General features: G+C 45.1%; 6 protein-coding genes across 7 annotated transcripts; 1 reads left to right on the forward strand and 5 right to left on the reverse strand.

The window, feature by feature from the left end:
* Positions 1–9,253: 9,253 nt before the first annotated feature.
* LOC138119454 (olfactory receptor 10AC1-like) lies at positions 9,254–13,433 on the reverse strand. The gene is made up of 2 exons (XM_069031347.1): positions 13,264–13,433; positions 9,254–11,242 (listed from the first exon to the last, which is right to left on the reverse strand). The coding sequence occupies exon 2, from the start codon at positions 11,240–11,242 to the stop codon at positions 10,232–10,234; it is 1,011 nt and encodes a 336-aa protein (XP_068887448.1). The 5' UTR covers positions 13,264–13,433; the 3' UTR covers positions 9,254–10,231.
* Positions 13,434–29,068: 15,635 nt separating this feature from the next.
* LOC138119471 (epidermal differentiation-specific protein-like) lies at positions 29,069–39,293 on the reverse strand. Of its 2 annotated transcripts, none has more exons than XM_069031365.1 (2): positions 39,234–39,293; positions 29,069–29,837 (listed from the first exon to the last, which is right to left on the reverse strand). In XM_069031365.1, exon 2 carries the CDS (start codon positions 29,782–29,784, stop codon positions 29,254–29,256), a length of 531 nt encoding a protein of 176 aa, XP_068887466.1. In that variant the 5' UTR covers positions 29,785–29,837; positions 39,234–39,293; the 3' UTR covers positions 29,069–29,253. The 2 variants fall into 2 exon arrangements, with proteins under 2 accessions (XP_068887466.1, XP_068887475.1); XM_069031374.1 differs by lacking the exon at positions 39,234–39,293 and adding an exon at positions 30,301–30,373.
* On the reverse strand, positions 37,682–38,717 carry LOC138119463 (epidermal differentiation-specific protein-like). Its single transcript, XM_069031356.1, has one exon. The coding sequence runs from the start codon at positions 38,661–38,663 to the stop codon at positions 38,133–38,135; it is 531 nt and encodes a 176-aa protein (XP_068887457.1). The 5' UTR covers positions 38,664–38,717; the 3' UTR covers positions 37,682–38,132.
* Positions 39,294–44,895: 5,602 nt separating the features above from the next.
* LOC138119480 (epidermal differentiation-specific protein-like) lies at positions 44,896–46,222 on the reverse strand. The gene is made up of 2 exons (XM_069031389.1): positions 46,136–46,222; positions 44,896–45,609 (listed from the first exon to the last, which is right to left on the reverse strand). Exon 2 carries the CDS (start codon positions 45,554–45,556, stop codon positions 45,026–45,028), a length of 531 nt encoding a protein of 176 aa, XP_068887490.1. The 5' UTR covers positions 45,557–45,609; positions 46,136–46,222; the 3' UTR covers positions 44,896–45,025.
* A 7,189-nt stretch (positions 46,223–53,411) lies between these two features.
* Positions 53,412–53,942, forward strand: LOC138117413 (epidermal differentiation-specific protein-like). The gene has a single exon (XM_069027700.1). It carries the CDS (start codon positions 53,412–53,414, stop codon positions 53,940–53,942), a length of 531 nt encoding a protein of 176 aa, XP_068883801.1.
* An 11,363-nt stretch (positions 53,943–65,305) lies between these two features.
* On the reverse strand, positions 65,306–65,831 carry LOC138117422 (epidermal differentiation-specific protein-like). The gene is given in 2 exon segments (XM_069027711.1): positions 65,306–65,720; positions 65,722–65,831. Coding segments are annotated over 2 exon segments (525 nt in total).
* Positions 65,832–70,419: the final 4,588 nt, after the last annotated feature.

A 70,419-nucleotide genomic window follows, 5' to 3' on the forward strand; every position in this document is an offset into this window, starting at 1 on the left:
TAAACTGAGATTTTAGGAAGAAATTCTTCAGGGTGGTGAAGCACTGGAACAGGTTGCCCAGGGAGGTTGTGGCTATTCCATCCCTAGAAGTGTTCAAGGCCAGGTTGGATGGGGCCCTGGAGCAAGCTGGTCTAGTGGAAGGTCTCGTTCCAATCCCCATGGCAGGGCAGTTGGAAACAGATGATCTTCAAGGTCTTCTCCAACCCAAACCATTCTGTGATTCTGTGGTCTGTGATAACGGGGCTAATATCACTGAGCCATCCTCGCTGCATATGTTTAGGAAATCCATCTGTACACAGGGACAGCGGCCCATTTCATTCACAAGTAGGTCACAGAGCAACAGTGATACCACTTTGTCTGGCAGAATCGCTGTTTTCCATTTAGCAAGCTCCTCAGCATTGACGGACAGTGCCTGCTTTACAGCAAGAAAGAAATCATGGGAGAGGAGGCAAGCTAGAAGGATTCTTTTTCTCTGTGTAGGAAGACCTCATGGGACTCTTAGTTTTCTTCCTGAGGGACGTAAATATGAAAGAACTTGCCTTTGTTCTGTCTCTTCTGCCATTCATCAAGGATGTTACTCCCACCCATACAAAGCTATTACACCCCTCCCCACAAAATACAGGTGGTATTATTACACTTGCACTTGCTGTATGGCTGCATTCCTCATGCTCTCTTCCTCCTCCTCCTCCCCATGGAAGGCTAAAGAAAGGACCTTGTCAGGTTGCTTAGAGAAGCTGGGGGATCTCCACCCTTGGAGATATTCCAGATTTGCCAGGACACAGCCATGAACAACATATCCACCTCTGGAATCAGCCCTGCTCTGAGCAGCATTTGGGACTATGGACTCTCTGAGGGCCTTTGCGTCTAATCTTTCAGTGAATTCTGTAATTCTCAAACCATACATCTTGAGAAAGCAAGATCTATCCCAAGATGTCTGAACACAGGCAAGAGAAATCTCAGAACAAATGGTTGCAATACTAAACTTTATATTTTACATAGCATATGAAGCAAAATATAGGTGCAAATAATTCAAGTGTTAATGGCATTCACAGTAGTTATATCTTAAATTTGGTCCAGTTTAATCCTGTCTAAAGTTCTCTTTACCAGTCCACAGTCTAAGTCTCAAACTTTTATGTCCATGTTTCCCCCACATTTGAATGACTCATACAAGATTTTCTGGTCTACAACCCATACCTTGAGTTTGCACTGGGGGAATGTATCCATTTCAGTCTTCATTTGTACAATTCTGTGCCTTCTTCAGTCTGTGATGTAGCAATGGGGCAGACAGACCCACAGCAAACTTCTGTGTGGTGGGACAACAGAAACAAGGCCAACATAGATGTGAAATGGGGAAGAACCATTTGCAGCTGCAGGATAAGGCTCCAGGGCAGGCCAGGAGCTCATCTCCTTCCTCAGGCAAAAAAAAAAAAAAAAAAAAAATTAAAAAAAAAAAAATCAGTGTTGAGGCCTGACACTTGGTTCCTCAGGGCTAACAGAGTTTGCATCTGTAAAATCTCAGAAGTGACAAGTTCTGGAGAGAAGAGCCTCAGGATGCTCTTATCTCCCTTTTGTTGGTGTGCAGATACTGAGAACATTTGATCTACGGAGTAGGCAGGAAGAAATTTACTAGGGCTTACTGGAGAAGATGGCCTAAAAAAAATTTATTTTCTTTTTCTCACCCTTGTAATGTTGGCAGATGGGGATCAGAAATTGGAGTTTTCCAGATAGTGGTGGTCAGAAATCATATGTATTGCTTTGTGGTTTTTCAGATTGGAGATCACCTAGCGTAGCTCACAGTCAGAATGTGTACAATGATAGTGAACCATAATATGATCTAATGTTACAGCAGGATCAGGATCTGAAGAAAATCTATAAACAAGTGGGAGCACACAGATGTAAAAACACCAAATGCCTAGAACTTTGCTGATATCTGTAAAAGCTCTGCTAGATTGCTTTCCCATGTGTCCTCTGCACCAAAATGCAGATCCAAAGGGAAGAAGATGGAATATACACAGAGGCTGTAGCCAGTAGAGTGAGTACCACATGTGCACTTTTATACAGCTCTGCTGAGTATTTCATTGACAGTGTTACTCTGTTTGTGCATCACAAGTTTGGACTTTGTCTTTGGAAATTGTTGGGCAAAACTGATTCGCTGAGTGTCTAGTAAAAAACCACAAACAAACAAAAACACGAACAACAAGCAACTAAAACAAACAAATGCCAAACAAACAACAAATAAACAAAACTGAAAGAACTTAATTATAAAATCTTTTTATGTTTTGTTTGCAATCATATTCTATGATTCTGTGATTTACATCTCCACAGCCTCTCACTGTCATGGCTTCCCAGTGAGCATCCTGTCTCTGGCATGCATTTTGGTGGTAAGAAGATAACTGCATCTTTTCAGCTCACTCTCAGCATGTCTTTGGGCTGAATCTCATCCTGTCTTTCTTGTCCCTCTGAGTATTTCTGAATTGCAGTGCATTTTTTTTCCTTCCATTTCCCAGTATCCTGTTTTGAGTATCACTGTGATTAGGTACCTAGCTGGAAAATATCACCACACAACACACCTGGGCTTTCCTCCTACAGCTATGTGGGCTTGTGGTGAGGGAAGTGAGGAGGAAGGCTGTGCACCAGGTCTTGTTTTGATGTGCTGCTGGGAAAGTCAAAGGGCACTCCCAAGGCTGAGTTGGGACGTGCTTCTTTTGAACTGCAGTTCAGACAGAACTGTCTCATATGATTCTTACAAATTGTTTACTGTGTTTGCCACTCCTCATATTTTAGAAAGAGTTTCAGCATTGTGCTGGTATATGTCCTTACAGATGATGAATGAAACAGAACCTAGAAATAATCTCTGGAGTTTCTTACTTGATGCTACTCCCCAAATTATCAAAGCATCCCTTTGGTACTGATAACTTGAATCTGTGCATCCTGAACTGGCTTTCAGTAAGGTATCATGGTAATATAGATGTATAGGTCTTCCAGAAGTCTCAAATACATTTTGAGGCAAGCCCCATTTCAGTCTAAAGAAGGAACTTGCTCTTGTTCTGTGGTCTCTGATTCACTCCTTTTATCCACTATCTACAACTCTAAGAATAATCTATGACAGCTCTGTCAAGCGTAAGACATGCTCTGTTTCAATGTTTTATTCCCTGTAGAGAATTTGTGCTTTCTGTCCTTTATTCTCACCTGCATGACCACAGTTAAATATTCTAGTGTTTTCATTTTTATCTTGGAAGGTTTTCTGGCTCTACTCCACCAGCAATTATTTTAGAATATTTCAAACAGCTGACTTCAGACTGTTTTTCTGCAGAAAATAGACTCCTGCCATTTAGTGGTTTAAGCTGTTAAATTAGTTTTGTATATGGACATTTTTCATTCAGAAACTCAGATTTTATTTTAAACAGATATTTTAAACTCCAGTGAAGGATTACAAGTGACTCCTCTGGATCAAAAAGCAGCCATCCCTATCTTAGAGTCCTGAGGACCTGACTGCACAAAGTAGTCAAGCTGGTTATCTTTCTCCCTTGAGAAGAATAACAAGGGCAAGGGAATGAATGAAGCTGATAGAGACAAGGCATAGATCTCAGTTTCCATACACAGAAGAAGCAGGGGACACTCCCTTATTGTTCCTCACATATGCAGAGATAAACACCCTTGGAGATGTACAAGCTTTGCCTGAAAGGCCCTGAGCAGCCTGATGCAGTTTTGGTGTTAACCCTGCAGTGAGCAGGTATTTGGGCTAAAGACCTCCAGTCATCCCTCCCCAGCTTAATCATCTTTTGCTCATTCAGTTCATCCTTGGTAGATGAGCAATCACATCTTCTTCCACCAGGAATGTAGACAGTTCTGTACCTGGGCTCCAGTCAAAGCAGGAGGGTAGCTTCCCAAATATATTCTCCATCTTACAGAGATGTCATACAGTACATGGACTAGAAGAAGTCCAGTATTCCTGAATAAAACTCCACTTACTTGATCATCGGCAACATACTAATAGGTGTTTCTTTACCTACTGATGCCGTGGCTGGACACCTGATCAGACAGAGGAGCGTGTTTGTACTGCTGCCTGAACTGCAGGCTTGCTGGCTTTTGTCTCGGGATAAGCTTATCCTGCACATGGTCTGCCATGCTCTTATTTGGCTTGCAAAACAGGGCTGAGTTAAATTATTACATCATCCTGCAAACGAGGGGGAGGACCTTGCTTTTCCGCAGAAATTACCCGCGATAATTCTCTTTGCCATATTATCGCAGCTCTGCTCCCCCTCGTGGTCCAGCGGCTGTGGAGCCCCAGAGGTCCCGGCTGCCTCCGGGAGAGCAGCCGAACAGGGCTTCACTTATGCTGAGGTGTGACATTTTGTGTAGACAAGAGGGAAGCAACGAAGACCAAGTCATAACAGAATCTGATTCATGCTCCTATTCATAAAACTTCCCTAAGTGGTACAAATCTGGGTCACAAGAGTTAGTTACTTTCTATTAAACTATTACAGCACATTATATACTTACAAATCCAAAAAGTGCAGTTCTACACTTAACACTCCTCTTTGAGAGCACATTCTTCTGGGGCACCTTTGAAGATACTTATTTATCTTGGTGGCATTAAGATTTCACAAGAGGATTCAATTTCTCCTTGAGCATTACTAACACAACAGCATATGTATGATAAACATAAAATTTGACCCAGATAAATTTGATTTCTGGTAGACATGCTGATGACTTATTCAACTACATTATAGAAAAGTAAGATTATAGTACTTTTAGTAGTTGAATCAAAGCTCAAAATATAGCAACAGTAGCCTCTGCATGGAAAATACATACCTCTCTGTAATTTGTAATTTGTTCATATTTTCTAGCTGTTCTTCCCCACTCTTGGATTAATTATGTTCAAGCATGGAAATATCTCACTGACACTGAAAAGGCCTTACTAAGATACAATAAAAAGCCATATCACTAGTCACTTTGCTAGTGTGATTTTAAATTTGTTTTTTCTCCTCTTACAGCTGAATGTGTGAGTTAATCAATCTTTTATTTTCTGGGGGTTTATAATAGGTGTTTTAAAGCTTTTATGTCTGTTTCTAATCTGTTTTTTCAAGATATTTTTATGGTCCTCTTCTTAATAAATTGCAGTTGCCTCCACAATCTAAATGCAATAAGCTTGCCCATATTTGTTGCTGTTGTAGCTTGATCCTGGTGTTGAAGAGTTGCTGTCCTGTGCAGACATTATATCGTTTCCACTGGTCACTGTGGTAGCAAGTGGTGTTCTTCCTGAGAGGTTTCAAGGAGAATGTCAGGAGAAGGTATTTGAAACAGACACCTTGCAGGTGGAAAGAGGGCATTGAACGTGTTAACATCTTCCCAACTCACCGCCAACTCTACTCCCAGTTAAGCCTCCCACTTGATTTTTTGAAACTCGAACTCTTTAATTAAATCAAAACATGAAAACTAAAATGAATGCTGAGAGCAACTGTACACCAAAACCACAATGAAACACAACACGGATTTTAGGAGACCTGATTTTCAGCAGTGACTAGGCTAGAGGCCATATGCTGCTGAGCCATCAGTCTTCCTTCAACTTTACATGCCAATTTGTAGAACCAGACGGTCTTACATCTTTACATACCTATATGTAAAACCAGACCGTCTCATATTCTTGCACTTAGGCAGGTGAAGCCAAGGGTACACACTGGGTGGGTATCGACCTTCCCATTCTCACTTTTTCCTGGACCTGCTTGGAAGACAACTGAGCACAATAGGATCTTTAAAGCCAAGAGCTTTAGGTTAGGGATACAGTGCTGGAATTATTAATAACACCTTCAGTCAGCTTTTTGATGTGGAGGTGCTTGTAGGGCAAGGTGAAACTAATTCTGAAACCAACCAGCTGGCAGGAACTTCACTTCATTCTTCAGCTCCGCTTTGGTCTCCTGATTAGTTTTTGTTCTATGTTCCTGGTTGCTTCCTGAAACAATCCATTAGAGGAAACTTAAGGCCTGTGCAAAAACCCAGTTGGTAAATAAAGAACTTGTAGAAATGTTTAATTCTGGGGAGAAATGGCAGATTATTTCAGTATATTTCTTTCCCATGAGCTTGTTTATGAGGGTGTGCATTGTATTTGTTTGATATCATATAGGAACCTATCAGATTTTATATGCTGGGTACGTAATTTCATATAATAGTAAAAAACAATCTCAGGAGGGACTCATCTCTCTTCTTTTGTAAGTCTTCAGTCTATAAATATCTGCAAGAGAAACTCCTGTAGCATTCTAGCCTTTATCATAGTAAAGTGTGTAAATAGTAAAGCACAGTAAATATTACTCCTTTGACATGTATAATGAACATGTAAGCAGAGGCCTTTTCTCAATAAAGCAAATGCTTGACAACTTTTCACCCTCATGATATTAACATCTATTTTCTAGATTTACTACTCAGCCCACATCCATTTCAGTTTACAATTCCATTGTTGTAAATACCTGTATTAATTTCAGCTTTCTGCTTCAGATCAAATGGCAAAAAAAAAAAAATCTATTTCGGTAGATATAGGATTATTTGCAGGTTTTCTAAGGTTTTAAGGAATGTGAAAGAAAGAAAGTCTGGTGGACTCACTTTCCATGTAAGCCAAAATGGATAGGAAGGGATAACATGACTTTGTCAAAGGGAGATAAATACACTGAAATTTCTTCCAAGTTCTTAAAACTGGACTTTTGCCAATTTTTCAACTTTCCTTGCCCATAATAAAAACAAATCCCCTAAATAAACTTTTTATTTATACTCCTAGGAAAACAAAGAATTTTTTTTTTTTATGTAAGTGCACTTAATTCTTTAGGAGGTTGATTATTTATAAGAGCAATTTTTAGGAAATGTCTTACCCGGATTGCCAGCAAAACATAATAGTGTGAGGAAAAAAAAAATTTAAAAGCATTTTTTCACTGGTTTCTCTCTATACTGAAAGGACAGTTTCACTTGTATCCTCCCAGTATCACTGGTACTGGTAGTAGCTCTCAAGGAAGCACCTTGAAGTATCTCCCTGAGCAGAGGAACCTCTTTCAGTGGCATGTACCATTCAAGGTGCTGGACCTTGAGTACCCTGAATGCTGCTTAAAGTCTCTGCCATCAGCCTCCAAACTCTCTTCATTTTTGAGAACGTGGACAGCACTGATCTGATCTTACAGGTTGAGATCTTACAGGCTGGGCTCTGGTGCTCCACCATTGATAAGATCTGTGTTCTCACAGAGTGTTTGCTCAGGGCCGCCTTTACAAAATTAATTGCAGGGGTGAATACTCTGTTTTTATGGCTGTGTAAACCATGAAGTGGTTCTTAGTGATGTCCTAATTGGTTTCACTGGAAAACTTCATGACATCTGTGTTTGCCAGATCTCAGGTGTCTACAAATTTGGGAATGCAAGCATTCTTCTTCCAAGAAAGGACAAGACCATTTGTGAAATGCAGGTACCCAGCTGTACTCATTCACTGGGGAGTCTTGAATCCCTGCCCAACCCAAAAAACTACAACACCCATGGAAAGACCTTTTCCATACCCATCTTTGGTTGGAGGTAGAATGTGTACTTGTCAAAATCTGCCCTGCCTGATTGGGTCCTGCTGTTCCCTGTGAAGTTCTGAAAAGAACTTAGAAATTACCTTTTTTAAATTATTATTCTGTGCTCATGCCCTACATCAGGGATGGTGCTGCCTTACTTCACTTGAGCAGTCTCCAGCTCTCAGCACACAGTGTACTGAGTCAACAGGACTGAAGCAGCCACTTGTTGAGTGGAAAAGGGACCTCAGGCCAGTCCAGTCAATTAAAAGATAACATTTTAGAAAGGAAGTGGTTCTGATACCTCTTATACATTGCTGCTGCTCTTACCTCATAAGCTACCCCTCTTCCCACTCTTATCCCTGAGTCCTCTCTACAAATCTGTACAATGCTCAACAACACAGCTGGCATGGGACAGGGGGAAAGGGTGCTGTGAATGGGTGTGGGAGTACTGATGGGGCTAGTCTTGGACTAATGGGTGTGGGAATACTGGTGAGAATGGTCTTGGGCTCTGGAATATCTCCTCACTCCACTCATCTGCAAGGACATTGGGTGGAGAAAGTGTCTTTGCAGAAAGCCTCCACTGCTTGTTATAGTTCCCACATGTATCTCCGAACGAAAGAGCTGGGAGTCTAACCTGGCTGCTGTTCCAGTCATGTCAGCCCTTCCAAAGACATTGTCTGTATCCCTGTAGTGAGGAGAGGTCTGCCAGGTGCCTCCATTCTGCAGTGGTTCACAAGGAACATACCAGTTCAGGACACAGCCCTGCTATCTTCCCACAGCTGGCAGCAGATAACAGTTATCTCTCTGCTATCCCATGCCCACAGCTGCCAGAAATATGTGAGGGCCTCTACCAAGGCTTTGATCAGTATTATAAACCTCAGTGTCTTTCTGTACCTCAGTTTTATTGCCAGGCATTTGGATATATCAGTACCTCCTAAAAGGCAGGTTAGAAACTTCTCTTGTAAAATCCTACTAATCTCAGGAAGGACCTCTGGCTGTCTCAAGTCCAGCCAACTGCTTGCAGCAGGATTAACTTCAAAGCTTGATTGGACTTGACAGGATTTAGAATTGATACTTCATATTTTTCCTGTGCTCATTACAGTTGCTTAATAGTATTTGATAAGTACTTCTCTAATGTAAGTCTGAAGTACTTCTCTATCAGTAAGTAGTGGTCTTTCATTGAGACCCTCCCCTTGTCACTTTTGGAAGAGCTGGCAGGTGATTAAAATGCTCACTGCAACTTTGATAATTTCAAATAACGCAGCTAAGTGTTTGCCCACGGAGTAATTAGGTATTCATTGACATGAGAGCCAATATTCTGTGTTAATGTTTTAGGCAGGCTAGACTGTCAACTTGAAGAAGCTTTTAATGTCAATTTTAAATTCCACATTTCTCTTTTTTTCAGAAGGCTTCAAGTTAACTTCCTTAGTTACAGTGCCAATTTCTTACATTTGTCAAATCCACTTACCATAATTTTTAATGACTGTAGCCCAGAGAAAGCAAATACCACTGTGCTTTCTCAATCTGCCCAGAGAGAGAGCTGAGGGCAGCTGGGGTGCTGAAATTCCTTTGGATTAGACAGAGGAACAGAAGCAAACATTTTAATTTTTTCTCAATGATATGCTATGTAAAGATGGATTCTGAATCATAGGGTCTGTATGGCCTTTAAAGAGACACGGGGGAGGGAAGTATTAAATAAAATAATGAAGATGGTTCTTTCCCCCCTCTTCCTGGCCAAAATTGATCTTCCCTAATTTGTCTGAATCACCCTGTTCCTCCTACACATAGGAAACTCATAAAATAACACTGCTTTGCACCTTCAGACTGATGCCTGCTGCAATCCATCCTGTGCTGTAACACTCACTGGTTTTGCTGTAGAAATTGCAGTAATTGTGGCAGCAGTATTATTACTCTTACAGTGACAAATCTCAGCACTCCCCAGGCATTCTTACTTATATGATGCAGTCTTTCCTCTTAAAAGTCACATGATAAGGCAGGTATCTTAGCCTTTGTGTTGCCATAGGAACAATCCAAACCTAAAGCATCTCCCTATAAAAGGAAAGTGTGCTTCCTGCAAAACAGGCATAGGAAAGTCATACTCTTGTCAGACCGATGGCATTTTGACTTTCAATATCTAGAATCATTCAAGGTTAGATGAGTTTGCACTAACAATCTTTCCATTTGTCATGGGATGGCAGAGTGCAGCCTTCTGCTAAATTTGGGGGAAACCACAGCTATTTTACCCTTCTTTCTAGCCATGGACTTTCTTCTTCTAACCTTCCTTTAGGCCCCTACAGATTTATTGTGCTACCAAACTTATCAGTCTAAAGTTTGTATTGACTACCCACTTTTTACTGTCATCTTGATAGAAAACTAATGAAACCAATACTTTAACATTGGTTTATTTGCTTTAAAAATTTTTGTGTTGATCTTCTGATTGTGCTGGAATGACTATGAATGTAAGCATGAATCTGTATGTGATCAGAGAAGTGAGACCACTGATTGATCAAAGCTCTTCATCCTCACAAGTCACCAAAGCATTTTCCTTTACATCAAGTGTTATGTTTGGGATTTTTTTTGAGCAGAGATATCTTTTTCTCATAAATGTAGTGATGCATGTAGAATTCTGCCTGGATATTTGCCTCAGTGAAGTCTATTGTGATTGGTTATGGGGCTGTTTTCAACAAGCACGTGCTTGTTCTACTAAAATTTACCACACATACGCATCACGACTCTGGTAGTATCCCAGTTCACCCGAGCTATTTTCTTCCTCCTCAGCATTTTCCTGAGGATCCCTCTGATTTCTTTGTTCCTCAGGCTGTAAATGAGGGGATACATTAAGGGAGTAAGATTGGTGTAGACCAGAGACACCACCTTGTCTCGAGCTGGTGAGTAACTGGACTTAGGACGAATGTAAATGGAAGTGGCACATCCGTAGTGCAGTAAGGTGATGGCCAGCTGTGAAATGCAGGTGGAAAAGGCCTTGCCCCTTCCCACAGAGGAGGTGATGTGTAACAAAGACACAGTGATGCAAACATACGAGACCAGGATTAGGAGGAAGGGCAGCAGCAGGAGGAGAACGCAGGCAGCCAGCAGAGGCAGCTCGGGGGTGTAGCTCTGTGTACAGGCCAGGTGCAGCACGGCAGGGACATCGCAGAAGAAGTGGTCGATGCGGTGTGACTGACAGAAAGGCAGGCGGAAAACAGCCGCCGTCAAGCCCAGGGCAACCGCGAAGGCTCCCAGGCCGCAGATGAGAGCCAGCCTGAGGCACAGCCCCTCGCTCATCACCGCCGCGTAGCGCAGGGGCTGGCAGATGGCCACGTAGCGGTCGTAGGACATGGCTGCCAGCAGGAAGCACTCAGCCCCCCCGAGGGCCACGAAGAGCTGCATCTGTGCAGCACAGCCCAGGAAGGAGATGGTGCTGCCCTCCACCACTACCAGGCTGAGGAGCGCCTTGGGGGCAATGACTAAAGTGTAGCAGAGCTCGATGGCAGAGAGTTGGCAGAGGAAGAAGAGCATGGGAGGACGTGAGGGCTCCATGACCACTGCCACGAAGATCATCATATTCCCTGCCAATGTGACCAAATGAACAATGAGAAAGATAAGGAAGAGCAGGACCCGCAGACGGAGCAGCTCAGAGAAGCCGAGCAGGAGGAACTCCATGGTTGCACCAGTGCTCACATTGTCCCTCTCCATGCAGCCTTCACATGGCATCTACAGGAGAGAAACAGAAGAGAAACAGCTGAATTCGACCTGATGCCTGGCAACCAATTCCATATAGGAAATAATGTTGCAGTACTGTAGAACCAGTGTAGTAAAGCTTATTGGGTAGGGAGGAAGGCAATTTCATTGAAAAAAACCCCAAACTTCAAACCCGATTTCACTCAGCCACATTCAGCACACTCTCAGACCCATATTCTCCCAACCACCAAGGTTCTTGTGCCCAAATGATCTCCCTAGGATTCTTTGCCATGACATTGGTGACAAAGACTGTCAATTGTTGGGTCTTCCTCTCCTCTGAGTTGTTCTTAGGTTTGTGACCATGTGCAGGTTTTGAACATGCACTAGATACCCTTTAGGAGTTGACACTGATTAGTGTCTCTTTCCTGTCCTGCTTTTAAGAGTCTTCATTGCACTGTCCCTCTTGATCTGAGTGTCCTAAGAAGGCATTTGGATATTGATGACCACCAACACCTAGGTCCTGCAGACATTGTGCTGCTGCTGCCTCTTGTGCATCCACTCCCAGGCAGACCTGTTCATTCTCTATTCAGACCACTACTGCAATCCTCCACATCTGTGTCAGAGATGTACAAGGACAACCAGACAGTGAGTGGGAGCTTCTGTGCTACAGCCTGACTCCAGTTAAGTGGGAATTTGAGGTGTTCTCTGACTGGCTTTTCCCTTCTCCACGGTGGATCTGCCTTAAGGTTCATGCAGAAACAGGGTTTCAGTGATTAGACATGAGGGTTCCAAAATTAGGGCTGACATTTTGGCTGCTTACATCTTTATGCCTGGCTCAGCCCTATGGCATCAGAGTTGAAGTAAACAAACTTCCATTCCCAAAACCAAAGATGTCCATGGCAACATACATACTCTATAACAGTCTGTTAAGGGAAACACAATGCTAATATCTTGGACTTGGAGACTGAGATCTTGCTTTTCACAGGAAGAACAGAAATTTCCTAGAAATGTGGAGTGATACAAAGCTATTTAAGCTGAAAAATCTAGGAAAGATAAGGATGTAGAGAGACATACAGAAATAAATTACATATACTGGTCATGGTTGAACAGTATTCATTGCTCACATATGCATCATTGAATACAATATTTACTACAAGGAATAATTCCAATTCTTTCTACACTTTGCTGTAAAACAGGAAAAAAATCAGAGATTCCTTGAAGACTTATGCTTATATCAAAATCCCAGCAGTATTTAAGTGTGAAACAAACTGGAAAATTACATGAAATGTCATCAAAGACTAATAGAAGGAATGTGAAATTGCTATTAGTAGACATGGGGATTTTCCTGCAAAAAAAAAGATATTTCAAAAAAAACTCAAGAAAAAATAATCAGTACAATTGAGGAGGTGAATCTGCTTAAGCCTACAGACCTTTGCCTTTATTTTTGCCCCAAGGTTTCCTTGTGATTCAGTATCTCAGCAGGATTCAAAACATCTGGGGACTCAGGTGAATATGAAAATATCCACAATGATATTACCTCAGGTGCAAAACTAGGAATTTAATCTCTCTGCCTCAGAGCATAAGTCAGCAAAATTACCAAGCCAGGAAAAAAATACCAGAAGCTCCAAGACTAAAAAATAATGGACAGTCAGTGAAGACCAAGAAGGAGCTCTTTAGAGAACACAGAGAGAGCAGCGATCCTGCAAAAGCAGGTAAAAAGTACTACTGCTAGACACAGTTTCCAGCAGTTATAAAGCCATGGTTAACTGCTACAGCCACATTTTGCTGCTGCAAGATCTCCCTAACAGCATTTCTAAGCAGTCTGGCTGTAAATCTTAACACTCTATGCAAGCAGAAGGTCTTTACTGAAAACAGGAGTAATGGGTTGGTACGTGACTGTGGACTCAGTCACTGAGGACCAGCTGGGGCTCCCCTCACTCCAATTGCTGAGGCTTTAAGAGGATTCTACTAAAAACAACAGGGCTAAGAAGTGGGGAAGAAACAGAGGTTTCCCTTCCTTTTGTTTGGAGCTGTTTGCTCCAGTGACAACCTACCTTCTCTGGGTTAAAAGGTAAGAAAACAGAGTCTTCTTCCTCTTGATGATGTGTGCTGTTCAGTTTGGGCTGAGATTCTGTTTCTTGCCCAGTCTGGGGTCCCTCTGGCTGCCAATGTTTTATTTCAGTATCTCATAGCCATCCTCTCTGCTCTTCTGCAGGACCCAGCTCCTCATATACAATATGACACAGAAGTCTGTCCTGTTCCCTGCTGCCTCTGCCCTCCCTGCACCAAGGACAGGCAGTTCCATTCCTTCCAAGAAAGGGGGAGTTGCAGGTTTTCTGTAAATCAAGCAGTAGGATGTAATTGCATCTTCAGAGGATGGCAGGGTTGCAGCACCCTCCTCTCTTCTTTTCACTGAAGTAAATGAAAGTAGCTGATTATTGATAGGACTGCTTTGCACCTGGCATGGCAATATTTTAAGTAACAAAATGCATTGCTGCTCTTCTTAAATAAAAATAAATCTGTGGGTCTTTAAGTAAGTTTAAACCAAACTCACACTTAGAGGCAAAGCAAAACATATAAAAACTTTAAACGCATCTCTGTGTGGAGTTTTCACATGTTCAGGTGACCCATTATTTCTCACTGACTCAGATGACATCACCATTCAGCAGTTGATAGGACTGAGATTATTTGAGCCAAATTTATTTTTATTGCCATTGTTACATTTGTTCCTGGCCACTTCCACTGAAATAATTAAAGACATCTGTAGCCTTATGTGAGTGGAAAAGAGAGGCCGAGTCAAGATTTTTGACTGCTAAAATGGATCTGCTTGGCAGAAGCATGTAAATATGGTACCTCAAGATTTTTCACAGGGTTTGGTTTAGAAGGAATCCTTTCAAAATATTCTTCTATAATATTTTATCTATGTGGCATAGTCATTTTGGAACAAAACTGCCTCATGCATCGGTGCAGTCTGGGATTGACTGTGTTGGGAAAAGGACCTGGGCTTCCAGTGGACAGCAAGAAACAGGAGCCAGGAAGAAGCAACAAAGACCAACCACTTACTGGGCTGCAATAGTAAGAATGTGTCGAGCAGGTGAAGGAAAGTGATTATTCCCCTTTGTCTGTCTTACATGTAGCCACATCTGGAACACTGCCAAAGTTGTATTTAAGTATTTTTACTCTATTTTAAACCTGTCATTTAACTTTTTGGAATTAAAGCTGTGACAGTGGAGTCTATCCTCTTTAGTTTCTCAACTCACTTCCTTAAATTTTTTTTTTTTTTTTTTTTAAATTTCAACTTTCTTCCTTACACTTCTTATTGTTTAAAGTTCTGCAAACAATTCAGGGCACAGAATGTCATTTACAAAACCGAATTCTGAATCTGAATTGAATTCTAGTCACTGTTGTATAATACTGAACAAAAGAGCAACCCTGAAGCCTCTCTCGGTGATACGTTGTCTCTGAAGCTGTAACAGGAGCAAAATCGAGGTGCTGGTTATTTTCTAATTACGCCCAGCAAATTGGGCGGATTATAAATGGAAGCAAATCTTTACAGCGAAGTCTATTTTAGTCAAATGCTTTGCAGAGTAAGACTGCTCCCTCTAGTAAACTCTGCGAGAATTTCAGAACACCAGCTGATTAATTAAACTCACGTAGAGTTTATCTTTGCGTTACAAAAGAAAATTGGGGGGTTCTGGGCCATTTCTTACTTTATACACTTCTCTGACCCTAACTGCAGGAGACAATCTGCTGCCTCGGTAACAATGCAAAAGTAGTTATCAGGAGCTACTTTGGCAAGTCTGTTCCAACTTTCTCATCTTCAGATGGTCCTTTCCTCCTGCTGGACTGGAGGTGAGCCTAGGTGAGTCAGCACGTACCCAGTAACCAATACCACACAGTCAGCAGTTATATGCACTAATTTTTTTTTTACCATAGTGCCCAGCCTTCCACTGAAATAAGTCAGGCAAATTACTGTTTCAGTTTGTGTGTGTGCAGATAAGCCATCATTTATTAACATGCAACTTACACCTACCCGCAACGTTTCAACACACTCCCACACGTTACCTCCAAAACACAGCTCCCCAAAGAGGGGAGTGCTAGCTGGAGTGAGCTGTGCAGCCCAGTGCCAGAACACACAGCAACCAGACAAACAACAAGCAGCAGAGGATGAGAATATGCATGTCAAAGCGACTCCGTACTTCCTTCTCTAGCCCACACCTTTCAGGTTCCCAGCATTTCCATTGCATCAGCTTACAGCCAAATTCATAATAGATTATTAAAAGCTGCACGCTGGCATTAGTGTTTGCATGTCTTGAGTCTGCAGCATGTTATAGAACTGTACGTTCTGCCTTGCTGCAGAGTTCAGCCCTGCTCTCCTCCCCCGCACTCTTAACTGGGTGATTTTTTTTCAGTACGTGCCTGCAAGGCTTTGGGACTGGCCTGCCTTAGCCCGAATTTGTATAAGGAGTTTCTTGGAATCCAGCTATGGTTAATGAATCACATCATATCAGCTTCTATCAGCAATTGCAACATACTTCAGAGGATATTCCCCTTGGTCTTCAGAAAAAGGGCCGGTGCTAGGCTTGCCCATCCACACCCGTGAATCGCCAGCCTGCTCCAAAGAAGGCAAGAGAAACTGGGAAGCTCAGCGTAATCTGGAGCAATCTGGGCAAAATGGAAACAACTGAGAGTGGTACCAGGAAAACTGGAGGAGAGGGACAGCTGGTCCCAGCAGTGGCCAGGGAAATGGCACTCTCAGCCCAGACCGCCCTGCGGCTCTGGCCTGACAGAGACACAAAGCTCTTCGGCAGGCTGAAAACAATGTTCAAGCAACATGAAGTAACTGGCCAGTGGTAAAAGAGAAGAAAGAGGATAAGAAAGATTGCAGATCTTCTTTGCATGCAAAAGCATGCTGATATTGATCCTCTGGGGGTATCATACCGCTGTAGAAAGCAAAGATTTTGGCTTTCGCAGCTGCACTGATGTTCTGCTGCAGGTATGTTCAGTAGCAGAAGCTACTGTGTTATTCAGAAACATCATGGTGACTTATCTGATTAGAGAACTTAAGGCAGTTTTAAGGCAGATTGCTTGAATTGGTTTTGGTGGTTGATGAAATGTAAGATTCACTCTAATGAAAATGTTAAGAGCGGCAATGTAAAAATAAATGCTAGTATCTTTTGAGAAAGTGCATTTGTGACTCCAGCAAGGCTGATTATGATCCTAACATGGCAGGGCTGAGGGCTGAAAATTACAGCATCTTGACAGAGACTTTAACAGGTATGGGATCCCTATTCTGTAGTAAACAGGAGTCAAGAAATGTTGTCTCCCACAGAGGTAAGACACTGAAACAGTTGGGCATAGCCTTTAGGAGGAGCAGTGAATCCTTGCTCCCACAATGTTCAGAGTTTTCTGGAAACTGGGAACTGAAAGTGGCTGAGGTGGTAACAGCAGGATGGCTGGCATCAATTTGCTGTGGTGAGAAAAATCACCATGCTGCTCTCCTCAAGTTTCTGTTGTTTGGCTTGATAAACCATGCCTGGGAACTCAGTCTGGGAAAGATGCTCGACCATACACCAACCAAAACAGAGTTTTGCCAAAAAAGGGCGGGCAGCCTGGCAGCTGACTACTCCTCATGATTTGTTAAAGGTGGGGCATTTCTTTCACCTCATTGTACTTACTCATAGTCTAACCCAGCCAAAGGCATTGTCCTGCGTCTCTGCTAAAAAAAATGTTTGTACAGATCAGTTAATAGTATCATAAACATGCAAGCTTTTCCCATTTGGAAAAAAATAGAGTTACTAGAAGAAAGCTAGTTTAGAACTAGAGAGAGAAAGGACAAATCTAAAATTGGAATTTATGAATGAAAGGATGAAAATATATAACCTAAGAAGAGCAAGTAAAAATGAAAAAGACAGACAAACTGAAAATTAGGCTACAGGCCCTGGAAAAGATTAACTAGAACTCCAGTAGTTAAGAGAAGAAAGAAGGTGAGGGTAGTGAGAAAGAATGATATTCTGAAGACAGATCTAAGTTTTCTTCTTGTATCTGAAGTTATTTTCAGATTCATTTGGACAACTTTGTGGATGTCTCTGTGGATCCAATTAAAAGTTTGGGTTTTAAGTACCTGCAGCCAGAAGGGCTCATCTGGAAGGAAACAGAGTAGCTGCAACTCTCACGGTCTTTGAAGGAGCTGAGCAGTGCTCAGCCCCTCTTGGGGCAGGGATGACAGCAGTCTGGGGCCTTGCTGAGAGTCACTGGTGTTGACTTCCGAAAATCATGTATTTATTGTTCCCTGTGCAATGGTAAATGAGGCATTGTCTCACCTGAGCTCTTCCTTGGGGTGGCAGTGACTGAGACACTCCACCTGGGGACATAACTTGTTTTTGCCTAATTTGTTCTGATGCAACTGCAGCCCTTGGGAGAAAAGCCAGAAAAACTCATTCTCTTATGAACTTCTCCACAGGAGACACCATCCCAAGCTGATGCTACACACAATTCATCCTCAATGTACCCAGCCCCCACTTATTTAAGCCTCCTCCTCCCATCTCATATTTGGTCATCTAGATTGACATTTTTCTCTGTGTCACTTAGAAGCCCAAATCCCATTTTCAGAATAGGGAGGTAAATAGCTATTAGACCAACATACTTTTCTGAATAAGCCTATTGCAGAAAATAAACTCTGAAAACCAGCATCCCAGACTGAATGTACAAACTCCAGATGAACTGGAGCTTGTTCAGACAGAAGACCTGTAGTAGACAGTCAATATGTGTGGTCAGAGACTGCAGATGGGCAGTAGGATCCATTCTGGCACTGAACTCTGGGGGTTGTTTTAAGCTGTGTTTCAAGAAAGTCAGTTGGAGGTGAAAGAAAAGAGCAATCTGTCCCTAATTGTGGACAGAATCTGTGTTTCAGAAAACATAAATACAGCAGCTTGCTGGACTGGATAGCAGGGGAGCAGGTGCATCCAGCTGTTGCCTTCAGCATTCTTTAGCATCATTTCCACTTATTGTCTCACACAATGATGTTAATATTATCTATTTCTATTGTTTTGTTTCTTGTGTTCACAACAACTCTATATTCCTACATAACGTTAGAGCAGAAGCTAAAACAACTCAGTGAGAATTCAGCAAACTATTCTTAGCACAAAGCCAAGCATTGCAGCACCACTGCAGAATACAGGATGAGATGCAGTAAAATGTTACTGGTCCAGGTGTCCATGAACACAGAATTACAGGAAATAGTTTCAAGACAAGTGGATGCAAGAGAGAAAGACTTTTAATAGCTTTTCTGCAAGAGGACCTGCTAGACATAGGGAGAGACTTATCAGCCTGCAGGGATCCCTGTCTATAGATATGTCATATATTTAATTTCTTCACTGTGCTTCATGGGTGACCAAAGCCCTTATCTGAAAGGAGACATCACATAGCACAACAGAATCATGAGCTGCTTGGAGGAACAGGGGAAAGAAGAGGAGAGTAGGTCACAAGGGGCAAAAAGATTAGGCCCTTACCACCTTCTGTGAGTCTCAGTGAAGACGTGGCAGTAACAGAGGACTCATGCTTGGCTGAGCTCTCTGGAAATCCGAGGAGCTGCACTTGATCCTTGTGGGGTCCCTTCCAACTCAGGATATTCTATTCTATTCTATTCTATTCTATTCTATTCTATTCTATTCTATTCTATTCTATTCTATTCTATTCTATTCTATTCTAACCTTGTGTGGCACTGTGCATTATAATGCTGGCAAATGCCCTTCAGCTGTCAGAGTCCTGAACCCTGTCCTGGGCAGGGGAACTGTGGGCACACCTGTAGTTATCAAGTACTGGTTGACCAGTACAACAGATGTAGGCCTTGGATGGGTGATATAAAGCCTGATACCTCTGGTGCCCCTAATGATTTCCAATCTGTATTTTCATGGATCTATTTGGTGCAAAGGCTTTTATTCAGAAATAAGCTGCTTGTTAGAGCACATGCCAGCTGATCAGCATATTTATGCCTTTTTCCTTTATATTCAAACACTGAGAAGAGCTTCCTCCATATTCCATTTTAGCAACTTTCTTTTATTAGCAAAACCTAATTTCCCCTGATTAGGGAACATAGGCTGAAGACCCTGTGACAGCCTGAGCAACAAACCAAGCTAAGTATTCAGCTGTTCTTTCAGGCTGATGAATGGGAAGTGTAATGAAACTGTGATACCATAATGTTCTCCAGTGCTACAAAAGGTCTTCACTGAATCACAGAAACGTGGGACACCCAGCCTCCTGCTCAGAGCTGGAGTATCACTAACGCTGCATCCCATCATGAGGGACTTTTCTAACAGAATCCTGGGAACCTCCAAGGCTGGAGACTCCTTCACCACTCTGGATGTCAGTTCCAGTGCTGTGCTGCCTGTTGGTGAAAAATTTTCCTAATTTCCAACCAGAATCCCCTGAGATGTGATTTAGAGCTACTGCCCATTACTGTTGGTTTAATGGAGCTGTAACAAACCGCTGGTATTTGGGACTGGAAGTAGGGGGGCAAAGGGGAACAGGACAGAAAGGAGATAAAACAAGCTCAAGACAGTGTTGGAAAACAGCCTGTTAGCACAGCACAGAGACAAAGTAGCCTTCTTTACTCTTTTTTTGCAGAAAGTCACAAGGTGATAGAGTTGAAGGAACATAGGCACTGAAGGCCTTCTTTACAGTAAGCACCACGTAAATGCAATGCCTTCCTTTGAGCTGCTGTGCTCATTAGCCAGCAGTCTTTGTGCTAAGCAACTGCATTTGAGCTGGTACTGAAACGAAAAGCATGAAATCCACTGTCTTCTGTGGTACAAGGCAAGTGCTCAGCAGGCAGAGCCTTTGGCTATTGCATTGCTGATGCCTTGAGCTGAGCTGGCAGTAGGTATTATTATTTGTTGGAGGCTTTGATGAGGAGCCTTTTGCTGCTTAAAATTTGGAACAGTATTAATGTTGAATAAGTTAGGTCATTGAGATAGGAATCTTGATATGTGTTTCTCAGCACTACTACTGGTCACTAAAATCAGAAGAACAACTTAACTGGAATTAAGTAATGCATGTAGTTGTATCTAAGAATTAACCTTTTTTTTCCAAACCAAGGCTTTACCCAACTTTTACCCAAGATGGAGAAAAAATATCCATATTTTCTCAAATCACTACTATGGCCTTGAGAAACCACAAGTCTCCTTTCAGAAGATCCATGACTATTGCCAGTTGCTTTCCCAGACAACAACCTTCCTACAGATTTTTCTTTTCAGGGGTTCATATTAGATTTAATAGTACCCATTTTGTGCACAAAAACTGAGGACTGTGGAGCAATGGAAATGCCTGCATGGCAGGTGGAATGCAAGAAGGAAAATATAGCTCTGCTTGTCAATTAGTTACACATGCCAGGAAAGTACAAAGGCACAAGGCTACCCTGAAAAGCGTGAAGTCACTGGTAATAGAGATTTTTCATCATCCCACAACATTAGGCCCTAGTCAAAAGTGGGAGCAGACCAAGCCTCTACTTGTCTCATGGAGTACTTCTTTAGAAGAGAAAACCTGCGGAAAAACATGAATTTTGACTACCCTGCTGCGGTGGAAGTTCAATAGTCTGAAAGGTGTGCTGACATCCAGGCAGATAAATGGGCTAAAAGCGCTTTCCACTACACCGAGGAAGAAAAAAAAAAGTCTGCAAATTCAGATAATAAGACAAAAGCAGAAGTATTTCCATGCAGTCAGCTGTGTCTGTGATGTTTGATGTACTGACAACATTAGGCCAGCATTTACATCTCTACCCAGTAGCAGTCTTCTCCGTTATGCTGAATTTTTTTGAGATTCACTTCATTCCAGGAATGGCTTTGACAGAGTGCGTTACTTAAAACTGTAAACACAAGCTTTTTCTCCCCAGTAAAACTTAAAGCCAAGCTGAGGATGGTGGTGGGACTGGTAAGTATCTCAGCCACCACTGCGAAATACACGTACATTGTTCTTGATGTCGCAACTCTGCAGTGCTGTAATTCCATTGCATTCAGATGGAGGACTTGGCAGTCTGTACTTGTTTTATGTGAGTGCTGGCAGTGTCAGCTGTGGGAGGCTGAGGGCAGCCCCTGGTGTGTGGCAGCCGCTGCACTTGGCCGTGGCCGTGTCCTTCCCGTGCACACGGGCGTGCCTGTCTCTGGCTCACACAGCCAACCTCAGCACGGGCTGCCCCTGCAACCTGGGCAGCGGCTCCGGGAAAAGCAGCCCTGGACAGAGACCCTGCAGCCTGGGCTCCAGCAGCCGAGCAGGAGGAGCTCCTGGGGCTGAGCCCTGCTCATCCTGAGCTGTCCCTCCACACGGCACTTGGAGAGTGGCTTGGCCAGAAAGAAACCCTGGAAACGGGGCTTTTCCACAAAAAAACCCTCCCTCATGCACCCTTAGTGCTCTTTCCTTTTACTTTCAGTCCTGGTCAGCTGCTTGTAGGAACTCTCATGGGCTTTCTTGAAAAAGCATCTTGTGTGTTGAAATCCTACAAATCCTACAGATCAGCAGATGTTATCTCAGTTTTCTTTTTCTTGCAGTTTTTGCAGGACCTTATTCTATTTTGCCATGTAAAAAGCAATGAAAAAGGTCCTAAAAAAATTCCTTTCAAAAAGGAGAAAAAATAAGAGATTTACAGAAAAACATAAAGAGCAACCACGGAAGGCCTCTAGCTCAATCTCCTGCTGACAACAGGGCTAACTCTAGTTAGGGAAGTTCCTTAAGGCCTTGTCCAGGTGAGTTCTGAACACCAAATCATAGAATCAGAGGATGGTTTGGGTTGGAAGGGAGGTTTGAAGATCATCTAGTTCCAATCCCCTGCCATGGGCACAGACACCTTCCACTAGAGCAGGTTGTTCAAAGCCCCGTCCAGCTTGGCCTTGAACACTTCCAGGGATGGGGCATCCACAACTTCTTTGGGACAACCTGGTCCTGTGCTTCACCACTCCCATTGTAAAATATATTGTCTGTGTATCACACCTAGATGTATTCTCTTTCTGTATAAAACCACTGCCCCTTGTCCTGACACTACAGATCATGGTAAAAATGTCTCTTTCTATCTTTCTTAGAAACCCTCTTTATATACTGAAAGGTCTCAATAAGATCTCTCCAGAGCCTTCCCTTCTCCAGGTGGAACAACCACCTCAGATTTTCTTCACAGCAGAAGTGTTCCAGACCTCTGACCATTTCTGGGGCTCTCCTCTGGACTTGTTGCAACGAGTCCGTATTTTTCCTGTGCTGGACTCCAGAGCAGGACACAGCACTCTGTGTGGAGTCTCTTGAGAGCTGAGTAGAGGGGCAGAATAATCTCCATGACCTGCTGGCCACATTGCTTTGGATGCAGCCCAGGGTACAGTTGGCTTTCTGGGCTGCAAGTGCTCATTGTCAACTCATGACCGGCTTTTCATCTACCAGTATTCCCAATTCCTTCTCAACCATACCACTTTCAGGTTCCTCAGTTGGTCTTTACCCTCATCTTTTCTGATGGCGGGAGGGACTTCATTTCCCCAGTACCTGCCTTGAATTTCAGAGGCTTCAGAGAGGTGGGAAGAGGGAACTGAGGAAAAAAAATTTTTGAGTACCTCAGCCTTCTCCATATGAGTTGTCACCATTTCTCCTGTCTTATTTATTGGAGGGGTGGGATTAATCTTCCTTTTCAGGTCAATGTACTTATAAAAGCTCTTCTTGTTATTCTTTCTAAATTCAGTTTCAGCTGTGCCTTGGCTTTCCTGATCCCACCCCTTTGTGTTTAGAGAACAGTTACATCAGTTAGGAACATGAAAAAACTCAGGGGACTCCTGAAAGAGATATCTTTTCTACACTTTGTACCTCTCTTTGGAGGAGTCAAAAAGCTACATCTACTTAGCCATTGGTAGTGTAGGGAAGTCCTTAACTAAAGTAATGCATTGCTGTGACATTGCTGGACAACCCCACACACGCTGGCTTCTACCAACTGTGCTCACTATAATCTCAATAAATACGTGTCACTCAACAATCTCACCCTTCAGGTGTTTGCACAAGGCTTCATCCATCTCCATAACTGTCCTGGAACAAGCTGTGGTTTGGGAGGTTTGGACACGGCATTGAGGAGAGCTTTTTCGCTAGGAGTCAGTGCAGCACCGGACCAGGTGTGAGACAGTGACTTCTTCATCAATATTTTCAGCACTTGGCCAGATAAAGTCACGGTGACCTGATGTGGTGTTGAGGAGAGTCCCCCCTGAAGCAGAATTTCTGAGCAGTGCACCACCAATTCAATGACAGGGGTATCTATGAACAACTGATAAATAACAAATGAGTGCTTACTTGTGCTTACAGCTCTGGCTTCTCACACAGACGGTGTCTTAATGTGCTTCCCTTCCCAGCTTGACTGGGAGCTGTTTCCATCACCAATCCTTTATATTCCTGTCATATTCATTCACTGTCAGGTGAGAGCCTTATCCAACAGTAGATTGAAGTTCAGACCATGTCATCTTTGCTTAGTGTCAGTCCTTGACATCATATTAATTGTAATGGCAGTGCAATAGAGAGTTCTGATGAAATTCCAGGCAAGTATAGCAGTTTTGTTCAAACACTGCAAGGATGGATTTAAAAAAAATCCAACTGATAAAGACCTTACCATTCCCTCTCCTTCCCATTCTTTATAGGCTATCCAGGAGCGCAGTTAAAAAAAAAAAAAAGCAAAAAACAAACAAACAAACAAAAAAACACCAAAAACATGAAGTTAGTGATTGCTATAATTAATTTTTCTAGGAAGCAGATATTCAGGCTATAGTGACCATAATCATCTGATAACACCCACTGCAGTCTGCAAGTAATAGTCCAGGTAAGCCTTCCATAGAACTATATTCTTGAAGTGTTTGGTTTGCATTCTAACTTCTCTTGCAAGGACTGTGAGTAAAAGGAGTTTCTTGTTTTAAGTCTTTCCCCTTTGTCTAAAGCCCTCTTGCTGCTGGCACTGCTGCGCAAGGGCCAAGGGCACGAGGCTGTTGCACATGATGGCAACCATTTCCTCAGGGCACACTGGTCCCAGCTTCATTGCCCACAACTTTCCAATCAGGGCCACCATAGCAGAGTGTCCCGTTCCCTCCACACAACCCAAATTAAGGCCAAGGTTTGTTACTAGCAGCAAACCCACCCAACCATACAGAGGAAGCCCATTCAGGGTCAGCTCACCACAGCTGCACCTTGTCCCTCTCCAGAGGATGGCAGCAGAGCTCAAGCAACACTGAAGGACCTTTTTCCTCACCCTGGCTCATAGAAACACGGAACGGTTTGAGTTGGAAGGGACCTTAAAGAACAGCTTGTTCCACCCCCCCAAAGTTCAGACTCTGCTGATCTCCCTGCTATTTCCAGGCTTGACCTAAGCAAGTTTTCCAAGGGATCAAGACATGACAGGATAAAGTAGTACTGACGAGTACAAAAAACCTAGATGGCAATCCCAGGTAACATCAGGAGAAATTAAAGCGAGCAGTGCAAGAGGAGCAGAACCACCTCCAGCCACACGGCTGTCCCGGTGGATGCCCAGGGCAGGGGGGCTCCTTAACTGGGTCCCATCTCATTTCCCCAGTCCTGCAACTACCCAGGCTATGCAAGGACAGCTACTTTCCCACTTTTCTCAGAAAAAAAATGGGTTTTCAAGGGTTTGGAAAGGCTGGCCTGCCACACCACAGGACTGCCTGCTGAAAATAAAATGTATTTATTTCAGCAAGCAATGGAAAGTGTGTTATGGATGATTAGACCAGCATAAAACAGGGGCTGGGAAAATTTGTGAGATAAGGAACTCTCAGTGTTAAATAAAGGTGAGCATGCCTTGTACTGGTTGTAGATTGTTTTCCTTAAAGTTATCCCGTTTATAGTAAGCTATTTCCAGAGTAAAATGAAAATGCTATGTTTATAAATAATTACAACTGTATCAACAAAAATATGTCTACAACGGGGTTGCAGGATTGGTGGATAGGGGAAGAGTGTTTGACCTTATCTACTTTGCTTGTGCAAAGAGTTTGAAGCTGTACAGGATGACATCCTTATCTCTAAACTGGAGAGATATGAATTTGGTGGATGGACTGCTCTGTGGATAAGAATATGGCTGCATGGTCACACTCAAAGAGTTGTGGTCAAAGACTCAATGTCCAAATAGAGACCAGCGATGAGCAGCATTCTTCAGGGGTTGGTATTGGGACTGGACTGTTCAACATCTCTGTTGGCAACATGGACTGTGGGATTGGGTGCACCCTCAGTCAGTTTGCTGATAACACCAATATCTGCGGTGCTGTCAAGATGCTGGAGGGAAGGGATGCCATCCAGAGGGGTCTTGCCCGAATGGAGTGGTGAGCCTCATGAAGTTCAACAAAGCCAACTGCAACATTCAGCATGTGAGTTGGGGCAATCCCAAGCACAAACATAGGCTCAGCAGAAAATGGACTGAGCAGCCATGCAGGGAAGGACTTGGGGGTGTTGGCTGACAAGAAGCTCAATGTGAGCTGGCAGCGAGCATTCACAGCCCAGAAAGCCAAACAAGTCCTGGGCTGCACCAAAAGCAGCATGGCCAGCAGGGTGAGGGAGGAGATTCTGCCCCTCTATTCCACTCTGGTGAAACTCCAGCTGGAGTGCTGCATCCAGCTCTGGGACCCCCAGCATAAGAAGAACATGGACCTGTTGGAGAGGGTCCAGAGGAGGCCATGAAGATTGTCAGAGAGTTGGAGCACCCCCACCATGAAAACAAGCCAAGACAGTTGGGGCTGCTCAGCCTGGAGAAGAGGCAGCTTTGGGGAGACCTTACAGCACCTTTCAGTACCTAAAGGGACTACAAGAAAGCTGGAGAGTGACTTTTAAAAGGACATGCAACGATAGCACAAGGTGTAATGGCTTTAAATGGAAAGAGGGCAGGTTTAGATTAGGTATTAGGAAGAAATTCTTTACTGTGAGGTGGTGACACACTGGAATATGAGAAGTTCTGGATGCACTTTCTTTGGAAGTATTCAAGACAATGTTGGATGGGGCACTGAGCAATATGATTTGGTGGAAGGTGTTCCTGCCCACAGAGTAGAGGATCCTTAAAGGCACCTTCCAGCCTGAACCATTCTGTGAGTTTATGATTCTATTAGTTACATGCTTATTTAGCCAAGGTACCCTTGCCTTTGACTTCCTCAGTCATCTTGATCTCCTAAGGCAGCAGTTTTACTTCCCATACTTAAATAATCAGCACTTGTCCACAGGCAACAGTGATTTTCCAGAGTATTCCTGTCATTCACACCTCCTGAAAGATGGTGTTGGCGATGTTTGCAAGATTGTGAGTCCATCTGATGAGCATTTCCAAGAGAAGATGTGCAGAGTACAGGATTCCCAGCAACAGTTCATCACCTGTGTTCTCCTCTGTACACTTGTGTTCGCTAACTCTGTTAGTATCTCCTGCCCTTGGTTCCTGAGTGACCACAGAAAGAGGGGGAGCATAAAATGACAGGTAGACACTTGCCTTGCTGTCACTGGTCATCTCTTAAACCTGCTAGAGATTTTCCTCTGGTATACATTTGCTGTGATCTCCTGTGGGGAAGAGCCTTGATGGTGGGCTGTGGCTTCACTAATACCATCAGAAGGGTTGTTCCCAGCCTTTTCAGAGACATTTGACTGGGTTTTGCTGCCTTGTTTATCACTTTGTCAGATTTGTGAGGTCTGGTAGTGCCCATGAACAACAGCTCGTTCCATCTCGTGCTGCTGTTAAGGACACCTCAAGATGCATTCTTCTTGGGCCCGGGTGTCACTGCACTGGGAACTGCTCTAGATCAATAAGCTGCTTTATTCCCCCGTGTTGGGTTTGCACAGCCTGGTTTTTGTTGGGGGGGGGCGGGCACAGAGGTGGATTTTGTGAGAAGCTGCTGGAAGCTTCCACCATGTCCAGCAGAGCTAATCCCTGATGGTTCTGAAGATGGACATATTGCCGGCCAAATCTGGGGCAATGAGAGATGGTGGTAACGCGTCTGTGATAACATATTTAAGAAGAAACCAAAACAAAGGTGGGGGAGCAGTTTTAATTCCAGCCAGAAGAGGAGGAGGTGAGAACACGTGAGGGAAAACAATATGGCCACACCAAGGTCAGTGGAGAAGGAGGGAGAGGAGGTGCTCCTGGTGCCAGAGCCAAGGTTCCTCTGCAGGCCGTGGTGCAGACCATGGTGAAGCAGCTGTGCCCCTGCAGCCCATGGGGATCCATGGGGGATGCAGAGATCCACCCACAGCCCCTGAGGGAGGTGCCCATGCCAGAGTGGGTGGATGCCTGGAGGAGGCTGTGATCCAGTGGGAGACCCGGTGGAGAGAGGGGCCCCTGCTTCCAGGCTGGAGCAGCCCGTCCTTGGAGGACTGCAGCCCATGGAAGAGTGACCCACGCCACAGCAGTCTGGGAGGACTGTGTGCCCGTGGGGGGAATTCACGTTGCAGCAGTTTTGGGAGGACTGCTGTTTGTGAGAGTGGACCCACGTCTGAGAGGTTCTCAGAGAACTGTCTCCCGTGGGAAGGATCCCACAGTCTCACAGGGGAAGGACTCCTCTCCCAGAGCAGTGGAAGAAAACCACGGGTGACGAACTGGCCAACCCCCCATGTCCTGTCTCCCTGCACTGTTGGTGGGAAGGAGGGAGGGGTTGGGGGAAGAAAAGGTTTTTGTAAGGACTTGCTTTACTTCTCATTATCCTGCTGTGATGTTGTTAGAAATAAACTCACTTTGTACCTCTAGAAGTTTTGCCCTTGGAGTGTTTTCTCCCTGTTCTTAACTCATGAACCCTTCGTTAAATTTTTCTCTCCTCTGTCCAGCTGTTGCAGGGGAGGTTGCGTGATCGGCTTTCATGGGTGCCTGGTGTTTGGCCAGTGTCAAACCATGACATCCCCACAGGTCACATTGCACTGGGAGGGTGTCTCACAGCACCAGGTCTAGTTTGAGTGCACTTGCCTCTGGGGCACAGAAGTCATAAACAGGCCAAGGGCCTGGGAGATCCAGGACCAGTCTATGCTGAGCTCTGGGGATGATGGTGTTTACCTAAGTGAACTGCACTCTGCTAATCCATGGAACTGTGTGAACAGGGATAGGCCTCTGGGACCACGCAAATGACAAAGGGAAGTTTACTCCAAGGAGGGTAATTCCTTATAGGAATAATCTTCTGCAGCTGTGCACATTTGACTGTGTCACTTTTATTTTCCTGATGACCTCTACAGGTCCCTGAAAGAAGAACTCTCGTTACTGCTTTTGTCAGCAATATGCTTGGCATTTTTTGAGATTTGATTTGCCAGGATAGGGAATCTCATTTAAGTTTTGCCATAGTATTGCTCTGTTGAATCCATAGGTCAAATAAGGAACTTCCAAGAAAATACAGCAGCAGAAGGGGGAGGAATACTCTGACAAATAAAACCAAGAAGAAATTAAAGAAAGCATCAGCAACTGAATTGAAAGTGAGGCAGCTGTTTAAAAAAATCAGACAAGTTTTACCATTGGGATCAAGCATTCAGCCAATTCAAATTTATGAAAAGAGTCTGTTTGGTTATGTAATTTGGGCAGTAGAAGACTATATCATCGGTATGATCGATGTCTTGAGATACAGTCAAACATGATATTTAGGTACAGTCTGCAGGTACAATCTGCAGAGTTTGGCCAGGATCACAGCAAAAATCAACATGCTCACCAAGACTTCAGCGCTGGTTGAGTCAAGCCTGAACCCACTGTTAATGAACAGGGAAACTGGAAGATAAATCCTTTCAGGAGACCTCTGCTGAAAATGTCTAAAAGTGACTGCATGGAACATTCTCTGGATACACAGAGACATCTCATCATGAAAGGGCAATATTTATCTACATGAAACAGTACATAAAACAGACCCACTGTTGCTTGCAAGAGATTCTTTATTGGCACCAAGACAAAATGGATTACAGACAATGGCGGAAGCCATGGTATTGCAAGGGCATTTTAAAACAAATCACAAAGAAAGTGAAAAAAGCAGAGGCAGAGATCTAGGTCTCAAATTTCTTGCCAGGGCTGCATCTTTCCTCAGCTTTAGGAGATTTGCATTCTAATAAGAACGGCCAGGACGAAGGGGACGCAGGAAGGAGAGCTTGTCATTGAAATTGATTGCCTTGTAATTTGGAAGGTTTTCATGATCTCGAGCAAGGTGTTGAATTCCACTTCCATCACTGTGCTCACACAGCAGCCAGGCACCTCTCTGGACTTTGTGGGAAGACATGATGTCATTGTCGTGTCCTGCAGCCAGATTGGTTGCTTCTGTTATGACTCTGCTCTTCCCTTGATAGTTGGTATGCTCATAGAGAGTGATCTGGGGATTACTCAGATCTTCAGTGATCATCTGCAGAGAACTGATCTTATTATTCATCCTTGAACTAAAAAAGCTATGGTCTCCCTCCTCAAGTACCAGAAATTGGCCTCCATAGTTTGAATGCTCATAAGCCACCCAAGGCTGGCCAATTACTTTTGCCGAGGAGGCAAGATCATTCCAATCAGCATCTCTTAGATTGGCAATGTCAGAGGTGAATTCTTTGGACAAGCCCTGGAAGTTGGTACGTTCATAAAGGATGATTTTTCCCATCTCAGTAGGACTTCTAGAGTTTTAATTTCTTCCTTTAGGAGCTGGATGACAGCCTGCATGAAAGGAAGACAGAAAACAAGCAATGCTTGTAAGAAGCCTTTTGGACCTCGAAACAAAATGATTGACAGCCAGGATGGAGAAAGGGGAAAAGGAAAAATAAAACATTTTGAACAAAGAATAAACACAGAAGGAGCTGGAAAAGAGTGAGATCATGACATGTGTGTTGGTTTAGGTGTATGCCCAAGAGTAAGTTGTAAAATACTCTCACATTCACCCCTCACAATTGTGCGTTGCTGGCCCCCTCCACCCTCTGCCTTGGTAAGGTCTGTCTGTCCTGCAGCAGCCATCTCCTCATCCCCTGAAAGATGGGCTCAGTCTCTGCACATGCAGACAGCAGACCCTCACGGATGTGCTGCAGCTCTCACCCAGCACTGAAGCCTCCTTCCCTTCCCCTGCATTGCACAGCAGCTGCCCAAGAAACCCTTCCAGTTCTCCTGCACAAAGTGTGCCTCTCACCTTGATGTCAGCTGCAGGGCTGGGGAGAGCTGAGGGTGATTCCTCCAGTGCAGGGCTGCTGTTTGTGAAGGGCATCTCACCTGCCTCCATTTATAGCTTGCTCAGAAGTCTTGTGCAACACCATGTTCCAAGGAACTGAAAGTGTCCAATATTACCCCCAGGGATTAAAACTCATTATCCATTGTATTTTAGTTTCGATGGTCCTACAAACAGACATCTTCTTCCTCTTGTTCAAAAGTCTGTTGAAGCATGAGAGACTTGATGACATGGGAGAAGTTCAGTTCTTGTTTGTCCTTCTCCTCCAGAAGAAAATGGAAGCAGAGTAATAAAAATGGATCAAAGTACTTAGTGACACAGGTGGTGTAGAATGTTTCTGCCTGCGGCAGTTTACATTTTTGCTTTTTTGGGAAGAACATTGAACACACAACCTTACTTTTCCTAAGAGTTTTTCTGGGAGATATCCGGGTGGCAAGAGAGGGCATTTAGGTAGCTTTTTCTTTTTCAATTCCCTTTTCTCCTTAGGATCACAGTGTCAATATTGTTGGAAAAGGCCTCCAAGATCATCAAGTCTGAACTTCAACTGAATGCCACTATGCCCACTAATCCATATTGCAAATGTAACTTCTACTTGTGTTTTGACCACTTCCAATGGTGGTGACTCCACCACTTCCCTGGGTTGCCCATTCCAAAGCTTAATCACTCTTGCTGTGAAGAAATTTTTCTTGTTATCCAACATGAACCTCTCTATGCACAACTGGAGGGCATTTCTCCTTGTCCCTCCCTTGCCTGGGAGAAGGGCCAAACCCCTATCTTGCCACAAGCTCATGTATTGTCAAGAGAAGACATGTCTCCCCTGAGCCTCCTTTTCTCCAGGATAAAGACCCCAGCTCCCTCAGCAGCTCTTCATCACACCTGTGCTCCAGACCCTTCACCAGCTCCGCTGTCCATCTCTGGACTTGCTCCAGAACCTCAACATTTTTCTTGCAGTGAGGGGCCCAAAACTGAACACAGGATTCCAGGTGTGGCCTCACCAGTGCTGAGTGCAGGGCAACAATCACTGCCCTGGTCCTGCTGGCCACACTGTTGCTGATACAGGCCAGGATGCCATTGACCTTCTTGGACACCTCAGCACGCAGATGGCCCATGTTCAGCCCTCTGAAACTCTGGATGCCCCAACCCACAAAGGGTTCTTTAGTGTCCCTTCCAACCTAAACCATTCTCTGATTCTGTGACATATGTAATCACATATATATTTATGTAGAGTAATAGATGTACATGGTACTATCATAGATAATAATCAAAACCATCAATATTCTTATCTCAAAACCACACAGAAAGTCACAGTTTGAAACCCAGAAACAGGATGTAAATAGAGACATTCTGGCATGATGTAAAACCAGCTTCAGAGTCAGAATTTTAAAGCAGAAGCATAGCAAAAGACCACCACAGATCTTTGCAGACATTTATTTTGTACTACATACTGAATATTGTAAATGGTGCTTTATACTGTCAGTCTTGAATTTAAACACTTGAATATGGTTAGACATGGTGGTTTTTGCACAGACACATCAAGCTGCAATCGTGTTGTGCTAAATATATCTCATAACATTCTCCCAATTCAGTCTGAAGTAATTGCTTCAGACAATATTTCTTTCTAATGCTTTTCCTGTATCAACTATTTCCATTTCTGTCTACGGACCACCAATATTGTTTCTCCTCATTTCCCCATCCCCCTTTATTTTCTTCTCTGCATGGGTAAAAATTATCTCTGACATCAATTACTGGTTCTCCCAAATGCTGCACTAGGATCTCAACAACTCCTACTGGGATGCTGCTTTGGAGAAAACAGCATCCCATCAACTCCTCTGCAGGCAATTCTGTAGTGTGTGTCCCCAGGACTCAACCCATCCTCTCTCTGGTCACTGTCTTTCAAGGGGCTCTGATTTCACTTGTTCTGCTCTGGTCTACCTGACCAGCTGCCAAGCACAAGAAAGGTCATCTAATGAGGTATTGAACTGAACTAAACTAACAGTGAATTGTAGAATTTGCTGTATTTCTGCACTTTCCCTGTAAAACTGCCTTTGGTCACTTATCAGTAGGAACTTACTTTGCAAGATCATGCTAGTGAAGATTGTGCTTCCTCTCTGCTGCTTTTGAAATTAACTAACAGGCAGTCTTTACAAGGTTACAAAGTCATCACTAGAACACTTCCCAGAGACAACTCTGAACCCTTGTTCCTTTTTCAGTATTAAAAATAGTTCTAGTTTATGTTTTCACAAAATGTTTTAGGCTGTCACTTAAAATTTTCATGAAAATCTACATTTGCATAAAATGAATTTTTAGCACAAAAGTAACACAAAATCAAGATGGATTGTTTGTTTGTTTGTTTGTTTGTGTGGTTTTTAATTTCTGCTTGCCTTTTTTGTTGTAAGACACTACGATGTCCACTCACAGGAAACTGCAGTAGCCTGACCACTATCACAAATGCAAGGAAGGGAAAAGTTAGAGAGAACTCTGAGACCTGGGTGACTGGGTGGTCAGGATGGGTCTAAGAGCATCTTCCCCAAGCTTTGAGCACTGTGTGGCACAGAGCAGCGTGTGGTGTTTCGGCAGGGAAGCCATGGCTGGACTTGCATTAACACCTCAGCTACAACGGAGGCAGGGACACGTGGTAGAGAGGCTGCTACAGGGCATGGGGTCTGCAAGACCAGATTGAAGAGGCATGGATCCTGCAGAGGCCTAAACCAAGATGGATTGTTCTGTTGGGCCTTGCTGTCTCTTCTCCTTCAGTCACCAGCTCTACAGGTGTCTCCTTCTGTCCTGCTGAGACAAACCTTGCTCTTCTTGGCTGCAGGCTTCCAGCACGTGTGATATTTAAAGTGTGGGAAGGCAAGCTTGTGAGAGTATGTGGAGTGTGACAGCCTCTGTTCCATTCACTTTATCAAACAAAGACATTTTCAGCTGAAGAAGAGTCACAATGGTGTGATTGGCCAGCAAAGTTCAAGCTGGAGTAGCCAGCAAGTAGGGCATGGATGCGGGCAGGGATTTCAGACAGGCAGGAGACTCGTGCTGGAATTCAAGGCAGCCACGACTGCCAGAACAGCAAGGAGAGTAGTGTGTGGTGTGTGTGGGGGCTGGCTGCAAGCACCAAGCTGCACTAGCCAGGGAGGAGGAGACAGCAAAGTGTCCTTTGGTCAGAGAGCCCAGAGGCAGGTATGAGAGTGGAGAGGCTGAGGGCTCTCAGTCGTGTTGGAAGCACCTGTGAAGGTGCTTGTGGCTGTGGAGAGTGAGGGTGTGCAGGTCTCCTCTAGTGGGCTTCCATGTGGATGATCTGCAGAGGAGGAAGGAGATGGGGCTGTCTGCTCTTCCATTCAGTGGGAGTGCTGGCAGTGTCAGCTGTGGGAGGCTGAGGGCAGCCCCTGGTGTGTGGCAGCCGCTGCACTTGGCCGTGGCCGTGTCCTTCCCGTGCACACGGGCGTGCCTGTCTCTGGCTCACACAGCCAACCTCAGCACGGGCTGCCCCTGCAACCTGGGCAGCGGCTCCGGGAAAAGCAGCCCTGGACAGAGACCCTGCAGCCTGGGCTCCAGCAGCCGAGCAGGAGGAGCTCCTGGGGCTGAGCCCTGCTCATCCTGAGCTGTCCCTCCACACGGCACTTGGAGAGTGGCTTGGCCAGAAAGAAACCCTGAAACTGGGGCTTTTCCACAAAAAATCCACCCTCGTGTAACCTTAGTGCTCTTTCCTTTTACTTTCAGTCCTGGTCAGCTGCTTGTAGGAACTCTCATGGGCTTTCTTGGAAGAGCATCTTGTGTGTTGAAATCCCACAGACCCACAGATGCTCTCTCAGTTCTCTTTTTCTTGCACTTGTGGTTGGCTGCTATTCTACTTCTACTCTCTCGAAAGCAAACAGCTTCCTGAAAAATTCTCTTCCAAAAATCCCAAATTCACTGAGAAATCCCTGAACACTAAATAGAGGAGAGACAAATTGCTGGGACACATGAATCAAATCTCTGAGTGCAAGGACAACACAAAGGAGCTCGTTAGACCCATGTCAGTGCACAGAAATCCCCATGCACAGTGCACATGACTCACCATGTCAGTGCACAGAAATCCCCATCAGGACAGCGTCAGTCTGACACGGCTGAATAGAAGGGATGGACAGGGAACATTGATCATCTTCACTTCTAGCAAGATTCCTCAGGAACAATCTGGCTCAGGAAACACTGGGATTTGCCAGTCTTGGTCCTTATGTGATGAGCTTGAATGATCCAGCGAGCCAGGAGGATTGTAGGATTGCTGGACAATTGAAGTTGGAAGTGACCTTTGGTTGCCATTGGGTCCAGTCTGCTGCTTAACACAGGGACAGCTGTGAGGTGAATTATGTTTGCTGGTGGCTTTATCCAGTCAGGTCTTGAAAACCCCTGAGTATGGAGACAACCCAACTTCTCCAGGTGCTGTGATTTAAAATTTGCTGACCTCATTGTGCAATTGTTTCTCAGGCCTGGGAGAGACAAGGCTAAGGGTTCTCAGAGGGGCACAGGAAAAGGACATCTGGAGAGAGTCTTAAATGGCAACAGGGAAGCTCTAAATGAAAATAAGGGAAAAAAAAAAAACCCCTAAGTGTTTTTCAGCACTGGCAGAAGGGCCAGAGATCCTTGGGAATCTCCACTCTTGTAGCTGTTGAGAAATCTCTTGAAGATGGCCATGAGTAACCTGGTCATGTTTCGAGGTAGCTCTGCTGTGAGTAAGAGCCTGGACAAAGGAAATCCTTTCCACACTAAATCTTGCTGTCAGTAATTCTAAGAAATTTTTAAAAGCCTTTGTCGCTTTCTGCCTGATTTCATCCTTTGTTCAATTTCAATGAAGAAGTGTCATCATCAAGTCATGTGTACAATAATTTGGGGATTACTTGTTGGACATTTATGAATTCCATTTCTCCAGTGTCAGACTTCCCTCCCCGTTCCTCCACAGGCTCTCACCTGCTCTCTTGTCAAATGTAATCCTCCATATTGAAGGCTCAAAGTCCTTCTCCACCTTCACTTCATCCTCCTATTACTGAAAAACTTTCAAGAATCCTTTGCTAGAGTTTTGGACCTGACACTTCCACATTTGTTTAGATGCTGTCTTTGAAAAATAAAACCCAAACCTCTGCAATAGCAAATGCAAATTTCCTGAAATATTCCCTTCCATATCCCTCCTTAAACCTTTTCTGTTTTGTAGGATTGCACTCCTCTCTGGTGCATGGGTAGCTGTGCCTAGGACATTCCAAGGAGAATGTATGGACTTCTAGAAGCATTTAGGCTGGAAGGAACCTCCAGGGTTTTCTACATCAAGCTGCTGCTCATGACAGGATGGAGAATGGGGAGATTGTCCCACGCTGGTTTTGAAGCCAGGGGAGAGAAAGCAGTGTGGAACAGGAAGGTTTGTTACTGTACTGCTGTGGAAATACTTCCTGCAAGGGGCTGAGGGAAGAGGAGATGCTGGGAAGAGGCCAGGGCTGTGTGGGTGGGAGAGAACAAGAGAAGAGAGGCTGCAGGAAGGCATGGGGAGCTGATAGAGGCAGCAAGTGTCACCACAGGTAACACAGCATCAGCTGGGCATGGCAGCCACAGACACACAGAACTGTCCTGAGCTGATGGGATATTACTGAACCAAGGAAGAGCAAGCAGGTGGCTGAGCAAGAGCCTCTCCAGGGGGACAGACTGTAAGACAGTCACAGATGTTTGGAATTAAGCATTGCATATTACCTTATTTATCTTCCATTCTGGACTTCTCTTTGCTTCCTTTGGTAAGAATAGGGTTCTGTCAGCCATGACTTTCATGCCTGCAGGTATGGGCAATGAGCTACCTGACCACCCAAAAGCTTTAGTGACTTTTCCAGTTTTCCAGGTAAATCTCATGCTCATAGCAACTCCTTCAAGATTTCACCAGGACCTTGCTCATCTTGGCAGAAGGGTCAAGTTTACAAATTGAAAGGAAAGAGAACGTGAAAGAAGTAAGGCAGGTAACAGGAGACAGCTGTAGCAATGCATAACAAGCCAATCACACAGGTATTCATAGATATTTTTATTTGAATATAAGTGACTGCCTCCTGGCATTTATCCAATAAGCAAAAATATAAGGAATCATTATAGGGGATAAATGCAAGTGACAGAAATCTCTATGTCCTCTCCCTCATTCACTAATGTTTTCTGCACTTTCTTAGACACTGCAGTGAGAGTAGTTATAGTCTTTTGCAAGTATAGTAAACTTTCTGAAGTTAAGATAGCCAGGCTCTGATATCCCTGTAGAAAAATAAATCCCTGGATTTTCCAAGGTTAATAGTAACTCACTCCTTTGTGCATTTGTATCTTCCACCTAAAAGAAGGAGAAATAAGCCCAAAGCACCAATTTCAGGGCAGTGTCTACTACCAAGAAAAGACAAAAGATTAACTGTATGCTTACAAGTTACACCCTAAAGTGAGACATTGCAAGAATCTTCAGGTCATAGTGTCTGTGACAGTGAACACATTCATGTATTACCCACTCTATAACTAATACACAACACATCAGAGAGCCTGACCTGAAACCAGGGCAGAGTGAACTGTATTGCTAAATTTGTACAACCTAACATCACAAAATCACAGAACAATTTGGGCTGAAAGGGATCTTAAACAGCATCTAATGGCAACCCCCTGGTTCAGAAAGGCCAAGTGCAGCTCCTGTCTGACCAACACAGCCACCAACGCAAGGAAATCGGGGCAAAGAGGAGCTCAGCACCGAGGCAGATAAACACTGCAGTGCAGAGCTGCCGTGTGACAGCTGTCACAACACCCAGCTCAGGGCGTGCAGCTGTCATTAGACAGTGATGGAGGAGGGCTGGGACTCTGCTCGTCCAGGTGAACTTGCAGATGGCAACACAGATCAGGGAATATCTTGTCATTCCTCCTCCCTTATCAAGATACTACCAGTTTAAAATCACAAGGCAGTTTTTTCCACTGGGATCAGCCAATCAGGCAATTCAAAGTTATGAGAACCTACTGTTTGATTATGTGATTAATGGCAGTAGAGGACTGTATCTGTATCACCAGCACGATCCATCACTCTGATTGACTGTGGAAGATACAATCAAAAGTGTGATATTTAGATAACACTGCATGGGAGAAATTGTCCAGGACCACAGCAATAATCTACATGCTCACCAAGACTTTAGCACTGGTTGAGTCTAGCCTGAACCCACTGTTACTGAACTGTGAAAATGGAAGGAGACAAATCTGTCCAGGAGACATCCAGAAAAAATATTTGCAAATGACTGCATGAACCATTCTCTGGATACACAGAGGCATCTCTTCATGAAAGAGCAGTATTTATCTATTCTATAGACGCATAAAACAGACCCACTGCTGATTGCAAAAGGTTCTTTAATGGCACCAACACAAAATGGATTACAGACAATGGCAGAGAGCACAGTACCAAAAGGGCATTGTAAAGCAAATTAAAAAGAAAGTGATGCTGGCCCTGCACTTATATTTTCTGTTTCACTTAGCAGCAGAGACAACATGCAATGCTACAGCATTCCCTAGCACGGGACTCTGGGACACCAGCTGAGAGTGCATGAGGTTACACATCCCTGGCATGCCTCTTAACTTGGACACCCTTTCATACGACCAAGTATGATAATCCTTTCATTTATGGGGCAGGAGAGGAGTGCAAGGCAGGATAGAGAAGTACAGATCTGCAATGCAGCACAGCAGAAAGCTCCCAGGAATAAAAGGCTACACAAGCAGAAGTTGAAATCAAGATCTCAAATTTCTTGCTGGGGCTGCATCTTTCCTCAGCTTTGGAGATTTGCATTCTAATAAGAACGGCCAGGGCGAAGGGGACGCAGGAAGGAGAGCTTGTCATTGAGATAGATTGCTGAGTAATGTGGAAGGTGTTCGTGTTCTCGTGCAATGTATTGAATTCCACTTCCATCACTGTGCTCACACAGCAGCCAGGCACCTCTCTGGACTTTGTGGGAAGACATGATGTCATTGTCGAATCCTGCAGCCAGGTTGGTTGCTTCTCTTATTACCCTGCTCTTCCCTTGATAGTTGGTATGCTCATAGAGAGTGATCTGGGGGTTGTGCAGATTTTCAGTGATCATCTGCAGGGAACTGATCCTATCATTCATCGTTCTACCAACATAGTCATGTTCTCCCTCCTCAAGTACCAGTAACCTGCCTGTATAATTTATGTGCTCATAAGCCACCCAGGGCTGGCCAATTACTTTCACTGAGGAGACAATATCATTAAAATCCAAATATCCCAGATTGGAAATGTCAGAAGTGATTTCTCTGGACACACCCCTGAAGTTGGCATGCTCATAAATGATGATTTTTCCCATCTCAGTAAGACTCCTGGAGATGAGAGTTCTTGCTGTAGGCTTTGGATGACAGCCTGCATGAAAGGAAGACAGAAAACAAGCTACGCTTTTAAGAAGACTTTACACAAAATGATGGCAAGAATGGGGAAATAAAGCAAATGTAAAACATTTTTAACAATTAATAAATGTAACAGCAGCTGGAAAGAAGTGAGGGCTTTACATAGAAGCTTGTATTTGGAGGGAAAAAGTAAAATGAGATATGTGCCCACAACTTCCCAGTTTGAAGTAGTTGTGTGTGTTGGTTTCGGTGTATGCCCAAGAGTAAGTCGTAAAATACTCTCACATTCACCCCTCACAATTGTGCATCGATGGCCCCCTCCACCCTCTGCCTTGGTAAGGTCTGTCTGTCCTGCAGCAGCCATCTCCTCATCCCCTGAAAGATGGGCTCAGTCTCTGCACATGCAGACAGCAGACCCTCACGGATGTGCTGCAGCTCTCACCCAGCACTGAAGCCTCCTTCCCTTCCCCTGCATTGCACAGCAGCTGCCCAAGAAACCCTTCCAGTTCTCCTGCACAAAGTGTGCCTCTCACCTTGATGTCAGCTGCAGGGCTGGGGAGAGCTGAGGGCGATTCCTCCCGTGCAGGGCTGCTGTTTGTGAAGGGCATCTCACCTGCCTCCATTTATAGCTTGCTCAGGAGTCTTGTGCAACACCCCGTTCCACAGAACTAGGAAGTGGTATCATGCTCAGGGATCAAAACTCATTAACTGTCCTATCCTAGTTTTGATGTTCCTACAGTCAGACATCTCATTGCTCTCATTCAAAAGTCCATTGGAATGTGAGAGACTTGATGAAATGGGGGAAGTTCAGTTCTTGTTTGTCCTTCTCCTCCAGAAGAAAATGGAAGCAGAGTAATAAAAATGGATCAAAGTACTTAGTGACACAGGTGGTGTAGAATGTTTCTGCCTGCTGCCGTTTACATTTTTGCTTTTTTGGGAAGAACATTGAACACACAACCTTACTTTTCCTAAGAGTTTTGATGGAAGATTTCCAAGTGACAGAGGTGACATTTACGTAACTTTTTAGTTTATCTTTTCCCTCTTCCACTTACAGTCCTTGTATCATTAATGCTGGAAAAGCCACCAAGATCATCAAATCCAGCCTTCAACCAAATGCCACCATGCCCACTAAACCATATTGCAAAGGGCCATTTCTATTTGTGTTTTGAACACTTCTGGGGATGGTGACCGTACCACTTCCCTGGGTAGCCCATTCCAAGGCTTAACCCTCTTTCAGGGAAGAAAAGTTTCCTACTATCCAACATGAACGTCTCCATGCACAACTGGAGGGCATTTGCCCTTGTCCCACCACTAGTTGCCTGGAGAAGAGACAAGCCCCCATCTTGCCACAAGCTCCTTTCAGGTATTGTCAAAGGAAAACATATCTCCCCTGAGCCTCCTTTTCTCCAGGATAAACACCCCAGCTCCCTCAGCAGCTCCTCCTCAGCAGACCTGTGCTCCAGACCCTTCACCAGCTCCACTCCCCTTCTCCGGACTCTCTCCAGAGCCTCAATGTCCTTCTGCTAGTGAGGGACCCAAAATGAACACAGGATTCCAGGTGCAGACTCAGAAGTGCTGAGTACAAGGGGACAGTCACTGCCCTGCTCCTGCTGGCCACACCGTTGCTGATATGGGCCAGGTGCCATTGGCCTTCTTGGACACCTGGGCACAGCTGGCTCATGCTCAGCCCTCTAAAGCTGTGGATGCTCCCTTCCTCAAAGGGTTCTTCAGTGTCCCTCCCAAGACAAACCATTCTCTGATTCTGTGACATATGTGTTCATGTGTATATTTATGAATAGTTACAGATGTACATGGTCCTATCGTAGATGATAATCACAAGCATCAATATTGTTATCTCAAAATCAGAGAGAAGATCACAGTTTGATACCCAGAAAAGGAATGTGAATAGAGAGTTACTCTGAAACCAGCTTCAGAGTCAGAATTTTAAAGCAGAAGCATGGCAAAAGACCACCACAGATCTTTGCAGACATTTATTTTGTACTACATACTGAATATTGTAAATGGTGCTTTATACTGTCAGTCTTGAATTTAAGCACTTGAATATGGTTAGACATGGTGTTTCTTTCCATATTATTGTGCTAAATATGACTCCAAACATTCTCCCAATTCAGTCTGAAGTAAATGCTTCAGACAATATCTCTCTCTAATATTTTTCCTGTATTAACTGGTTTCATTTCTGCCTATGGACCACAGACATTTCCCCATCCTCCTTTATTTTCTTCTCTGCATGGGTAAAAATTATCTCTGACATCAATTACTGGTTCTCCCAAATGCTGCACTAGGATCTCAACAACTCCTACTGGGATGCTGCTTTGGAGAAAACAGCATCCCATCAACTCCTCTGCAGGCAATTCTGTAGTGTGTGTCCCCAGGACTCAACCCATCCTCTCTCTGGTCACTGTCTTTCAAGGGGCTCTGATTTCACTTGTTCTGCTCTGGTCTACCTGACCAGCTGCCAAGCACAAGAAAGGTCATCTAATGAGGTATTGAACTGAACTAAACTAACAGTGAATTGTAGAATTTGCTGTATTTCTGCATTTTCCCTGTAAAACTGCCTTTGGTCACTTATCAGTAGGAACTTACTTTGCAAGATCATGCTAGTGAAGATTGTGCTTCCTCTCTGCTGCTTTTGAAATTAACTAACAGCCGAGCAGGAGGAGCTCCTGGGGCTGAGCTCTGCTCATCCTGAGCTGTCCCTCCACACGGCACTTGGAGAGTGGCTTGGCCAGAAAGAAACCCTGGAAACGGGGCTTTTCCACAAAAAAACCACCCTCATGTAACCTTAGTGCTCTTTCCTTTTACTTTCAGTCCTGGTCAGCTGCTTGTAGGAGCTCTCATGGGCTTTCTTGGAAGAGCATCTTGTGTGTTGAAATCCCACAGACCCACAGATGCTCTCTCAGTTCTCTTTATCTTGCACTTGTGGTTGGCTGCTATTCTGCTTCTTCTCTCTCGAAAACAGACAAACAGCTTCCTGAAAAATTCTCTTCCAAAAATCCCAAATTCACTGAGAAACCCCTGAACACTAAACAGAGGAGAGAGAAATTGCTGGGACACATGAATCAAATCTCTGAGTGCAAGGACAACACAAAGGAGCTCGTTAGACCCATTGAGTCCATGTCAGTGCACAGAAATCCCCATCAGGACAGCGTCAGTCTGACACGGCTGAATAGAAGGGATGGACAGGGAACATTGATCATCTTCACTTCTAGCAAGATTCCTCAGGAACAATCTGGCTCAGGAAACACTGGGATTTGCCAGTCTTGGTCCTTATGTGATGAGCTTGAATGATCCAGCGAGCCAGGAGGATTGTAGGATTGCTGGACTATTGAAGTTGGAAGTGACCTTTGGTTGCCATTGGGTCCAGTCTGCTGCTTAACACAGGGACAGCTGTGAGGTGAATTATGTTTGCTGGTGGCTTTATCCAGTCAGGTCTTGAAAACCCCTGAGTATGGAGACAACCCAACTTCCCCAGGTGCTGTGATTTAAAATTTGCTGACCTCATTGTGCAATTGTTTCTCAGGCCTGGAAGAGACAAGGCTAAGGGTTCTCAGAGGTGCACAGGAAAAGGACATCTGGAGAGAGTCTTAAATGGCAACAGGGAAGCTCTAAATGAAAATAAGGGGAAAAAAAAAAACCCTAAGTGTTTTTCAGCACTGGCAGAAGGGCCAGAGATCCTGAGGAATTTCCACCTTTGCAGTTGTTCAGAAATCGCTTTAAGATGGCCATGAGTAACCTGATGATGCTCTGCCTGAACAAGGGCTTGGACTAGGGAAGTTCCTTCCACACTAAATCTTTCTGCAGTAGTTCTAATGTAGATTTAGAGGCCTTTGTCGCTCTCTGCCTGATTTCATCCATTGTTCAATTTCAGTAAAATTATCATCAACAAGTCATATGTACAATAACTTCAAATTATTTCTTGGACCTTTATAAACACCATTTCCCAACATCAGACTTCCCTCCCAATTCCTCCACAGGCTCTCAATCATTTCAAATGTTTCTACTACTAAGAAAAGATGGAAGATTACATGAATGCTTGTATGTAATGCCTTGAAATGCAACATTGCAAGAATCTTCAGGTCATAGTGTCAGAAACTGGGAAATTACATCAACAAGGATATTCTTGCATCTTTATTTTTTTTCTATTGTATGAAACCACTTCATAATCTTGAACTCTTTCCATATATGTGGTGTTCTTTCAGTGTCCTTCACAATATTCAGCTGTTATCCACTATGTGCCTAAGAAGCAGCTAGAGAGGCACTATTCTTCTACCCTTTAATGCCACAACCATAAACCATCCAGCCTTAGCTGTAAAAATGTTAAAGCTTTAGCAGAGACTTCTGTTTACACAGCTCTCCACAACAGAATAGGATAGATTTCCTCCTCAGTCACCCTTGGAAAGCACAGGATTTTTGGAGATACTTGGAGCTATATAGACTCATTGTGCTGATGTTCAAAATTTAAGAGTATTGCAGAAGAGGTACTGCAAATGTGAAAAAAGGCATATGAAACTGAGAGACTGGGATCTGAAACCACAGCAAGGTTCACTGTATTGCTGAATTTGCACATCCTAGAATCACAAAATCAAAGAATGATTTTTGGCTGGGAGAGATCTTAAACACCATCTAGTTGCAACCCCCTGCCATGGGCAGGGACATGTTCCACTAGACCAGGTTGCCCAAAGCCCTGTCCAACATAGCCTTTGAGAAATGGAGCATCCACAGCTTCTCTGGGCAACCTGTATCAGTGCCTCACCACCCTCATCATATAAATATTCTGTCGAATGTATAATTGAAACCTCCCCTCTCTAGGTTTCAAGGGCCCCGCTAAAAATCTGCAGAGCTGCATGCAGTACTCCAGGCAGGATCTCACCATAGTGGATTACAGGGGAAGAACCTCCTCCCTTGACCTGCTGACTACACCCTTTGGCAGACCAGGATGCGCTTAGCTTTCCAGGCTGCAAGCTCACAGTGCTGGTTCACATCCAGTCTTTCATCCAGCAGTGTCCCCAGTTCCTTCTCAGCAGGGCTGTCCCCAGTCCACTCATCCCCAGACTGATCTGATCCTGCAGATCAGGAGGTGAAGGCTTTGCTGAAGCTGTGCCCATGGCTGTCTCCAATCACCCCCCTGTCCTCCATGTGCCTACAAATACCACTGCAGAAGTAGTTTGAGATATGTGATTGTTGGCCACCCACACATCAATGGCCTTGTCAGCGTGAGTGGAAACCAGTAACAAATGGTGTCCCCCAAGGTCTCCTGCTGGCACCAGACTGCTCCATGTCTTCATCCGTGGCACAGGCAGTGGGATCGAGTGCACCCTGGGCACGTTTGCAGGTGACACCGAGCTGAGGGAATGTGATTGATACGCTGAGGGAAGGGACCGTGGAGAGGGACCTTGGCAAGCTCCAGCACCGGCACCATGTGCACCTCGTGAGGTTCAGAAAGGCCAAGTGCAGCTCCTGTCTGGCCAACGCAGCCATCAACGCAAGGAAATCGGGGCAAAGAGGAGCTCAGCACCGAGGCAGATAAACACTGCAGTGCAGAGCTGCCGTGTGACAGCTGTCACAACACCCAGCCCAGGGCGTGCAGCTGTCATTAGACAGTGATGGAGGAGGGCTGGGACTCTGCTCGTCCAGGTGAACTTGCAGATGGCAACACAGATCAGGGAATTCCTTTTCCTTTATCAAGATACTACCGATTTAAAAGCACAAGGCTGGTTTAACCATTAGGATTAATTAATGAGTTCAAATTAGTGAAAACATTCTGTTTGATTGTGTGATTAAGAGCAGTAGAAGACTGCATCATCCCTCCAACTCCTGCCTTGAGATACAACCAAGCATGTGATATTTAGGTACAATCTGCAGGTGAGAGTTTGGCCAGGATCAGCAATAATCTACATGCTCACCAAGACTTTAGCACTGGTTGAGTCGAGTCTGAACTCACTGTCACTGACCAGGGAAACTGGAAGGAGATAAAACCTTTCAGGAGACATTCATGAAAAAGATGTCAATTTTCTGAATTTTTCACATTTTCTGAATACATTTCCTGAACACACAGAGACATCTCTCCATGACAGGGCAGTGTTGTTCTACACCAATCAGACCATAAAACAGACCCACTGTTGCTTCCAAGAAAATCTTTATTGGCACCAACCCAAAAGAGATTACAGACAATGACAGAGGCCAGGGAACCAGAAGGGCTTTGTAAAGCAAATCACAAAGGAAGGGACAAAAGCAGAGGCAGAGAACAAGGTCTCACATTTCTTGCTGGGGCTGCCTCTTTTCTCAGCATTGCAGGATCTGCACTCTAACAGCCACAGCCAGGGCGAAGGGGACGCAGGAAGGAAAGCTTGTCATTGAAATTGATTGCCTTGTAATTCGGAAGGTTTTCATGATCTCGAGCAAGGTATTGAATTCCACTTCCATCACTGTGCTCACACAGCAGCCAGGCACCTCTCTGGACTTTGTGGGAAGACATGATGTCATTGTCGAATCCTGCAGCCAGGTTGGTTGCTTCTCTTATTATCCTGCTCCTCCCTTGATAATCAACATGTTCATAGAGAGTGATCTGGGGATTGTGCAGATCTTCAGTGATCACCTGCAGAGAACTGATCTTATCATTCATGTCTTTACCAACAAAGTTATGATCTCCCTCCTCAAATACCAGAAATTGGCCTCCATAGTTGACATGCTCATAAGCCACCCAGGGCTGGCCAATGACTTTCACTGAGGAGACAATATCATTCCAATCAGCATCTTTTAGATTTGAAATGTTGGTGTGGAATTCTTTGGACAAACCCTGGAAGTTGGCATGCTCATAAAGGATGATTTTTCCCATCTCAGCAGGACTTCTGGAGTGTGGACTCCTTGCTGTAGGAGCTGGATGACAGCCTGCATGAAAGGAAGACAGAAAACAAGCAATGCTTGTAAGAAGTCTTTAGACACCAGGCACAAAATGATGGGAAGCGTGGTGGAGAAAAGGAAAAGTAGAACATTTTTAGCAGAGGATAAACATAGCAGCAGCTGGAAAGGAGTGAGGGCATGACATAGAAATTTCAGTTTGGAGGGAAAACTTAAACTTACATATGTGCCCACAACTGCCCAGTTTGAAGTAGTTGTGTGTGTTGGTTTCGGTGTATGCCCAAGAATAAGTTGTAAAATACTCTCACATTCACCCCTCACAATTGTGCATCGCTGGCCCCGTCCACCCTCTGCCTTGGTAAGGTCTGTCTGTCCTGCAGCAGCCATCTCCTCATCCCCTGAAAGATGGGCTCAGCCTCTGCACATGCAGACAGCAGACCCTCACGGATGTGCTGCAGCTCTCACCCAGCACTGAAGCCTCCTTCCCTTCCCCTGCATTGCACAGCAGCTGCCCAAGAAACCCTTCCAGTTCTCCTGCACAAAGTGTGCCTCTCACCTTGATGTCAGCTGCAGGGCTGGGGAGAGCTGAGGGTGATTCCTCCCGTGCAGGGCTGCTGTTTGTGAAGGGCATCTCACCTGCCTCCATTTATAGCTTGCTCAGAAGTCTTGTGCAACACCCCAACTGACAGAATGAAAAGTGACTGAAACCCTCCAAAACCAGATCAGCCACAGTAAATAAAACACACCAAAGCACATTGTGACACATGGGCTGCGGAAGTTTCCTTCTTGTGGCAGTTTATATACTTGCTCTCCTGGCATGTGCTTAAAATTAACAAGGAGTATGTATGGGAGACATCCAGGTCAGAGATGGCATTGAAGTACCAGATTTGAAAAAAAATTCCCTTTTTTCCTTAAGATCATGGTGTCATTAATGTTGGAAAAGGCCTCCAAGATCATCAAGCCCAACCTTTGCCCAAATACCACCATGCCCAGTAAACCGTATTGCAAATATCACTTCTACTTCTCTCCCCTGGTTTCATAACCAGTTTGGGACAATCTCCCCAAACCCTGAAGGTTCCTTTCAGCCTAAATTCTTCGAGGAGTCCATACACTCTCCTTGGAATGTCCTAGGCACAGCTACCCATGCACCAGAGAGGAGTGCAATCCTACAAAACAGAAAAGGTTTAAGGAGGGATATGGACGGGAATATTTCAGGAAATTTGCATTTGCTATTGCAGAGGTTTGGGTTTTATTAATCAAAGACAGCATCTAAACAAATGTGGAAGTGTCAGGTCCAAAACTCTAGCAAAGGATTCTTGAAAGTTTTTCAGTAATAGGAGGATGAAGTGAAGGTGGAGAAGGACTTTGAGCCTTCAATATGGAGGATTACATTTGACAAGAGAGCAGGTGAGAGCTGCTGGTGAATGGGGAGGGAAGTCTGACACTGGAGAAATGGAATTCATAAATGTCCAACAAGTAATCCCCAAATTATTGTACACATGACTTGATGATGACACTTCTTCATTGAAATTGAACAAAGGATGAAATCAGGCAGAGAGTGACAAAGGCCTCTAAATCTTCCTTAGAATTACTGACAGAAAGATTTAGCATGGAAGGGATTTCCCTAGTCCAGGCTCTTACTCACAGCAGAGCTTCCTCGAAACATGACCAGGTTACACATGGCCATCTCCAAGTGATTTCTGAACAGCTACAAGAATGGAGATTCCCCAGGATCTCTGGCCCTTCTGCCAACCAATGCTGAAAAACACTTAGGTTTGTTTTTTTTTTTTCCCTTATTTTCATTTAGAGCTTCCCTGTTGCCATTTAAGACTCTCTCCAGATGTCCTTTTGCTGTGCACCTCTGAGAACCCTTAGCCTTGTCTCTTCCAGGCCTGAGAAACAATTGCACAATGAGGTCAGCAAATTTTAAATCACAGCACCTGGGGAAGTTGGGTTGTCTCCATACTCAGGGGTTTTCAAGACCTGACTGGATAAAGCCACCAGCAAACATAATTCACCTCACAGCTGTCCCTGTGTTAAGCAGCAGACTGGACCCAATGGCAACCAAAGGTCACTTCCAACTTCAATAGTCCAGCAATCCTACAATCCTCCTGGCTCGCTGGATCATTCAAGCTCATCACATAAGGACCAAGACTGGCAAATCCCAGTGTTTCCTGAGCCAGATTGTTCCTGAGGAATCTTGCTAGAAGTGAAGATGATCAATGTTCCCTGTCCATCCCTTCTATTCAGCCGTGTCAGACTGACGCTGTCCTGATGGGGATTTCTGTGCACTGACATGGACTCAATGGGTCTAACGAGCTCCTTTGTGTTGTCCTTGCACTCAGAGATTTGATTCATGTGTCCCAGCAATTTCTCTCTCCTCTGTTTAGTGTTCAGGGGTTTCTCAGTGAATTTGGGATTTTTGGAAGAGAATTTTTCAGGAAGCTGTTTGTTTTCGAGAGAGTAGAAGTAGAATAGCAGCCAACCACAAGTGCAAGAAAAAGAGAACTGAGAGAGCATCTGTGGGTCTGTGGGATTTCAACACACAAGATGCTTTTTCAAGAAAGCCCATGAGAGTTCCTATAAGCAGCTGACCAGGACTGAAAGTAAAAGGAAAGAGCACTAAGGTTACACGAGGGTGGATTTTTTGTGGAAAAGCCCCAATTCCAGGGTTTCTTTCTGGCCAAGCCACTCTCCAAGTGCCGTGTGGAGGGACAGCTCAGGATGAGCAGGGCTCAGCCCCAGGAGCTCCTCCTGCTCGGCTGCTGGAGCCCAGGCTGCAGGGTCTCTGTCCAGGGCTGCTTTTCCCGGAGCCGCTGCCCAGGTTGCAGGGGCAGCCCGTGCTGAGGTTGGCTGTGTGAGCCAGAGACAGGCACGCCCGTGTGCACGGGAAGGACACGGCCACGGCCAAGTGCAGCGGCTGCCACACACCAGGGGCTGCCCTCAGCCTCCCACAGCTGACACTGCCAGCACTCCCACTGAATGGAAGAGCAGACAGCCCCGTCTCCTTCCTCCTCTGCAGATCATCCACATGGAAGCCCACTAGAGGAGACCAGCACACCCTCACTCTCCACAGCCATAAGCACCTTCACAGGTGCTTCCAACACGACTGAGAGCCCTCAGCCTGTCCACTCTCATACCTGCCTCTGGGCTCTCTGACCAAAGGACACTTTGGTGTCTCCTCCTCCCTGGCTAGTGCAGCTTGGTGCTTGCAGCCAGCCCACACACACACCACACACTGTTCTTCTTGCTGTTCTGGCAGTCGTGGCTGCCTTGAATCCCAGCACGAGTCTCCCGCCTGTCTGAAATCCCTGCCCGCATCCATGCCCTACTTGCTGGCTACTCCAGCTTGAACTTTGCTGGCCAATCACACCATTGTGACTCTTCTTCAGCTGAAAATGTCTTTGTTTGATAAAGTGAATGGAACAGAGGCTGTCATACTCCACATACTCTTACAAGCTTGCCTTCCCACACTTTAAATATCACACGTGCTGGAAGCCTGCAGCCAAGAAGAGCAAGGTTTGTCTCAGCAGGACAGAAGGAGACACCTGTAGAGCTGGTGACTGAAGGAGAAGAGACAGCAAGGCCCAACAGAACAATCCATCTTGGTTTAGGCCTCTGCAGGATCCATGCCTCTTCAATCTGGTCTTGCAGACCCCATGCCCTGTAGCAGCCTCTCTACCACGTGTCCCTGCCTCCGTTGTAGCTGAGGTGTTAATGCAAGTCCAGCCATGGCTTCCCTGCCGAAACACCACACGCTGCTCTGTGCCACACAGTGCTCAAAGCTTGGGGAAGATGCTCTTAGACCCATCCTGACCACCCAGTGACCCAGGTCTCAGAGTTCTCTCTAACTTTTCCCTGCCTTGCATTTGTGATAGTGGTCAGGCTACTGCAGTTTCCTGTGAGTGGACATCGTAGTGTCTTACAACAAAAAAGGCAAGCAGAAATTAAAAACCTCACAAACAAACAAACAAACAAACAATCCATCTTGATTTTATGTTACTTTTGTGCTAAAAATTCATTTTATGCAAATGTAGATTTTCATGAAAATTTTAAGTGACAGCCTAAAACATTTTGTGAAAACATAAACTAGAACTATTTTTAATACTGAAAAAGGAACAAGGGTTCAGAATTGTCTCTGGGAAGTGTTCTAGTGATGACTTTGTAACCTTGTAAAGACTGCCTGTTAGTTAATTTCAAAAGCAGCAGAGAGGAAGCACAATCTTCACTAGCATGATCTTGCAAAGTAAGTTCCTACTGATAAGTGACCAAAGGCAGTTTTACAGGGAAAGTGCAGAAATACAGCAAATTCTACAATTCACTGTTAGTTTAGTTCAGTTCAATACCTCATTAGATGACCTTTCTTGTGCTTGGCAGCTGGTCAGGTAGACCAGAGCAGAACAAGTGAAATCAGAGCCCCTTGAAAGACAGTGACCAGAGAGAGGATGGGTTGAGTCCTGGGGACACACACTACAGAATTGCCTGCAGAGGAGTTGATGGGATGCTGTTTTCTCCAAAGCAGCATCCCAGTAGGAGTTGTTGAGATCCTAGTGCAGCATTTGGGAGAACCAGTAATTGATGTCAGAGATAATTTGTACCCATGCGGAGAAGAAAATAAAGGAGGATGGGGAAATGTCTGTGGTCCATAGGCAGAAATGAAACCAGTTAATACAGGAAAAATATTAGAGAGAGATATTGTCTGAAGTATTTACTTCAGACTGAATTGGGAGAATGTTTGGAGTCATATTTAGCACAATAATATGGAAAGAAACACCATGTCCAACCATATTCAAGTGCTTAAATTCAAGACTGACAGTATAAAGCACCATTTACAATATTCAGTATGTAGTACAAAATAAATGTCTGCAAAGATCTGTGGTGGTCTTTTGCCATGCTTCTGCTTTAAAATTCTGACTCTGAAGCTGGTTTCAGAGTAACTCTCTATTCACATTCCTTTTCTGGGTATCAAACTGTGATCTTCTCTCTGATTTTGAGATAACAATATTGATGCTTGTGATTATCATCTACGATAGGACCATGTACATCTGTAACTATTCATAAATATACACATGAACACATATGTCACAGAATCAGAGAATGGTTTGTCTTGGGAGGGACACTGAAGAACCCTTTGAGGAAGGGAGCATCCACAGCTTTAGAGGGCTGAGCATGAGCCAGCTGTGCCCAGGTGTCCAAGAAGGCCAATGGCACCTGGCCCATATCAGCAACGGTGTGGCCAGCAGGAGCAGGGCAGTGACTGTCCCCTTGTACTCAGCACTTCTGAGTCTGCACCTGGAATCCTGTGTTCATTTTGGATCCCTCACTAGCAGAAGGACATTGAGGCTCTGGAGAGAGTCCGGAGAAGGGGAGTGGAGCTGGGGAAGGGTCTGGAGCACAGGTCTGCTGAGGAGGAGCTGCTGAGGGAGCTGGGGTGTTTATCCTGGAGAAAAGGAGGCTCAGGGGAGATATGTTTTCCTTTGACAATACCTGAAAGGAGCTTGTGGCAAGATGAGGGTTTGTTTCTTCTCCACGCAACTAGTGGTGGGACAAGGGCAAATGCCCTCCAGTTGTGCATGGAGACGTTCATGTTGGATAGTAGGAAACTTTTCTTCCCTGAAAGAGGGTCAAGCCTTGGAATGGGCTACCCAGGGAAGTGGTACGGTCACCATCCCCAGAAGTGTTCAAAACACAAATAGAAATGGCCCTTTGCAATATGGTTTAGTGGGCATGGTGGCATTTGGTTGAAGGCTGGATTTGATGATCTTGGTGGCTTTTCCAGCATTAATGATACAAGGACTGTAAGTGGAAGAGGGAAAAGATAAACTAAAAAGTTACGTAAATGTCACCTCTGTCACTTGGAAATCTTCCATCAAAACTCTTAGGAAAAGTAAGGTTGTGTGTTCAATGTTCTTCCCAAAAAAGCAAAAATGTAAACGGCAGCAGGCAGAAACATTCTACACCACCTGTGTCACTAAGTACTTTGATCCATTTTTATTACTCTGCTTCCATTTTCTTCTGGAGGAGAAGGACAAACAAGAACTGAACTTCCCCCATTTCATCAAGTCTCTCACATTCCAATGGACTTTTGAATGAGAGCAATGAGATGTCTGACTGCAGGAACATCTAAACTAGGATAGGATTGTTAATGAGTTTTGATCCCTGAGCATGATACCACTTCCCAGTTCTGCTGACTGGGCTGTTGCACAAGACTTCTGAGCAAGCTATAAATGGAGGCAGGTGAGATGCCCTTCACAAACAGCAGCCCTGCACTGGAGGAATCGCCCTCAGCTCTCCCCAGCCCTGCAGCTGACATCAAGGTGAGAGGCACACTTTGTGCAGGAGAACTGGAAGGGTTTCTTGGGCAGCTGCTGTGCAATGTAGGGGAAGGGAAGGAGGCTTCAGTGCTGGGTGAGAGCTGCAGCACATCCATGAGGGTCTGCTGTCTGCATGTGCAGAGACTGAGCCCATCTTTCAGGGGATGAGGAGATGGCTGCTGCAGGACAGACAGACCTTACCAAGGCAGAGGGTGGAGGGGGCCAGTGATGCACAATTCTCAGATGCAGAAGGGAAAATATTCTACAAATGTATCTCGGTCATGGGATCTTTATGTTGCATCAGCAAAATTAAATGGATTGTTATTAATACTTTTCTACGGGGAGAGAGTCATTACAGTAGTGCTTGGACAGTCAGTCCAAGTTCAGGTTCCCTCAGCTTCCATAGATGCTTTATAACCGTGAAAAATAACGTGGTTTTAATCACATAATGGGTTTTTAAAGTGAGATTTAAGTGATTCAGGTTTTTAAATTATGATGCACATGTCTTGCATTATTAGTATGCCTTTTAATCTTGCTACGCATATCTGTCTTCTCCCATCCCTTCTCAGAACCAGCTAGAGGAATGGCTTCTTTTCTCCCACATGTATTTGCCCTGCAATGTAAATCTTTGCCTCAGTAGCTGTTCCATGATTTAGAGAGGGAGCTGTTACCATAACTGACTGTGCATTACCATTCCTGCAGCTGGTACTAATAAACACTGTGGCTTTTTAACCAAACTCAGATGAATCTGTGGAATTAGATGTGTGTATTGGTAATCATGTCAGAAAAAGACATTTCAAACCTGAAATTTAGTCTGATTTAAAGAGCTGATGTTTACAACTTGATTGCTTCTCAGTGTACGTCAAGAGCCGGAATCTCTTGATTTCAGTAAAATTCCATATAAAAAGAGAAAGAAGGTGTTTCAGTGAATTTAAAGTTCATTTCTGCCTTTAAAAAATAGGTTATTTCCCCCTCTTTTAAATGAAGAATGCACTTTCTTTTAGAAATTAATTGCCTGTCTCACTACTGTTATATTGCATTCTATGTGGCTCATGAAGCCTAGTCCAAACCATGAGTGCCAACTCCAAAGCTATTTCTCAAGTGCAGCATCAATTATCAACTGAAAGATTTGTCGCTAGTTGTATATTTTATTTCATTTCTATATTTATATATTTAGGGTATTCCAATAAGATGTTAAACAAAATGCTCAGGTGTTGTTTGCATGTAAAGATATTAAATGAAACTGGACTGTTTTGGTGTACAAACCTCATTTTACTTTTTTCCTCCAAGTTGAAACTTCTTGTCATGTCCTCCCTCCTGCTCAGCTGCTGCTATTTTTATCCTCTGCTAAAACTGTTTTACATTTCCTTTTTACCTTTTGTCCCATGTGGTCCCCAGCACTTTGTGTCTGGTGTGTAAAGGCCTCTTACAAGCATTGCTTGTTTTCTGTTTTCGTTTTCTGTAGGCTGCCATCCAACTCCTACAGCAGAAACTCCAAACCCCAGAAGCCCTGCTGAGATGGGAAAAATCATTGTTTATGAGCATGCCAACTTCCAGGGTTTGTCCAAAGAATTCCACACCAACATTGCCAATCTAAAAGATGCAGATTGGAACGATTGCATCTCCTCAGTGAGAGTAATCGGCCATCCTTGGGTGGCTTATCAGCACGAAAACTATAAAGGACAGTTACTGGTACTTGAGGAGGGAGATCACAACTTTGTTGGTAAAAAAATGAATGATAGGATCAGCTCTCTGCAGGTGATCACTGAAAATCTGCACAACCCCCAGATCACTCTCTATGAACATGCTGATTATCAAGGGAAGAGCAGGATAATAAGAAAAGCAACCAACTTGGCTGGGGGACATGACAATAACAGCACATCTTCCCATAAAGTCCAGAAAGGTGTCTGGCTGCTGTGTGAAAACAGTGATGGAAGTGGATTTCAGTACATTGCACGAGAACATGAACACCTTCCAAATTACAAGGCAATCAATTTCAATGACAAGCTTTCCTTCCTGCGTCCCCTTCGCCCCAGCTGTGGCTGTTAGAGTGCAGATCCTGCAATGCTGAGAAAAGAGGCAGCCCCAGCAAGAAATGTGAGGCCTTGTTCTCTGCCTCTGCTTGTGTTGCTTTTTCCCAGTGTCACAGGACCACCGAATGTGAGAGCTCTCTGCCGTGCTGCACTGCAGATCTGTGCATCTCTATCCTGCCCTGCACTCTTGTCCTGCTCCACAAATGGCCTCTGCCATGTTCTGTAATCCATTCTGTGTTGGTGCCAATAAAGAATCTCTTGCAATCAGCACCGGGACTGTTTCATGCACTGTTTAGTGTAGATAAATATTGCCCTTTTAAGGTGAGACGTCTCTGTGTGTCCAGAAAATGTTTTGTGCAGTCACTTGCAAACAGTTTTCGTGGATCTCTCCTGTAGAATTTTGTCTCCTTCCAGTTTCCCTGGTCAGAAACACTGCAACCAGACTAAAGATCTTGGTAAGCATTTTGATTATTGCTGTGATGCTGGCCCAACTCTCGCCTGTAGCCTGCATTTAACTATCCCATGAATTCTTGTATCTCAAGGCATTGATCATAGAATCCAAGAATCCCATGAAGTCTAGGGGTGGAAAGTTCCTTAAAGATCATCTCATTCCAACCCTCCTGCCACAGGCAGGGACACCTTCCACTAGACCAGCTTGCTCAAAGTCCCATCCAGCCTGGCCTTGAATACTTCCAGGCATGGGGAATCCACAACCTCTCTAAACAACCTGTTTCAGTGCCTCATCACCCTCAGAGGTAAAGAACTTCTTCATAACATCTAATCTAAATCTCTCCTCTTTTAATTCAAAACCATTCCACCCTCATCCTATTACTGGCTGCCCACTTAAAAAGTGGCTCCCGCTCTTTCTTATAAGCCCCCTTCAAGAACTGGAAGGCCCCAATGAGGTGTCCCTGGAGCCTTCTCTTCTTCAGGCTGAACAAGCCCAGATTTCTCACCCTATCTTCATAGGACAGGTGCTCCCACCTTCTGACCATCTCCCAGTCTGGGCTCATGCCTGGCATTGACCCAACCCACGTGCAGCACCTTGCGCTTGGGCTTGTTGAATCTCATGAGGTAACTATGGAATCACTTCCCAATTCTGTCCAGGTCCCTCTGGATGGAATCCCATCCTTTTGTTGTGCCAACTGCAGCCCTCAGCTTTGTGTCATCTGCAACCTTGCTGAGGGTGGCATTGATAAAGATCTTAGGAAGCACTGGTTCCAGGACAGAGCCCTGATGGACACCAGTAATCACTGATCTCCCTCTGGACGTAGAGCCATTGACCATAACTCTCTGGCTGTGTGGCCATTTCCCAAACAGTCCACCCTTCAAACCCATGTATCTCCAGTTTGGAGATAAGGATGTCACATGGGACCACGTCAAAGGTCTTAAGCAAGTCGAGGTACGTGACCTTGGTTGGTCTCCCCTTGCTGATGGCTTCAATCCCTCCATCGCAGATGGCCACCAGATTGGTCAGGCATGATCTGCCCTTAGCAAAGCCATGCTGGCTGTCTTTAACCTTCTTCTTGTGTTGCATGTGCCTTAACAGTGCTTCCATGGGCATCTGCTCCGTGATCTTCCCAGGAGCAGAGGTGAGGGCCACGGGTCTGCAATTCCCCAGATCTTCCTTTCTTCACTTTTTAAAAATGAGAGTGATGTTTCCCCTTTGTCCATTCACCAATGATTTTACCTGAATGCCATGACTTTTCAAATATGATGGATGGTGGCTTGGCAACAATCAGGCAGTTCCCTCATGAATTTCCAGGACCCTGGAATGCATGTCATCCGGTCCCGTAGACTTGTGTCTGTTCAGTTTTGTCAAGTGGTCTCAAACCTGCTCTTCACTTACAGTGGAAGGGACTTTGCTCCCCCAGTCACCACCTGCAGCTTCAGTGACTCCAGAGACATGGGAAACCTGACTGCCGGTGAAGACTGAGGCAAGGAACCCATTGAGTACCTCAGCCTTCTCCATACCCATTGCCACCAGTTCTTCCTTCTTGTTTATTGGTGGGGAGTGGGGGTTACACTCCACTTGGCCTTTATTTTCTGCCCAGCGTTGCTAGAGAAGCCCTTGAGTGGGAGTCTGCACAGGCAGGCAACTGGGACAGCTCCAAGCTTGTGGCTAGAACACCAAGAGTAAAGTTCTTTCCCCTTCAATTGGCTTATGAGCACCCAAATTACACAGGCCAGTTATTACTGGTGCCTGGGGAGGGAGAACACAGCTTTGCTGGGGAAAAGATGAAGAATTGGATCAGCTTTCTGCAGCTGATTGCTGGAAATCTGCACGATCTGCACGTGAAGCCCAGAACATGCTGTGCTGTCACCTGCTGGGCTTTGTCCCACTTTGAAGCAAACACTGCAGGCTGTGCTGACGTATCAGCCACTCGTGCTCCTCTGCTTGGCTCGGGTGGGCACATGCAATGGGGATAGCTCAGAATCCTGTGTTTTGGGACACTTCTTACTGCTTTGAAGCCAGTTTCAGGCTTCCTTGCTCTGCTCACCAAAGCGGGATTTCCCAATTCAATTCCAAAATCATCTGGCATTCTCCCTACTCTAGAACACGTGTTTTATAATGGCAAGTCAAGTGGCAAATGTCGCCTTCTGCCCAAAACCATTGTGGAAGAAATGATTTTGGAAGTCCTGTTGAAGTGCCTTGGTCAGGTCTGAGAGAGCCCTTTCAGAATCTCAGCGTGATAATGATGTTACATAGGCACTGTTAATAGGAGAGAGGTTATTTCAGATGTCTCTAATCATATTTCCTAGGAAATACACTTAATGATACTTCCTTTGTGAAAACCACCATTTCTTAGACAGGAAAGAAGGTATTCTCTTATTTTCTTGGCAGATGTAACTGAGAAGTTCCTTACAGCCAGGAGGTCTCTGAAGCAGAGATCTCGGAGTTTTCCCTCTGTTTCTCATGGGCAAAGAAACTATGACATTACCTCCCAAAGCTGCTGTTACTCTGATTTTAATCAGTTGACATTCCCATCTGGCTCTGTCTCTCCTGGTCACCAGAGGGGATTTTCTTCACTTTGGGGGTAGTCAGGAGGTTGTCTAGTTGCTCTTGGGGTGCAGTGCACTGCAGGCCAGCTGGCAATTTCTGCACTGCTCAGGTAGCAGTACCCTTGGAATCATGTTCTCTGGTCATCCTCACCCCTCACCCTCATGGCAGACTTCAAGAGGCCTCTCAGAAGGATACATCACCCACCCTGGCATCCCCTACTGTACTTCTCACCTGATGTTTATCCCATAAAAACACGCTGTGCAACAGTCTTGCCCAGGAAAGACTAGAGCACTGTCACCTCCATCTGCCTGCCACCCCAGGGATAAACTCTATCTGGAGGTCCCAAACCCTGCTAAGCTACACACGGTGTTAAAAAAGAGCAAAACGACTGCCTGCAAAACCAATAATCAGCAAAAAGCCTTCACAGAGGGGATTATTAATCCACAGTGCAAAAGGGCATTTGAAAAGAATGCAGCGGAAGGAAGGCTTGTAACTAGTGGTATTCCAAAAGGAGATGTCTAGAGGAGAAAGCTCAGACACCATGGCTGTAACACAGAGGTGATACGCACCCAGACTCAACTTTTGTCAGCTTGATCAGAAGCGTTGGCAGAACAGGTTCAGGCATGTTTGGGTAAACACGGAATATAAAACTTGGGCTTAAAGACAGACCTTGTATGCCCAGAAGAAGGTGATGTTACACATTAACCACTTATGTTCTTTCTTGATGATGCCTATGTTCCTGTGTTTCAGGGCTCTGGTGCAGCTCCTTCGGATCAGCCCTGCGAATGAGCGGCTGTGACTCTTCACCTGCAGCGGCAGCTCCATCGCCCAAGCAGCCCACCATCGGAGGAGGAGAGGGAAACCAGCAGACAGGATAGTCTGCTGCCTAATCTATGGGGGTTTTTGGCTGCATGATTTAACATTCACTTGGGGAAACTCAAGCTGTTTTCCAAGTACAGAATTCTCAAACTTGCCGTTTGCAAGCTAGCAAGTTTTCACTGTGGCTTTCTGCCCTGCTCATTTCATCTGGTACTGGAATTCCCACAGCATGAATTTACAGCATCTTCTAATGTCTCCAGCACTGAGAAGCCATTGTGAGAAGCAGGGCTGAAGCAACTTGGTTTTTTTCCCCATACGCATCTTCAAACACATCTTCTCTTTACCCAACAACACAGCTGCCCCACTTTCAATTCAGTTGCTGATGCTTCCTTTCATTTCTTCTTGGTTTTCTTTGTCAGAATATTCCTCCCCCTTCTGCTGCTGTGTTTTCTTGGCAGTGCCTTATTGACTCTGGGTTAATCAGAGCAATACTATGGCAAAGCTTAAATGAGATTCTCCATCCTTGTAAATCAAATCTCAAAAAATGCAAAGCTTGTTGCTGACAAAAGCAGTAATGAGAGGTTTTCCTTCAGAGATGTGTAGAGATCATCAGGAAAATAGTTGTGACACAGTGGAATGTGTGCAGCTGGTTGTTCCTGTAAGGAATTCCCCTCCTTGGAGCAAACTTGGTTTTGTCATTTATACGGTCCCAAAGCCCAATCCACTGAACAGTCTCCCCATCAAATCTACATGTTTCTAATTTAGAGAGAAGGATGTTGTGGGGGACCATGTCAAAGGCCTTGCAGAAATCCAGGTAGATGACATCTGCAGCCTTCCCTTGTCCACTGAAGTAGTCACTCCATTGTAGAAGGCCAGTAGGTTGCCCAGACTGGACTTTCCTTTGCTGAAGCTGTGCCGGCTGGCTCAAATTACTTCCCTGTCCTTCAGGTGCCTACAAGTACAAACACAGAAAGAGATAACAAGCAGGAAGCAGTTTGATTCTTTAATTGTTGACACACCTCCTTGCTGAATCACCCTAACTGAGCAAGTCAATGGTTGAGTAGGTGATACTCTGGTAAAAATAAGAGATCTTTATAGACCTCTTCTCCCCTGAGGAAGTTCCATTTCTTGGAGCAGTAGTGCTATGCTGCTGGCATGTCAATGCCTGCACTGCCATGCACACAGTGAGTACACGATAAACCTTACCAGCATCAATGGAAACCATGAGCAAATGGTGACCCCCAAGGGTCTGCACTGGCACCAGTGCTGTTAAATACCTTCCTTGATGTCACAGACGTGGGCTCAGACACACCCTCAGCAAGTTTGCAGATGACACCAAGCTGAGTGGTGCACTGCTGTGCTGGAGGGAAGGGACTGTTAAGAAGGACCTTGAGAAGCTTGAGAAATGGCCCAATGTGAGCCCCATAAATTTCAGCAAGGCCGAGTGCAAGACCCTGCAACTGGATGTCAGGGCAATCACCAGGAGCAGTGCAGGCTGAGGAATGAATGGGCTGAGGGCAGCTCTCTGGAGAAGGAACTGAGGACGCTGGTGGATGAAAACCTGGACATGACCTGACAATGTGCACTTGGCACCTAGAATGCCAACAGTATCCTGGGCTGCATAAAGTGTCGCCTGCAGGAGGAGCAAGGTGAGTCTTCCCTTCTAATCTGCTGTGGTGAGACTCTACCTGGAGTGCTGCATGCAGCTGTGGGGCTTCCTGAACAAGAGAGACACAGACCTGTAGAGCAGGTGTGGAGGTGGGCCATGAAAATGGTCAGAGGGCTGGAGAACCTCCTGCAAAGAAAAGCAGGGATACTTGATGTTGTTCAGCCTAGAGAAGACAATGCTTCTGGAAGACCTTCTTGGGGCATTTCAAACTATAAAGGGAGGGCTTATAAGAAAAGCAGAGAGAGAGAGACGTATTTACTATGGCCTTTCAAGATGAAAGAGCATAAGTTTAGGTTAGACATCAGGAAGAAATTCTTCACTGTGAGGGGGGTGAGGCACAGAAAAAGGTCGTCTAGAGAAGGTGTGGATGCCCCATCCTTGGATCTTCCCCCTCTGTCAGTTTGTAGGCAACACCAAGCTGGGTGTGAGTGTTGATGTGCTGGAGGGTAGGAAGGCTCTGCAGAGGGATCAATGGACTGAGGCCGATTGGATGAAGTTCAACAAGGCCAAGGGCTGAGTCCTGCCCTGCAGTCACAAAAACCCCATACAGTGGTAGACAGCAACTGAACACGAGCCAGCAGTGCCCAGGTGGCCGAGAAGGCCAATGGCACCTGGCCTGTATCAGAGATAGAGGGGCCAGCAGGATCAGGGCAGGGATTGTCCCCCTGTACTCGGCACTGGTGGGGCCACACCTCGAGTGCTGTGTCCAGTTCTGGGCCCCTCACTGCAAGAAAGACACCGAGGTGCTGGAGGGAGTCCAGAGAAGGGGAGGGAATTGTTGAAGGATATGGAGCATGGGTCTGATGAGCAGCTGCCAAAGGAGATGGGGTTGTTCCAATTGATGTGTTCCAATTACTGTGGTTCAGAGGGCTTCTGGAGGAGAAGGACAAACAAGAACTGAACTTCCCCCATTTCATCAAGTCACTCACATTCCAATGGACTTTTGAATGAGAGCAATGAGATGTCTGACTGTAGGAACATCAAAACTAAAATAAAATAGTTTATGAGTTTTGATCCCTGAGCATTATATTGACCATCTCTGTGTGAGCACAGTGACGGAAGTGGATTTCAGTACATAGCACGAGGACACCAACACCTTCCAAATTACAAGGCAATCAATTTCAATGACAAGCTTTCCTTCCTGCGTCCCCTTCGCCCCAGCTGTGGCTGTTAGAGTGCAGATCCTGCAATGCTGAGAAAAGAGGCAGCCCCAGCAAGAAATGTGAGGCCTTGCTCTCCGCCTCTGCTTGTGTTGCCTTTTCCCCCAGTGTGGCCGGACCACCGAATGTGAGAGCTCTCTGCCGTGCTGCACTGCAGATCTGTGCATCTCTATCCTGCCCTGCACTCTTGTTGTGCTCCACAAATGCAAGAATCCTCATGCTGGATGGTAGGAAAGGGTGCCCAAGCTAAAAGGCACGCCAGATGTGTGAAACCTCTTGTACCCTCTGTGTCATTCTAGCATCCTGGGCCATGGAATGTAGAGGCATTGCATGGTGTCTCTGTTGCTAAGTGAAACAGAAAATGTGAGTACAGATCCTGCACCCATTCCTTTGTAATTTCTTTGCAATGCCCTTTTGGTACTGTGGTCTCTGCCATTGTCTGTAATCCATTTTGTGTTGGCGCCATTAAAGAATCTTTTGCAATCAGCCCTGGGTTTGTTTTATTCATCTGTGTATCCAGAGAATGGTTCATGCAGTCACTTGAAAACATTTTTCCTGAATGTCTCCTAGACAATTTTGTCTCCTTCCAGTTTCCCTGGTCAGTAAGAGTGGGTTCAGACTTGACTCAAAAAGTCTTGGTGAGCATGTAGATTATTGCTGATCCTGGCCAAACTCTCACCTGCAGATTGTACCTAAATATCACATGCTTGGTTGTATCTCAAGGCAGGAGTTGGAGGGATGATCCAGTCTTCTACTGCTCTTAATCACACAATCAAACAGAATGTTTTCACTAATTTGAACTCATTAATCCTAATGGTTAAACCAGTCTTGGGCTTTTAAACTGGTAGTATCTTGATAAAGGAAGAGGAATTCCCTGATCTGTGTTGCCATCTGCAAGTTCACCTGGACGAGCAGAGTCCCAGCCCTCCTCCATCACTGTCTAATGACAGCTGCACGCCCTGAGCTGGGTGTTGTGACAGCTGTCACACGGCAGCTCTGCACTGCAGTGTTTATCTGCCTCGGTGCTGAGCTCCTCTTTGCCCCGATTTCCTTGCGTTGTGGCTGCGTTGGTCAGACAGGAGCTGCACTTGGCCTTATCTTCTCCAGGCTGAACAGGACCAGGCCCTTGAGCCTCTCCTGGTTCATGGGATGCTCCAGTGCCATCCAGTGGCCTCTATGGGGCTCTCACCAATTTGTTCGCATTTATCTTTTAATGGGGCATCTAAAACAGCTGCAGTATTCCAGGCGTGGCCTCAGTTCAGAGGAGATAGGAGTAAACTCTTCCCTTCTCTGCTCCCCCAGTTCTCATGCTGTGCAGTATGCAACTGCCCTTCAACCTCTTGTCCACCAGCAGAATGGAGTTGGAAAGAGGCCATTCAGACACAACTAAAATTAATTTCTCAGTGGTTGTATATACTAAATATTGTCATGCCTGAGGTAGGGTAAAACCTTTACAGAAAGAGTCACTAGAACAGCTGCTCTTTAAAATGAGTCTAAAAAAGGAGTAAGTTGGGTTGAAAAGAACCAAAACAGGAGAATCCTTTGCTCAGAGACTACATAAAAGTTGGAATTAGGTGACCAGGATGCTTTTCTGCTTCCTCAGAGCATGCTACAAAGAGTTTAGATGTGTGAATCGAGTCAACCCTGTGAGTGTGAGAGGGCAAGTGACTGAAATCATTAGGAAAGCAAGGATGGCCAAGCACCCTCAGCCTTGAGAGAAGCATGGGAGATAAGATCCATGAAACACCAGACCACTCCTGCAGCCTCACCTCTTAACAGAACCAATTTGGAATCTTCTTATGCTTTCCTTGGTTTGGCAGCAAACTCTTCTCCTAACTGGCAAACTTACAGTGAAATTTTGCTTAGAAGTTGCAGTCACTGATGAGACAGGACAAAGAAAGTCAAGAAATGGGGCAGACCTGTTGGATCTCAAATGCTTTGAACAATTAATTGTTCTCTGCAGTTAAATTAGTAATAAAGCTGCTGTATGCAAACCAAAATACGGTAACTTTTCTATTTGGGGGGAAGCAGGGAAAATTCTTGTGAGAGGCCAAAGCTACAAAGCTCTGATCTTTTCTCAATACTCAGGATACATTTTCTTTCCCCGATAGACAATTTTTCAGGAATTCAGAGAAGGGCTGGACCAGAAATGAAACAGTGGATAGCACCTGTGATGTGTCCTAGATGTGATTCTTACCCTAAATGAGTCAGAAATCCAGAAGTCATTGGCAGCAAGATGTATGTGTGTTGCGGGAGGGCATCTGTGAGTTTTTCCTGAGAAGCTCTGAAGAAAGAGGGAGGGGAAGAGAGTGGTATTTCCACAACAGACTAGCCAATAAATCTGCTGGGAGCATGCACATCTGTAATGTGAGGTAGACAGCTGAGACCCCTTATTTATAGCAAGATTCCTCAGGAACACTATGGCTCAGGAAATACTAGGATTTCCCAGTCTTGATTCTTAAGTCATAAGCTTCAATGATCCTGCGAGCAAGGAGGATTGCGGGATCATAAGACAATTCAGGTCGAAAGTGACCTCTGGATGCCATCAGGTCCAGACTGCTGCTTAAAAAGGCCAGAGATCCTGGGGAATCTCTACTCTTGTAGCTGTTCAGAAATCACTTGAAGATGGCCATAAGTAACCTGGTCATGTTCCGAGGTAGCTCTGCTGTGAGTAAGAGCCTGGACAAAGGAAATCCTTTCCACACTAAATCTTGCTGTCAGTAATTCTAAGAAATTTTTAAAAGCCTTTGTCGCTTTCTGCCTGATTTCATCCTTTGTTCAATTTCAATGAAGAAGTGTCATCATCAAGTCATGTGTACAATAACTTGAGGATTACTTGTTGGACATTTATGAATTCCATTTCTCCAGTGTCAGACTTCCCTCCCCATTCACCAGCAGCTCTCACCTGCTCTCTTGTCAAACATAATCCCCACACTGAAGGCTCAAAGTCCTTCTCCACCTTCACTTCATCCTCCTATTACTGAAAAACTTTCAAGAATCCTTTGCTAGAGTTTTGGACCTGACACTTCTGCATTTGTTTAGCTGCTGTCTTTAAAAAAAAAAAAAAAACACAACCCAACAAAACTTTGCAAGAGAAAGTGCAAATTTCATGACACATTCCCATCAATATCTCTCCTTGAACACTTTCTTTTTTGTTTTGTAGGATTGCACTCCTCTCTGGTGCATGGGTAGCTGTGCCTAGGACATTCCAGGGAGAGTGTATGGACTTCTAGAAGCATTTAGGCTGGAAGGAACCTCCAGGGTTTTCTACATCAAGCTGCTGCTCATGGCAGGATGGAGAATGGGGAGATTGTCCCACGCTGGTTTTGAAGCCAGGGGAGAGAAAGCAGTGTGGAACAGGAAGGTTTGTTACTGTACTGCTGTGGAAATACTTCCTGCAAGGGGCTGAAGGAAGAGGAGATGCTGGGAAGAGGCCAGGGCTGTGTGGGTGGGAGAGAACAAGAGAAGAGAGGCTGCAGGAAGGCATGGGGAGCTGATAGAGGCAGCAAGTGTCACCACAGGTAACACAGCATCAGCTGGGCATGGCAGCCACAGATACACAGACAGAACTGTCCCCAGGGACCATCCAGAGGGACCTTGGCAAGCTCCAGCACCGGCACCATGTGCACCTCGTGAGGTTCAAAAAGGCCAAGTGCAGCTCCTGTCTGGCCAACGCAGCCACAACGCAAGGAAATCGGGGCAAAGAGGAGCTCAGCACCGAGGCAGATAAACACTGCAGTGCAGAGCTGCCGTGTGACAGCTGTCACAACACCCAGCTCAGGGCGTGCAGCTGTCATTAGACAGTGATGGAGGAGGGCTGGGACTCTGCTCGTCCAGGTGAACTTGCAGATGGCAACACAGATCAGGGAATTCCTTTTCCTTTATCAAGATACTACCGATTTAAAAGCCCAAGACTGGTTTAACCATTAGGATTAATGAGTTCAAATTAGTGAAAACATTCTGTTTGATTGTGTGATTAAGAGCAGTAGAAGACTGGATCATCCCTCCAACTCCTGCCTTGAGATACAACCAAGCATGTGATATTTAGGTACAATCTGCAGGTGAGAGTTTGGCCAGGATCAGCAATAATCTACATGCTCACCAAGACTTTTTGAGTCAAGTCTGAACCCACTCTTACTGACCAGGGAAACTGGAAGGAGACAAAATTGTCTAGGAGACATTCAGGAAAAATGTTTTCAAGTGACTGCATGAACCATTCTCTGGATACACAGATGAATAAAACAAACCCAGGGCTGATTGCAAAAGATTCTTTAATGGCACCAACACAAAATGGATTACAGACAATGGCAGAGACCACAGTACCAAAAGGGCATTGCAAAGAAATTACAAAGGAATGGGTGCAGGATCTGTACTCACATTTTCTGTTTCACTTAGCAACAGAGACACCATGCAATGCCTCTACATTCCATGGCCCAGGACGCTGGAATGACACAGAGGGTACAAGAGGTTTCACACATCTGGCGTGCCTTTTAGCTTGGGCACCCTTTCCTACCATCAAGCATGAGGATTCTTGCATTTGTGGAGCACAACAAGAGTGCAGGGCAGGATAGAGATGCACAGATCTGCAGTGCAGCACGGCAGAGTGGTCCTCACATTCAGTGGTCCTGCCACACTGGGGGAAAAGGCAACACAAGCAGAGGCAGAGAACAAGGTCTCACATTTCTTGCTGGGGCTGCCTCTTTTCTCAGCATTGCAGGATCTGCACTCTAACAGCCACAACCGGGGCGAAGGGGACGCAGGAAGGAAAGCTTGTCATTGAACTTGATTGCTTTGTAATTTGGAAGGTGTTCATGTTCTCGTGCTATGTACTGAAATCCACTTCCATCACTGTGCTCACACAGCAGCCAGGCACCTCTCTGGACTTTGTGGGAAGACATGATGTCATTGTCATGTCCTGCAGCCAGATTGGTTGTTTTTCTTATTATCCTGCTCTTCCCTTGATAATCAACATGTTCATAGAGAGTGATCTGGGGATTGTGCAGATCTTCAGTGATCACCTGCAGAGAACTGATCTTATCATTCATATCTTCACCAACAAAGTTATGATCTCCCTCCTCAAATACCAGAAATTGGCCTCCATAGTTGACATGCTCATAAGCCACCCAGGGCTGGCCAATGACTTGAGGAGACAATATCATTCCAATCAGCATCTTTTAGATTGGAAATGTTGGTGTGGAATTCTTTGGACAAACCCTGGAAGTTGGCATGCTCATAAACAATGATTTTTCCCATCTCAGTGGGACTTCTGGAGTGTGGATTCCTTGCTGCAGGAGCTGGATGACAGCCTGCATGAAAGGAAGACAGAAAACAAGCAATGCTTCTAAGAAGCCTTTAGACACCAGGCACAAAATGATGGGAAGCGTGGTGGAGAAAAGGAAAAGTAGAACATTTTTAGCAGAGGATAAACATAGCAGCAGCTGGAAAGGAGTGAGGGCATGACATAGAAATTTCAGTTTGGAGGGAAAACTTAAACTTACATATGTGCCCACAACTGCCCAGTTTGAAGTAGTTGTGTGTGTTGGTTTAGGTGTATGCCCAAGTGTAAGTTGTAAAATACTCTCACATTCACCCCTCACAATTGTGCATCGCTGGCCCCGTCCACCCTCTCCCTTGGTAAGGTCTGTCTGTCCTGCAGCAGCCATCTCCTCATCCCCTGAAAGATGGGCTCAGTCTCTGCACATGCAGACAGCAGACCCTCACGGATGTGCTGCAGCTCTCACCCAGCACCGAAGCCTCCTTCCCTTCCCCTGCATTGCACAGCAGCTGCCCAAGAAACCCTTCCAGTTCTCCTGCACAAAGTGTGCCTCTCACCTTGATGTCAGCTGCAGGGCTGGGGAGAGCTGAGGGCGATTCCTCCCGTGCAGGGCTGCTGTTTGTGAAGGGCATCTCACCTGCCTCCATTTATACCTTGCACAGGAGTCTTGTGCAACAATCCGTTCCAAGAAACTGGGAGATGATCAATATAATGCTCAGGGATCAAAACTCATAAACTATTTTATTTTAGTTTTGATGTTCCTACAGTCAGACATCTCATTGCTCTCATTCAAAAGTCCATTGGAATGTGAGAGACTTGATGAAATGGGGGAAGTTCAGTTCTTGTTTGTCCTTCTCCTCCGGAAGCCCTCTGAACCACAGTAATTGGAACACATCAATTGGAACAACCCCATCTCCTTTGGCAGCTGCTCATCAGACCCATGCTCCATATCCTTCAACAGTTCCCTCCCCTTCTCTGGACTCCCTCCAGCACCTCGGTGTCTTTCTTGCAGTGAGTGTCCCAGAACTGAACACAGCACTCGAGGTGTGGCCCCACCAGTGCCGAGTACAGGGGGACAATCACTGCCCTGCACCTGCTGGCCCCTCTATCTCTGATACGGGCCAGGTGCCATTGGCCTTCTCGGCCACCTGGGCACTGCTGGCTCGTGTTCAGTTGCTGTCTACCACTGTATGGGGTTTTTGTGACTGCAGGGCAGGACTCAGCCCTTGGCCTTGTTGAACTTCATCCAATCGGCCTCAGTCCATTGATCCCTCTGCAGAGCCTTCCTACCCTCCAGCACATCAACACTCACACCCAGCTTGGTGTTGCCTACAAACTGACAGAGGGGGAAGATCCAAGGATGGGGCATCCACACCTTCTCTAGATGACCTTTTCCAGTGCCTCACCCCCCTCACAGTGAAGAATTTCTTCCTAATGTCTAACCTAAACTTACGCTCTTTCATCTTGAAAGGCCATAGTAAATATGTTTATCTCTCTCTGCTTTTCTTATAAGCCCTCCCTTTATAGTTTGAAATGCCCCAAGAAGGTCTTCCAGAAGCATTGTCTTCTCTAGGCTGAACAACTTCAAGTATCCCTGCTTTTCTTTGCAGGAGGTTCTCCAGCCCTCTGACCATTTTCATGGCCCACCTCCACACCTGCTCTACAGGTCTGTGTCTCTCTTGTTCAGGAAGCCCCACAGCTGCATGCAGCGCTCCAGGTAGAGTCTCACCACAGCAGATTAGAAGGGAAGACTCACCTTGCTCCTCCTGCAGGCGACACTTTATGCAGCCCAGGATACTGTTGGCATTCTAGGTGCCAAGTGCACATTGTCAGGTCATGTCCAGGTTTTCATCCACCAGCGTCCTCAGTTCCTTCTCCAGAGAGCTGCCCTCAGCCCATTCATTCCTCAGCCTGCACTGCTCCTGGTGATTGCCCTGACATCCAGTTGCAGGGTCTTGCACTCGGCCTTGCTGAAATTTATGGGGCTCACATTGGGCCATTTCTCAAGCTTCTCAAGGTCCTTCTTAACAGTCCCTTTCCTCCAGCACAGCAGTGCACCACTCAGCTTGGTGTCATCTGCAAACTTGCTGAGGGTGTGTCTGAGCCCACGTCTGTGACATCAAGGAAGGTATTTAACAGCACTGGTGCCAGTGCAGACCCTTGGGGGTCACCATTTGCTCATGGTTTCCATTGATGCTGGTAAGGTTTATCGTGTACTCACTGTGTGCATGGCAGTGCAGGCATTGACATGCCAGCAGCATAGCACTACTGCTCCAAGAAATGGAACTTCCTCAGGGGAGAAGAGGTCTATAAAGATCTCTTATTTTTACCAGAGTATCACCTACTCAACCATTGACTTGCTCAGTTAGGGTGATTCAGCAAGGAGGTGTGTCAACAATTAAAGAATCAAACTGCTTCCTGCTTGTTATCTCTTTCTGTGTTTGTACTTGTAGGCACCTGAAGGACAGGGAAGTAATTTGAGCCAGCCGGCACAGCTTCAGCAAAGGAAAGTCCAGTCTGGGCAACCTACTGGCCTTCTACAATGGAGTGACTACTTCAGTGGACAAGGGAAGGCTGCAGATGTCATCTGCCTGGATTTCTGCAAGGCCTTTGACATGGTCCCCCACAACATCCTTCTCTCTAAATTAGAAACATGTAGATTTGATGGGGAGACTGTTCAGTGGATTGGGCTTTGGGACCGTATAAATGACAAAACCAAGTTTGCTCCAAGGAGGGGAATTCCTTACAGGAACAACCAGCTGCACACATTCCACTGTGTCACAACTATTTTCCTGATGATCTCTACACATCTCTGAAGGAAAACCTCTCATTACTGCTTTTGTCAGCAACAAGCTTTGCATTTTTTGAGATTTGATTTACAAGGATGGAGAATCTCATTTAAGCTTTGCCATAGTATTGCTCTGATTAACCCAGAGTCAATAAGGCACTGCCAAGAAAACACAGCAGCAGAAGGGGGAGGAATATTCTGACAAAGAAAACCAAGAAGAAATGAAAGGAAGCATCAGCAACTGAATTGAAAGTGGGGCAGCTGTGTTGTTGGGTAAAGAGAAGATGTGTTTGAAGATGCGTATGGGGAAAAAAACCAAGTTGCTTCAGCCCTGCTTCTCACAATGGCTTCTCAGTGCTGGAGGCATTAGAAGATGCTGTAAATTCATGCTGTGGGAATTCCAGTACCAGATGAAATGAGCAGGGCAGAAAGCCACAGTGAAAACTTCCTAGCTTGCAAACGGCAAGTTTGAGAATTCTGTACTTGGAAAACAGCTTGAGTTTCCCCAAGTGAATGTTAACTCATGCAGCCAAAAAACCCCATAGATTAGGCAGCAGAATATCCTGTCTCCTGGTTTCCCTCCCCTCCTCCGATGGTGGGCTGCTTGGGCGATGGAGCTGCCGCTGCAGGTGAAGAGTCACAGCCGCTCATTCGCAGGGCTGATCCGAAGGAGCTGCACCAGAGCCCTGAAACACAGGAACATAGGCATCATCAAGAAAGAACATAAGTGGTTAATGTGTAACATCACCTTCTTCTGGGCATACAAGGTCTGTCTTTAAGCCCAAGTTTTATATTCCGTGTTTACCCAAACATGCCTGAACCTGTTCTGCCAACGCTTCTGATCAAGCTGACAAAAGTTGAGTCTGTGTTCATATCACCTCTGTGTTACAGCCATGGTGTCTGAGCTTTCTCCTCTAGACATCTCCTTTTGGAATACCACTAGTTACAAGCCTTCCTTCCGCTGCATTCTTTTCAAATGCCCTTTTGCACTGTGGATTAATAATCCCCTCTGTGAAGGCTTTTTGCTGATTATTGGTTTTGCAGGCAGTCGTTTTGCTCTTTTTAACACCGTGTGTAGCTTAGCAGGGTTTGGGACCTCCAGATAGAGTTTATCCCTGGGGTGGCAGGCAGATGGAGGTGACAGTGCTCTAGTCTTTCCTGGGCAAGACTGTTGCACAGCGTGTTTTTATGGGATAAACATCAGGTGAGAAGTACAGTAGGGGATGCCAGGGTGGGTGATGTATCCTTCTGAGAGGCCTCTTGAAGTCTGCCATGAGGGTGAGGGGTGAGGATGACCAGAGAACATGATTCCAAGGGTACTGCTACCTGAGCAGTGCAGAAATTGCCAGCTGGCCTGCAGTGCACTGCACCCCAAGAGCAACTAGACAACCTCCTGACTACCCCCAAAGTGAAGAAAATCCCCTCTGGTGACCAGGAGAGACAGAGCCAGATGGGAATGTCAACTGATTAAAATCAGAGTAACAGCAGCGTTGGGAGGTAATGTCATAGTTTCTTTGCCCAAGAGAAACAGAGGGAAAACTCCGAGATCTCTGCTTCAGAGACCTCCTGGCTGTAAGGAACTTCTCAGTTACATCTGCCAAGAAAATAAGAGAATACCTTCTTTCCTGTCTAAGAAATGGTGGTTTTCACAAAGGAAGTATCATTAAGTGTATTTCCTAGGAAATATGATTAGAGACATCTGAAATAACCTCTCTCCTATTAACAGTGCCTATGTAACATCATTATCATGCTGAGATTCTGAAAGGGCTCTCTCAGAC

This window comes from Aphelocoma coerulescens, chromosome 1 (assembly GCF_041296385.1).
Source record: "Aphelocoma coerulescens isolate FSJ_1873_10779 chromosome 1, UR_Acoe_1.0, whole genome shotgun sequence".
Taxonomy (NCBI): domain Eukaryota; kingdom Metazoa; phylum Chordata; class Aves; order Passeriformes; family Corvidae; genus Aphelocoma; species Aphelocoma coerulescens.

Bases quoted from the DNA above. Each gene is read 5' to 3' on its own strand.
- LOC138119480 (XM_069031389.1), bottom strand. From the start codon at position 45,556: ATGGGAAAAATCATCCTTTATGAGCATGCCAACTTCCAGGGTTTGTCC.
- LOC138119471 (XM_069031365.1), bottom strand. From the start codon at position 29,784: ATGGGAAAAATCATCCTTTATGAACGTACCAACTTCCAGGGCTTGTCC.
- LOC138119463 (XM_069031356.1), bottom strand. From the start codon at position 38,663: ATGGGAAAAATCATCATTTATGAGCATGCCAACTTCAGGGGTGTGTCC.
- LOC138117413 (XM_069027700.1), top strand. From the start codon at position 53,412: ATGGGAAAAATCATTGTTTATGAGCATGCCAACTTCCAGGGTTTGTCC.
- LOC138119454 (XM_069031347.1), bottom strand. From the start codon at position 11,242: ATGCCATGTGAAGGCTGCATGGAGAGGGACAATGTGAGCACTGGTGCA.